Raw genomic sequence first — 71,562 nt, forward strand, 5'->3', positions numbered from 1 at the left:
CCCGCCTCTGATTCGCCATCTCTGATTCACCGCCTTTGATTCGCCACCCCTGATTCCCCATATCAGATTCCCCGCCTCTGCTTCCCCGCCTCTGATTACCCACCTCTGATTTCCCATTATCTCATTCCCCGCCTCTGATTCCCCAACTCTGATTCCCTGCCTCTGATTCCACATCTCTGATTCCCAGTCCTCTTATGCCCGGCATCTGATTCACGGCCTCTGATTCCCCGCCTCTGATTCCCTGCCTCTGATTCCCAACCTCTGATTCCCCACCTCTGATTCCCCATATCTGATTCCTCGCCTCTGTTTCCCTCCCTCTGATTCCCCGCCTCTGTTTCCCCATATCTGATTCCCCGCCTCTGATTCCCCAACTCTGATTCCCCGCCTCTGATTCCCCAGCTCTGATTCCCCGTGTTTGATTCCCTGCCTCTGATTCCCCGCCTCTGATACCACATCTCTGATTCACCACCTCTGATTCCCCATCTCTGATTCACCGCCTTTGATTCGCCAGCTCTGATTCCCCATATCTGACTCCCGGCCTCTGTTTCCCCGCCTCTGATTCCCCGCCTCTGATTCCCCATATCTCATTCCCCGCCTCTGATTCCCCATCTCTGATTCCCGGACTCTGATTCCCCACCTCTGATTCCCAGTCCTCTTATTCCCGGCATCTGATTCCCGGCCTCTGATTCCCGGCCTCTGATTCCCTGCCACTGATTCCCCGCCCCTGATTCCCCACCTCTAATTTCCCATATCTGATTCCCCACCTCTGTTTCCCCGCCTCTGATTCGCAGCCTCTGATACCCCGCCTCTGATTCCCCATCTCTAATTCATCACATCTGATTCCCCACCTCTGCTTCCCCATCTCTGATTCACTGCATCTGATTCGCCACCTCTGGTTCCCCATATCTGATTCCCTGCCTATGTTTCCCCACCTCTGATTCCCCGCCTCTGATTCCCGGCCTCTGATTCCCGGCCTCTGATTCCCCATCTCTGATTCCCCACATCTGATTCCCTGCCTCTGATTCCCTGTCTCTGATTCCCCGCCTCTGATTCCCTGCCTCGGATTCCCAACCTCTGATTCCCCACCTCTGATTCCCCATATCTGATTCCCCGCATCTGATTCCCCAACTCTGATTCCCCGCCTCTCATGCCCCAGCTCTGATTCCCCGCCTCTGATTCCCCGTGTTTGATTCCCTGCCTTTGATTCCCCGCCTCTGATTCGCCATCTCTGATTCACCGCCTTTGATTCGCCACCCCTGATTCCCCATATCAGATTCCCCGCCTCTGCTTCCCGGGCTCTGATTCCCGACCTCTGATTCCCGGCCTCTGATTCCACGCTTCTGATTCTGATTCCCTGCCTCTGATTCCCCATCTCTGATTCCCCACATCTGATTCCCTGCCTCTGATTCCCTGTCTCTGATTCCCCGCCTCTGATTCCCTGCCTCGGATTCCCAACCTCTGATTCCCCACCTCTGATTCCCCATATCTGATTCCCCGCATCTGATTCCCCAACTCTGATTCCCCGCCTCTCATGCCCCAGCTCTGATTCCCCGCCTCTGATTCCCCGTGTTTGATTCCCTGCCTTTGATTCCCCGCCTCTGATTCGCCATCTCTGATTCACCGCCTTTGATTCGCCACCCCTGATTCCCCATATCAGATTCCCCGCCTCTGCTTCCCGGGCTCTGATTCCCGACCTCTGATTCCCGGCCTCTGATTCCCGGCCTCTGATTCCACGCTTCTGATTCTGATTCCCTGCCTCTGATTCCCCATCTCTGATTCCCCACATCTGATTCCCTGCCTCTGATTCCCCGTCTCTGATTCCCCGCCTCTGATTCCCCGCCTCTGATTCCCCAGCTCTGATTCCCCGCCTCTGATTCCCTGCCTCTGATTCCCAACCTCTGATTCCCCACCTCTGATTCCCCATATCTGATTCCCCGCCTCTGTTTCCCTGCCTCTGATTCCCCGCCTCTGATACCCCATCTCTGATTCACCACCTCTGATTCCCCATCTCTGATTCAACGCCTTTGATTCGCCAGATCTGATTCCCCATATCTGAATCCCCGCCTCTGTTTCCCCGCCTCTGATTCCCCATATCTCATTCCCCGCCTCTGATTCCCCATCTCTGATTCCAGGACTCCGATTCCCCACCTCTGAATCCCAGTCCTCTTATTCCCGGCATCTGATTCCCGGCATCTGATTCCCAGCCTCTGATTCCCTGCCACTGATTCCCTGCCCCTGATTCCCCACCTCTGATTTCCCATATCTGATTCCCCACCTCTGTTTCCCCGCCTCTGATTCGCAGCCTCTGATACCCCGCCTCTGATTCCCCATCTCTAATTCATCACATCTGATTCCCCACCTCTGCTTCCCCATCTCTGATTCACTGCATCTGATTCGCCACCTCTATTTCCCCATATCTGATTCCCTGCCTATGTTTCCCCACCTCTGATTCCCCGCCTCTGATTCCCGGCCTCTGATTCCCGGCCTCAGATTCCCGGCCTCTGATTCCCGGCCTCTGATTCCCCGCTTCTGATTCTGATTCCCTGCCTCTGATTCCCCATCTCTGATTCCCCACATATGATTCCCTGCCTCTGATTCCCTGTCTCTGATTCCCCGCCTCTGATTCCCCGCCTCGGATTCCCAACCTCTGATTCCCCACCTCTGATTCCCCATATCTGATTCCCCGCATCTGATTCCCCAACTCTGATTCCCCGCCTCTCATGCCCCAGCTCTGATTCCCCGCCTCTGATTCCCCGTGTTTGATTCCCTGCCTTTGATTCCCCGCCTCTGATTCGCCATCTCTGATTCACCGCCTTTGATTCGCCACCCCTGATTCCCCATATCAGATTCCCCGCCTCTGCTTCCCCGCCTCTGATTACCCACCTCTGATTTCCCATTATCTCATTCCCCGCCTCTGATTCCCCAACTCTGATTCCCTGCCTCTGATTCCACATCTCTGATTCCCAGTCCTCTTATGCCCGGCATCTGATTCACGGCCTCTGATTCCCCGCCTCTGATTCCCTGCCTCTGATTCCCAACCTCTGATTCCCCACCTCTGATTCCCCATATCTGATTCCTCGCCTCTGTTTCCCTCCCTCTGATTCCCCGCCTCTGTTTCCCCATATCTGATTCCCCGCCTCTGATTCCCCAACTCTAATTCCCCGCCTCTGATTCCCCAGCTCTGATTCCCCGTGTTTGATTCCCTGCCTCTGATTCCCCGCCTCTGATACCACATCTCTGATTCACCACCTCTGATTCCCCATCTCTGATTCACCGCCTTTGATTCGCCAGCTCTGATTCCCCATATCTGACTCCCGGCCTCTGTTTCCCCGCCTCTGATTCCCCGCCTCTGATTCCCCATATCTCATTCCCCGCCTCTGATTCCCCATCTCTGATTCCCGGACTCTGATTCCCCACCTCTGATTCCCAGTCCTCTTATTCCCGGCATCTGATTCCCGGCCTCTGATTCCCGGCCTCTGATTCCCTGCCACTGATTCCCCGCCCCTGATTCCCCACCTCTAATTTCCCATATCTGATTCCCCGCCTCAGTTTCCCCGCCTCTGATTCGCAGCCTCTGATCCCCCGCCTCTTATTCCCCATCTCTAATTCATCACATCTGATTCCCCATCTCTGCTTCCCCATCTCTGATTCACTGCCTCTGATTCGCCACCTCTGATTCCGCATATCTGATTCCCCGCCTATGTTTCCCCACCTCTGATTCCCCGCCTCTGATTCCCCATATCGGATTCCCCGCCTCTGATTCCCCATCTCTGATTCCCGGACTCTGATTCCCCACCTCTGATTCCCGGGCTCTGATTCCCGACCTCTGATTGCCGGCCTCTGATTCCCGGCCTCTGATTCCACGCTTCTGATTCTGATTCCCTGCCTCTGATTCCCCATCTCTGATTCCCCACATCTGATTCCCTGCCTCTGATTCCCTGTCTCTGATTCCCCGCCTCTGATTCCCCGCCTCTGATTCCCCAGCTCTGATTCCCCGCCTCTGATTCCCTGCCTCTGATTCCCAACCTCTGATTCCCCACCTCTGATTCCCCATATCTGATTCCCCGCCTCTGTTTCCCTGCCTCTGATTCCCCGCCTCTGTTTCCCCATATCTGATTCCCCGCCTCTGATTCCCCAACTCTGATTCCCCGCCTCTGATTCCCCAGCTCTGATTCCCCGTGTTTGATTCCCTGCCTCTGATTCCACGCCTCTGATACCCCATCTCTGATTCACCACCTCTGATTCCCCATCTCTGATTCAACGCCTTTGATTCGAAAGATCTGATTCCCCATATCTGACTCCCCGCCTCTGTTTCCCCGCCGTTGATTCGCAGCCTCTGATACCCCGCCTCTGATTCCCCATCTCTAATTCATCACATCTGATTCCCCACCTCAGCTTCCCCATCTCTGATTCACTGCCTCTGATTCGCCACCTCTGATTCCCCATATCTGATTCCCCGCCTATGTTTCCCCACCTCTGATTCCCCGCCTCTGATTCCACATATCGGATTACCCTCCTCTGATTCCCCATCTCTGATTCCCGGACTCTGATTCCCTGCCTCTGATTCCCAACCTCTGATTCCCCACCTCTGATTCCCCATATCTGATTCCCAGCCCCTGTTTCCCCGCCTCTGATACCCCGCCTCTGTTTCCCCATATCTGATTCCCCGCCTCTTCCCCAACTCTGATTCCCCGCCTCTCATTCCCCAGCTCTGATTCCCCGCCTCTGATTCCCCGTGTTTGATTCCCTGCCTCTGATTCCCCGCCTCTGATTCGCCATCTCTGATTCACTGCCTTTGATTCGCCACCTCTGATTCCCCATATCAGATTCGCCGCCTCTGCTTCCCCGCCTCTGATTCCCCGTCTCTGATTCCCCATATCTCATTCCCCGCCTCTGATTCCCCATCTCTGATTCCCGGACTCTGATTCCCGGCCTCTTATTCCCGGCATCTGATTCCCGGCCTCTGATCCCGGCCTCTAATTCTCCGCTTCTGATTCTGATTCCCTGCCTCTGATTCCCCATCTCTGATTCCGCACATCTGATTCCCTGCCTCTGATTCCCCACCTCTGATTCCCCATATCTGATTCCCCGCCTCTGTTTCCCCGCCTCTGTTTCGCCATATCTAATTCCCCGCCTCTGATTCCCCAACTCTGATTCCCCGCCTCTGATTCCCCAGCTCTGATTCCCCGCCTCTGATTCCCCATCTCCAATTCCCGGACTCTGATTCCCCACCTCTGATTCCCGGCCTCTGATTCCCGGCCTCTGATTCCCGGCCTTTGATTCCCGGCCTCTGATTCCCGGCCTCTGATTCCCCGCTTCTGATTCTGATTCCCTGCCTCTGATTCCCCATCTCTGATTCCCCACATCTGATTCCCTGCCTTTGATTCCCTGACTCTGATTCCCCGCCACTGATTCCCCGCCTCGGATTCCCAACCTCTGATTCCCCACCTCTGATTCCCCATATCTGATTCCCCGTCTCTGTTTCCCTGCCTCTGATTCCCCGCCTCTGTTTCCCCATATCTGATTCCCCGCCTCTGATTCCCCAACTCTGATTCCCCGCCTCTGATTCCCCAGCTCTGATTCCCCGTGTTTGATTCCCTGCCTCTGATTCCCCGCCTCTGATACCCCATCTCTGATTCACCACCTTTGATTCCCCATCTCTGATTCAACGCCTTTGATTCGCCAGATCTGATTCCCCATATCTGACTCCCCGCCTCTGTTTCCCCGCCGTTGATTCGCAGCCTCTGATACCCCGCCTCTGATTCCCCATCTCTAATTCATCACATCTGATTCCCCACCTCAGCTTCCCCATCTCTGATTCACTGCCTCTGATTCGCCACCTCTGATTCCCCATATCTGATTCCCCGCCTATGTTTCCCCACCTCTGATTCCCCGCCTCTGATTCCACATATAGGATTACCCTCCTCTGATTCCCCATCTCTGATTCCCGGACTCTGATTCCTCACCTCTGATTCCCGGCCTTTGATTCCCGGCCTCTGATTCCCGGCCTCTGATTCCCGGCCTCTGATTCCCCGCTTCAGATTCTGATTCCCTGCCTCTGATTCCCCATCTCTGATTCCCCACATTTGATTCCCTGCCTCTGATTCCCTGTCTCTGATTCCCCACCTCTGATTCCCCACCTCGGATTCCCAACCTCTGATTCCCCACCTCTGATTCCCCATATCTGATTCCCCACCTCTGTTTCCCCACCTCTGATTCCCCGCATCTGTTTCCCCATATCTGATTCCCCGCATCTGATTCCCCAACTCTGATTCCCCGCCTCTCATTCCCCAGCTCTGATTCCCCGCCTCTGATTCCCCGTGTTTGATTCCCTGCCTCTGATTCCCCGCCTCTGATTCGCCATCTCTGATTCACCACCTTTGATATGCCACCTCTGATTCCACATATCAGATACCCCGCCTCTGCTTCCCCGCCTCTGATTCCCCGCCTCTGATTCCCCATATCTCATTCCCCGCCTCTGATTCTCCATCTCTGATTCCCGGACTGTGATTCCCGGCCTCTTATTCCCGGCATTTAATTCCCGGCCTCTGATCCCGGCCTCTGATTCCCCGCTTCTGATTCTGATTCACTGCCTCTGATTCCCCATCTCTGATTCCGCACATCTGATTCCCTGCCTCTGATTCCCCACCTCTGATTCCCCATAACTGATTCCCCGCCTCTGTTTCCCTGCCTCTGATTCCCCACCTCTGTTTCCCCACCTCTGATTCCCCGCCTCTGATTCCCCATCTCTGATTTACAACCTCTGAATCCCCGCGTCTGATTCACCACCGCTTATTCCCCGCATCCGATTCCCCATCTCTGATTCCCGTCCTCTGATTCCCCACCTCTGATTCCCGGCCTCTGATTTCCGGCCTCTGATTCCCGGCCTCTCATTCCCGGCCTCTGATTCCCGGCCTCTGATTCCCCGCCTCTGATTCCCCGCCTCTGATTCCCTGCCTCTGATTCCCCATCTCTGATTCCGCACATCTGATTCCCTGACTCTGATTCCCCGCCTCTGACTCCCCGCCTCTGATTCCCTGCCTCTGATTCCCAACCTCTGATTCCCCACCTCAGATTCCCCATATCTGATTCCCAGCCCCTGTTTCCCCGCCTCTGATTCCCCGCATCTGATTCCCCAACTCTGATTCCCCGCCTCTCATTCCCCAGCTCTGATTCCCCGCCTCTGTCTCCCCGTGTTTGATTCCCTGCCTCTGATTCCCCGCCTCTGATTCGCCATCTCTGATTCACCACCTTTGATATGCCACCTCTGATTCCACATATCAGATACCCCGCCTCTGCTTCCCCGCCTCTGATTCCCCGCCTCTGATTCCCCATATCTCATTCCCCGCCTCTGATTCTCCATCTCTGATTCCCGGACTCTGATTCCTGGCCTCTTATTCCCGGCATTTAATTCCCGGCCTCTGATCCCGGCCTCTGATTCCCCGCTTCTGATTCCGATTCACTGCATCTGATTCCCCATCTCTGATTCCGCACATCTGATTCCCTGCCTCTGATTCCCCACCTCTGATTCCCCATAACTGATTCCCCGCCTCTGTTTCCCCGCTTTTGATTCCCCACCTCTGTTTCCCCACCTCTGATTCCCCGCCTCTGATTCCCCATCTCTGATTTACAACCTCTGAATCCCCGCGTCTGATTCACCACCGCTTATTCCCCGCATCCGATTCCCCATCTCTGATTCCCGGCCTCTGATTGCCCACCTCTGATTCCCGGCCTCTGATTTCCGGCCTCTGATTCCGGGCCTCTCATTCCCGGCCTCTGATTCCCGGCCTCTGATTCCCCATCTCTGATTCCGCACATCTGATTCCCTGACTCTGATTCCCCGCCTCTGACTCCCCGCCTCTGATTCCCTGCCTCTGATTCCCAACCTCTGATTCCCCACCTCTGATTCCCCATCTCTGATTCCCAGCCCCTGTTTCCCCGCCTCTGATACCCCGCCTCTGTTTCCCCATATCTGATTCCCCGCCTCTGATTCCCCAACTCTGATTCCCCGCCTCTCATTCCCCAGCTCTGATTCCCCGCCTCTGATTCCCCGTGTTTGATTCCCTGCCTCTGATTCCCCGCCTCTGATTCGCCATCTCTGATTCACCGCCTTTGATTCGCCACCTCTGATTCCCCATATCAGATTCGCCGCCTCTGCTTCCCCGCCTCTGATTCCCCATATCTCATTCCCCGCCTCTGATTCCCCATCTCTGATTCCCGGACTCTGATTCCCGGCCTCTTATTCCCGGCATCTGATTCCCGGCCTCTGATTCCCGGCCTCTGATTCCCGGCCTCTGATTCCCCGCTTCTGATTCTGATTCCCTGCCTCTGATTCCCCATCTCTGATTCCCCACATCTGATTCCCTGCCTTTGATTCCCTGACTCTGATTCCCCACCTCTGATTCCCCGCCTCGGATTCCCAACCTCTGATTCCCCAGCTCTGATTCCCCATATCTGATTCCCCGCCTCTGTTTCCCCACCTCTGATTCCCCGCCTCTGTTTCCCCATATCTGATTCACCACCTCTGATTCCCCATCTCTGATTCACCGCCTTTGATTCGCCATCTCTGATTCCCCATATCTGACTCCCGGCATCTGATTCCTGGCCTCTGATTCCCGGCCTCTGATTCCCGGCCTCTGATTCCCGGACTCTGATTCCCGGCCTCTGATTCCCCGCTTCTGATTCTGATTCCCTGCCTCTGATTCCCCATATCTGACTCCCGGCCTCTGTTTCCCCGCCCCTGATTCCCCACATCTGATTTCCCATATCTGATTCCCCGCCTCTGTTTCCCCGCCTCTGATACGCAGCCTCTGATACCCCGCCTCTGATTCCCCATCTCTAATTCATCACATCTGATTCCCAATCTCTGCTTTCCCATCTCTGATTCACTTCCTCTGATTCGCCACCTCTGATTCCCCATATCTGATTCCCCGCCTATGTTTCCCCACCTCTGATTCCCCGCCTCTGTTTCCCCATATCTGATTCCCCGCCTCTGATTCCCCAACTCTGATTCCCCGCCTCTGATTCCCCAGCTCTGATTCCCCGTGTTTGATTCCCTGCCTCTGATTCCCCGCCTCTGATACCCCATCTCTGATTCACCACCTCTGATTCCCCATCTCTGATTCAACGCCTTTGATTCGCCAGATCTGATTCCCCATATCTGACTCCCCGCCTCTGTTTCCCCGCCGTTGATTCGCAGCCTCTGATACCCCGCCTCTGATTCCCCATCTCTAATTCATCACATCTGATTCCCCACCTCAGCTTCCCCATCTCTGATTCACTGCCTCTGATTCGCCACCTCTGATTCCCCATATCTGATTCCCCGCCTATGTTTCCCCACCTCTGATTCCCCGCCTCTGATTCCACATATCGGATTACCCTCCTCTGATTCCCCATCTCTGATTCCAGGACTCTGATTCCTCACCTCTGATTCCCGGCCTTTGATTCCCGGCCTCTGATTCCCGGCCTCTGATTCCCGGCCTCTGATTCCCCACTTCAGATTCTGATTCCCTGCCTCTGATTCCCCATCTCTGATTCCCCACATCTGATTCCCTGCCTCTGATTCCCTGTCTCTGATTCCCCACCTCTGATTCCCCACCTCGGATTCCCAACCTCTGATTCCCCACCTCTGATTCCCCATATCTGATTCCCCACCTCTGTTTCCCCACCTCTGATTCCCCGCCTCTGTTTCCCCATATCTGATTCCCCGCATCTGATTCCCCAACTCTGATTCCCCGCCTCTCATTCCCCAGCTCTGATTCCCCGCCTCTGATTCCCCGTGTTTGATTCCCTGCCTCTGATTCCCCACCTCTGATTCGCCATCTCTGATTCACCACCTTTGATATGCCACCTCTGATTCCACATATCAGATACCCCGCCTCTGCTTCCGCGCCTCTGATTCCCCGCCTCTGATTCCCCATATCTCATTCCCCGCCTCTGATTCTCCATCTCTGATTCCCGGACTCTGATTCCTGGCCTCTTATTCCCGGCATTTAATTCCCGGCCCCTGATCCCGGCCTCTGATTCCCCGCTTCTGATTCTGATTCACTGCATCTGATTCCCCATCTCTGATTCCGCACATCTGATTCCCTGCCTCTGATTCCCCACCTCTGATTCCCCATAACTGATTCCCCGCCTCTGTTTCCCCACCTCTGATTCCCCACCTCTGTTTCCCCACCTCTGATTCGCCGCCTCTGATTCCCCATCTCTGATTTACAACCTCTGAATCCCCGCGTCTGATTCACCACCGCTTATTCCCCGCATCCGATTCCCCATCTCTGATTCCCGGCCTCTGATTGCCCACCTCTGATTCCCGGCCTCTGATTTCCGGCCTCTGTTTCCCGGCCTCTCATTCCCGGCCTCTGATTCCCGGCCTCTGATTCCCCGCCTCTGATTCCCCGCCTCTGATTCCCTGCCTCTGATTCCCCATCTCTGATTCCGCACATCTGTTTCCCTGACTCTGATTCCCCGCCTCTGACTCCCCGCCTCTGATTCCCTGCCTCTGATTCCCAACCTCTGATTCCCCACCTCTGATTCCCCATATCTGATTCCCAGCCCCTGTTTCCCCGCCTCTGATTCCCCGCCTCTGTTTCGCCATATCTAATTCCCCGCCTCTGATTCCCCAACTCTGATTCCCCGCCTCTGATTCCGCAGCTCTGATTCCCCGCCTCTGATTCCCCATCTCTGATTCCCGGACTCTGATTCCCCACCTCTGATTCCCGGCCTCTGATTCCCGGCCTCTGATTCCCGGCCTCTGATTCCCGGCCTCTGATTCCCGGCCTCTGATTCCCCGCTTCTGATTCTGATCCCCTGCCTCTGATTCCCCATCTCTGATTCCCCACATCTGATTCCCTGCCTTTGATTCCCTGACTCTGATTCCCCGCCTCTGATTCCCCACCTCGGATTCCCAACCTCTGACTCCCCACCTCTGATTCCCCATATCTGATTCCCCGCCTCTGTTTCCCCACCTCTGATTCCCCGCCTCTGTTTCCCCATATCTGATTCACCACCTCTGATTCCCCATCTCTGATTCACCGCCTTTGATTCGCCATCTCTGATTCCCCATATCTGACTCCCGGCATCTGATTCCTGGCCTCTGATTCCCGGCCTCTGATTCCCTGCCACTGATTCCCTGCCCCTGATTCCCCACATCTGATTTCCCATATCAGATTCCCCGCCTCTGTTTCCCCGCCTCTGATACGCAGCCTCTGATACCCCGCCTCTGATTCCCCATCTCTAATTCATCACATCTGATTCCCCATCTCTGCTTTCCCATCTCTGATTCACTTCCTCTGATTCGCCACCTCTGATTCCCCATATCTGATTCCCCGCCTATGATTCCCCACCTCTGATTCCCCATCTCTGATTCACGGACTCTGATTCCCAACCTCTGATTCCCGGGCTCTGATTCCCGACCTCTGATTCCCGGCCTCTGATTCCCGGCCTCTGATTCCACGCTTCTGATTCTGATTCCCTGCCTCTGATTCCCCATCTCTGATTCCCCACATCTGATTCCCTGCCTCTGATTCCCTGTCTCTGATTCCCCGCCTCTGATTCCCCGCCTCTGATTCCCCAGCTCTGATTCCCCGCCTCTGATTCCCTGCCTCTGATTCCCAACCTCTGATTCCCCACCTCTGATTCCCCATATCTGATTCCCCGCCTCTGTTTCCCTGCCTCTGATTCCCCGCCTCTGTTTCCCCATATCTGATTCCCCGCCTCTGATTCCCCAACTCTGATTCCCCGCCTCTGATTCCCCAGCTCTGATTCCCCGTGTTTGATTCCCTGCCTCTGATTCCCCGCCTCTGATACCCCATCTCTGATTCACCACCTCTGATTCCCCATCTCTGATTCAACGCCTTTGATTCGCCAGATCTGATTCCCCATATCTGACTCCCCGCCTCTGTTTCCCCGCCTCTGATTCCCCATATCTCATTCCCCGCCTCTGATTCCCCATCTCTGATTCCAGGACTCTGATTCCCCACCTCTGAATCCCAGTCCTCTTATTCCCGGCATCTGATTCCCGGCATCTGATTCCCAGCCTCTGATTCCCTGCCACTGATTCCCTGCCCCTGATTCCCCACCTCTGATTTCCCATATCTGATTCCCCGCCACTATTTCCCCGCCTCTGATTCGCAGCCTCTGATACCCCGCCTCTGATTCCCCATCTCTAATTCATCACATCTGATTCCCCACCTCTGCTTCCCCATCTCTGATTCACTGCATCTGATTCGCCACCTCTGGTTCCCCATATCTGATTCCCCGCCTATGTTTCCCCACCTCTGATTCCCCGCCTCTGATTCCCCATATCGGATTCCCCTCCTCTGATTCCCCATCTCTGATTCCCGGACTCTGATTCCCCACCTCTGATTCCCGGCCTCTGATTCCCGGCCTCTGATTCCCGGCCTCTGATTCCCGGCCTCTGATTCCCCGCTTCTGATTCTGATTCCCTGCCTCTGATTCCCCATCTCTGATTCCCCACATCTGATTCCCTGCCTCTGATTCCCTGTCTCTGATTCCCCGCCTCTGATTCCCCGCCTCGGATTCCCAACCTCTGATTCCCCACCTCTGATTCCCCATATCTGATTCCCCGCATCTGATTCCCCAACTCTGATTCCCCGCCTCTCATGCCCCAGCTCTGATTCCCCGCCTCTGAATCCCCGTGTTTGATTCCCTGCCTTTGATTCCCCGCCTCTGATTCGCCATCTCTGATTCACCGCCTTTGATTCGCCACCCCTGATTCCCCATATCAGATTCCCCGCCTCTGCTTCCCCGCATCTGATTCCCCACCTCTGATTTCCCCTTATCTCATTCCCCGCCTCTGATTCCCCAACTCTGATTCCCTGCCTCTGATTCCCCATCTCTGATTCCCAGTCCTCTTATGCCCGGCATCTGATTCACGGCCTCTGATTCCCCGCCTCTGATTCCCTGCCTCTGATTCCCAACCTCTGATTCCCCACCTCTGATTCCCCATATCTGATTCCCCGCCTCTGTTTCCCTCCCTCTGATTCCCCGCCTCTGTTTCCCCATATCTGATTCCCCGCCTCTGATTCCCCAACTCTGATTCCCCGCCTCTGATTCCCCAGCTCTGATTCCCCGTGTTTGATTCCCTGCCTCTGATTCCCCGCCTCTGATACCACATCTCTGATTCACCACCTCTGATTCCCCATCTCTGATTCACCGCCTTTGATTCGCCAGCTCTGATTCCCCATATCTGACTCCCGGCCTCTGTTTCCCCGCCTCTGATTCCCCGCCTCTGATTCCCGGACTCTGATTCCCCACCTCTGATTCCCAGTCCTCTTATTCCCGGCATCTGATTCCCGGCCTCTGATTCCCGGCCTCTGATTCCCTGCCACTGATTCCCCGCCCCTGATTCCCCACCTCTAATTTCCCATATCTGATTCCCCGCCTCAGTTTCCCCGCCTCTGATTCGCAGCCTCTGATCCCCTGCCTCTGATTCCCCATCTCTAATTCATCACATCTGATTCCCCATCTCTGCTTCCCCATCTCTGATTCACTGCCTCTGATTCGCCACCTCTGATTCCCCATATCTGATTCCCCGCCTATGTTTCCCCACCTCTGATTCCCCGCCTCTGATTCCCCATATCGGATTCCCCGCCTCTGATTCCCCATCTCTGATTCTTGGACTCTGATTCCCCACCTCTGATTCCCGGGCTCTGATTCCCGACCTCTGATTCCCGGCCTCTGATTCCCGGCCTCTGATTCCCCGCTTCTGATTCTGATTCCCTGCCTCTGATTCCCCATCTCTGATTCCCCACATCTGATTCCCTGCCTCTGATTCCCTGTCTCTGATTCCCCGCCTCTGATTCCCCGCCTCTGATTCCCCAGCTCTGATTCCCCGCCTCTGATTCCCTGCCTCTGATTCCCAACCTCTGATTCCCCACCTCTGATTCCCCATATCTGATTCCCCGCCTCTGTTTCCCTGCCTCTGATTCCCCGCCTCTGTTTCCCCATATCTGATTCCCCGCCTCTGATTCCCCAACTCTGATTCCCCGCCTCTGATTCCCCAGCTCTGATTCCCCGTGTTTGATTCCCTGCCTCTGATTCCCCGCCTCTGATACCCCATCTCTGATTCACCACCTCTGATTCCCCATCTCTGATTCAACGCCTTTGATTCGCCAGATCTGATTCCCCATATCTGACTCCCCGCCTCTGTTTCCCCGCCGTTGATTCGCAGCCTCTGATACCCCGCCTCTGATTCCCCATCTCTAATTCATCACATCTGATTCCCCACCTCAGCTTCCCCATCTCTGATTCACTGCCTCTGATTCGCCACCTCTGATTCCCCATATCTGATTCCCCGCCTATGTTTCCCCACCTCTGATTCCCCGCCTCTGATTCCACATATCGGATTACCATCCTCTGATTCCCCATCTCTGATTCCCGGACTCTGATTCCTCACCTCTGATTCCCGGCCTTTGATTCCCGGCCTCTGATTCCCGGCCTCTGATTCCCGGCCTCTGATTCCCCGCTTCAGATTCTGATTCCCTGCCTCTGATTCCCCATCTCTGATTCCCCACATCTGATTCCCTGCCTCTGATTCCCTGTCTCTGATTCCCCACCTCTGATTCCCCACCTCGGATTCCCAACCTCTGATTCCCCACCTCTGATTCCCCATATCTGATTCCCCACCTCTGCTTCCGCGCCTCTGATTCCCCGCCTCTGATTCCCCATATCTCATTCCCCGCCTCTGATTCTCCATCTCTGATTCCCGGACTCTGATTCCCGGCCTCTTATTCCCGGCATTTAATTCCCGGCCTCTGATCCCGGCCTCTGATTCCCCGCTTCTGATTCTGATTCACTGCCTCTGATTCCCCATCTCTGATTCCGCACATCTGATTCCCCGCCTCTGTTTCCCTGCCTCTGATTCCCCACCTCTGTTTCCCCACCTCTGATTCCCCGCCTCTGATTCCTCATCTCTGAATTACAACCTCTGAATCCCCGCGTCTGATTCACCACCGCTTATTCCCCGCATCCGATTCCCCATCTCTGATTCCCGGCCTCTGATTCCCCACCTCTGATTCCCGGCCTCTGATTTCCGGCCTCTGATTCCCGGCCTCTCATTCCCGGCCTCTGATTCCCGGCCTCTGATTCCCCGCCTCTGATTCCCCGCCTCTGATTCCCCACCTCTGATTCCCTGCCTCTGATTCCCCATCTCTGATTCCGCACATCTGATTCCCTGACTCTGATTCCCCGCCTCTGACTCCCCGCCTCTGATTCCCTGCCTCTGATTCCCAACCTCTGATTCCCCACCTCTGATTCCCCATATCTGATTCCCAGCCCCTGTTTCCCCGCCTCTGATTCCCCGCATCTGATTCCCCAACTCTGATTCCCCGCCTCTCATTCCCCAGCTCTGATTCCCCGCCTCTGATTCCCCGTGTTTGATTCCCTGCCTCTGATTCCCCGCCTCTGATTCGCCATCTCTGATTCACCACCTTTGATATGCCACCTCTGATTCCACATATCAGATACCCCGCCTCTGCTTCCCCGCCTCTGATTCCCCGCCTCTGATTCCCCATATCTCATTCCCCGCCTCTGATTCTCCATCTCCGATTCCCGGACTCTGATTCCCGGCCTCTTATTCCTGGCATTTAATTCCCGGCCTCTGATCCCGGCCTCTGATTCCCCGCTTCTGATTCTGATTCACTGCATCTGATTCCCCATCTCTGATTCCGCACATCTGATTCCCTGCCTCTGATTCCCCACCTCTGATTCCTCATAACTGATTCCCCGCCTCTGTTTCCCCGCCTCTGATTCCCCACCTCTGTTTCCCCACCTCTGATTCCCCGCCTCTGATTCCCCATCTCTGATTTACAACCTCTGAATCCCCGCGTCTGATTCACCACCGCTTATTCCCCGCATCCGATTCCCCATCTCTGATTCCCGGCCTCTGATTGCCCACCTCTGATTCCCGGCCTCTGATTTCCGGCCTCTGATTCCCGGCCTCTCATTCCCGGCCTCTGATTCCCGGCCTCTGATTCCCCGCTTCTGATTCCCCGCCTCTGATTCCCTGCCTCTGATTCCCCATCTCTGATTCCGCACATCTGATTCCCTGACTCTGATTCCCCGCCTCTGACTCCCCGCCTCTGATTCCCTGCCTCTGATTCCCAACCTCTGATTCCCCACCTCTGATTCCCCATATCTGATTCCCAGCCCCTGTTTCCCCGCCTCTGATACCCCGCCTCTGTTTCCCCATATCTGATTCCCCGCCTCTGATTCCCCAACTCTGATTCCCCGCCTCTCATTCCCCAGCTCTGATTCCCCGCCTCTGATTCCCCGTGTTTGATTCCCTGCCTCTGATTCCCCGCCTATGATTCGCCATCTCTGATTCACCGCCTTTGATTCGCCACCTCTGATTCCCCATATCAGATTCGCCGCCTCTGCTTCCCCGCCTATGATTCCCCGTTTCTGATTCCCCATATCTCATTCCCCGCCTCTGATTCCCCATCTCTGATTCCCGGACTCTGATTCCCGGCCTCTTATTCCCGGCATCTGATTCCCGGCCTCTGATCCCGGCCTCTAATTCTCCGCTTCTGATTCTGATTCCCTGCCTCTGATTCCCCATCTCTGATTCCGCACATCTGATTCCCTGCCTCTGATTCCCCACCTCTGATTCCCCATATCTGATTCCCCGCCTCTGTTTCCCCGCCTCTGATTCCCCGCCTCTGTTTCGCCATATCTAATTCCCCGCCTCTGATTCCCCAACTCTGATTCCCCGCCTCTGATTCCCCAGCTCTGATTCCCCAACTCTGATTCCCCATCTCTGATTCCCGGACTCTGATTCCCCACCTCTGATTCCCGGCCTCTGATTCCCGGCCTCTGATTCCCGGCCTCTGATTCCCGGCTTCTGATTCCCGGCCTCTGATTCCCCGCTTCTGATTCTGATTCCCTGCCTCTGATTCCCCATCTCTGATTCCCCACATCTGATTCCCTGCCTTTGATTCCCTGACTCTGATTCCCCGCCTCTGATTCCCCGCCTCGGATTCCCAACCTCTGATTCCCCACCTCTGATTCCCCATATCTGATTCCCCGCCTCTGTTTCCCAACCTCTGATTCCCCGCCTCTGTTTCCCCATATCTGATTCCCCGCATCTGATTCCCCAACTCTGATTCCCCGTCTCTCATTCCCCAGCTCTGATTCCCCGTCTCTGATTCCCCGTGTTTGATTCCCTGCCTCTGATTCCCCGCCTCTGATTCGCCATCTCTGATTCACCGCCTCTGATTCCCCGCCTCTGATTCCCCACCTCTGATTCCCCATATCTCATTCCCCGCCTCTGATTCCCCATCTCTGATTCCCGGACTCTGATTCCCGGCCTCTTATTCCCGGCATTTAATTCCCGGCCTCTGATCCCGGCCTCTGATTCCCCGCTTCTGATTCTGATTCACTGCCTCTGATTCCCCACCTCTGATTCCCCATAACTGATTCCCCGCCTCTGTTTCCCTGCCTCTGATTCCCCACCTCTGTTTCCCCACTTCTGATTCCCCGCCTCTGATTCCCCATCTCTGATTTACAACCTCTGAATCCCCGCGTCTGATTCACCACCGCTTATTCCCCGCATCCGATTCCCCATCTCTGATTCCCGGCCTCTGATTGCCCACCTCTGATTCCCGGCCTCTGATTTCCGGCCTCTGATTCCCGGCCTCTCATTCCCGGCCTCTGATTCCCGGCCTCTGATTCCCCGCCTCTGATTCCCCGCCTCTGATTCCCTGCCTCTGATTCCCCATCTCTGATTCCGCACATCTGATTCCCTGACTCTGATTCCCCGCCTCTGACTCCCCGCCTCTGATTCCCTTCCTCTGATTCCCAACCTCTGATTCCCCACCTCTGATTCCCCATATCTGATTCCCAGCCCCTGTTTCCCCGCCTCTGATAGCCCGCCTCTCTTTCCCCATATCTGATTCCCCGCCTCTGATTCCCCAACTCTGATTCCCCGCCTCTCATTCCCCAGCTCTGATTCCCCGCCTCTGATTCCCCGTGTTTGATTCCCTGCCTCTGACTCCCTGCCTCTGATTCGCCATCTCTGATTCACCGCCTTTGATTCGCCACCTCTGATTCCCCATATCAGATTCGCCGCCTCTGCTTCCCCGCCTCTGATTCCCCGTCTCTGATTCCCCATATCTCATTCCCCGCCTCTGATTCCCCATCTCTGATTCCCGGACTCTGATTCCCGGCCTCTTATTCCCGGCATCTGATTCCCGGCCTCTGATCCCGGCCTCTAATTCTCCGCTTCTGATTCTGATTCCCTGCCTCTGATTCCCCATCTCTGATTCTGCACATCTGATTCCCTGCCTCTGATTCCCCACCTCTGATTCCCCATATCTGATTCCCCGCCTCTGTTTCCCCGCCTCTGATTCCCCGCCTCTGTTTCGCCATATCTAATTCCCCGCCTCTGATTCCCCAACTCTGATTCCCCACCTCTGATTCCCCAGCTCTGATTCCCCGCCTCTGATTCCCCATCTCTGATTCCCGGACTCTGATTCCCCACCTCTGATTCCCGGCCTCTGATTCCCGGCCTCTGATTCCCGGCCTCTGATTCCCGGCCTCTGATTCCCGGCCTCTGATTCCCCTCTTCTGATTCTGATTCCCTGCCTCTGATTCCCCATCTCTGATTCCCCACATCTGATTCCCTGCCTTTGATTCCCTGACTCTGATTCCCCGCCTCGGATTCCCAACCTCTGATTCCCCACCTCTGATTCCCCATATCTGATTCCCCGCCTCTGTTTCCCAACCTCTGATTCCCCGCCTCTGTTTCCCCATATCTGATTCCCCGCATCTGATTCCCCAACTCTGATTCCCCGTCTCTCATTCCCCAGCTCTGATTCCCCGTCTCTGATTCCCCGTGTTTGATTCCCTGCCTCTGATTCCCCGCCTCTAATTCGCCATCTCTGATTCACCGCCTCTGATTCCCCGCCTCTGATTCCCCACCTCTGATTCCCCATATCTCATTCCCCGCCTCTGATTCCCCATCTCTGATTCCCGGACTCTGATTCCCGGCCTCTTATTCCCGGCATTTAATTCCCGGCCTCTGATCCCGGCCTCTGATTCCCCGCTTCTGATTCTGATTCACTGCCTCTGATTCCCCACCTCTGATTCCCCATAACTGATTCCCCGCCTCTGTTTCCCTGCCTCTGATTCCCCACCTCTGTTTCCCCACTTCTGATTCCCCGCCTCTGATTCCCCATCTCTGATTTACAACCTCTGAATCCCCGCGTCTGATTCACCACCGCTTATTCCCCGCATCCGATTCCCCATCTCTGATTCCCGGCCTCTGATTGCCCACCTCTGATTCCCGGCCTCTGATTTCCGGCCTCTGATTCCCGGCCTCTCATTCCCGGCCTCTGATTCCCGGCCTCTGATTCCCCGCCTCTGATTCCCCGCCTCTGATTCCCTGCCTCTGATTCCCCATCTCTGATTCCGCACATCTGATTCCCTGACTCTGATTCCCCGCCTCTGACTCCCCGCCTCTGATTCCCTTCCTCTGATTCCCAACCTCTGATTCCCCACCTCTGATTCCCCATATCTGATTCCCAGCCCCTGTTTCCCCGCCTCTGATACCCCGCCTCTCTTTCCCCATATCTGATTCCCCGCCTCTGATTCCCCAACTCTGATTCCCCGCCTCTCATTCCCCAGCTCTGATTCCCCGCCTCTGATTCCCCGTGTTTGATTCCCTGCCTCTGACTCCCTGCCTCTGATTCGCCATCTCTGATTCACCGCCTTTGATTCGCCACCTCTGATTCCCCATATCAGATTCGCCGCCTCTGCTTCCCCGCCTCTGATTCCCCGTCTCTGATTCCCCATATCTCATTCCCCGCCTCTGATTCCCCATCTCTGATTCCCGGACTCTGATTCCCGGCCTCTTATTCCCGGCATCTGATTCCCGGCCTCTGATCCCGGCCTCTAATTCTCCGCTTCTGATTCTGATTCCCTGCCTCTGATTCCCCATCTCTGATTCTGCACATCTGATTCCCTGCCTCTGATTCCCCACCTCTGATTCCCCATATCTGATTCCCCGCCTCTGTTTCCCCGCCTCTGATTCCCCGCCTCTGTTTCGCCATATCTAATTCCCCGCCTCTGATTCCCCAACTCTGATTCCCCACCTCTGATTCCCCAGCTCTGATTCCCCGCCACTGATTCCCCATCTCTGATTCCCGGACTCTGATTCCCCACCTCTGATTCCCGGCCTCTGATTCCCGGCCTCTGATTCCCGGCCTCTGATTCCCGGCCTCTGATTCCCGGCCTCTGATTCCCCGCTTCTGATTCTGATTCCCTGCCTCTGATTCCCCATCTCTGATTCCCCACATCTGATTCCCTGCCTTTGATTCCCTGACACTGATTCCCCGCCTCTGATTCCCCGCCTCGGATTCCCAACCTCTGATTCCCCACCTCTGATTCCCCATATCTGATTCCCCGCCTCTGTTTCCCCACCTCTGACTCCCCACCTCTGTTTCCCAACCTCTGATTCCCTGCCTCTGATTCCCCATCTCTGATTTACAACCTCTGAATCCCCGCGTCTGATTCACCACCGCTTATTCCCCGCATCCGATTCCCCATCTCTGATTCCTGGCCTCTGATTGCCCACCTCTGATTCCCGGCCTCTGATTCCCGGCCTCTGATTCCCCGTCTCTCATTCCCCAGCTCTGATTCCCCGTCTCTGATTCCCCGTGTTTGATTCCCTGCCTCTGATTCCCCGCCTCTGATTCGCCATCTCTGATTCACCGCCTCTGCTTCCCCGCCTCTGATTCCCCGCCTCTGATTCCACATATCTCATTCCCCGCCTCTGATTCCCCATCTCTGATTCCCGGACTCTGATTCCCGGCCTCTTATTCCCGGCATCTGATTCCCGGCCTCTGATCCCGGCCTCTAATTCTCCGCTTCTGATTCTGATTCCCTGCCTCGGATTCCCAACCTCTGATTCCCCACCTCTGATTCCCTGCCTCTGATTCCCCTCCTCTGATTCCCCATATCTGATTCCCTGCCTCTGTTTCCCCGCCTCTGATTCCCCACCTCTGTTTCCCCACCTCTGATTCCCCGCCTCTGATTCCCCATCTCTGAATTACAACCTCTGAATCCCCGCGTCTGATTCACCACCGCTGATTCCCCGCCTCCGATTCCCCATCTCTGATTCCCGGCCTCTGATTGCCCACCTCTGATTCCCGGCCTCTGATTTCCGGCCTCTGATTCCCGGCCTCTCATTCCCGGCCTCTGATTCCCGGCCTCTGATTCCCCGCCTCTGATTCCCCGCCTCTGATTCCCTGCCTCTGATTCCCCATCTCTGATTCCGCACATCTGATTCCCTGACTCTGATTCCCCGCCTCTGACTCCCCGCCTCTGATTCCCTGCCTCTGATTCCCAACCTCTGATTCCCCACCTCTGATTCCCCATATCTGATTCCCAGCCCCTGTTTCCCCGCCTCTGATACCCCGCCTCTCTTTCCCCATATCTGATTCCCCGCCTCTGATTCCCCAACTCTGATTCCCCGCCTCTCATTCCCCAGCTCTGATTCCCCGCCTCTGATTCCCCGTGTTTGATTCCCTGCCTCTGACTCCCTGCCTCTGATTCGCCATCTCTGATTCACCGCCTTTGATTCGCCACCTCTGATTCCCCATATCAGATTCGCCGCCTCTGCTTCCCCGCCTCTGATTCCCCGTCTCTGATTCCCCATATCTCATTCCCCGCCTCTGATTCCCCATCTCTGATTCCCGGACTCTGATTCCCGGCCTCTTATTCCCGGCATCTGATTCCCGGCCTCTGATCCCGGCCTCTAATTCTCCGCTTCTGATTCTGATTCCCTGCCTCTGATTCCCCATCTCTGATTCTGCACATCTGATTCCCTGCCTCTGATTCCCCACCTCTGATTCCCCATATCTGATTCCCCGCCTCTGTTTCCCCGCCTCTGATTCCCCGCCTCTGTTTCGCCATATCTAATTCCCCGCCTCTGATTCCCCGCCTCGGATTCCCAACCTCTGATTCCCCACCTCTGATTCCCCATATCTGATTCCCCGCCTCTGTTTCCCAACCTCTGATTCCCCGCCTCTGTTTCCCCATATCTGATTCCCCGCATCTGATTCCCCAACTCTGATTCCCCGTCTCTCATTCCCCAGCTCTGATTCCCCGTCTCTGATTCCCCGTGTTTGATTCCCTGCCTCTGATTCCCCGCCTCTGATTCGCCATCTCTGATTCACCGCCTCTGATTCCCCGCCTCTGATTCCCCACCTCTGATTCCCCATATCTCATTCCCCGCCTCTGATTCCCCATCTCTGATTCCCGGACTCTGATTCCCGGCCTCTTATTCCCGGCATTTAATTCCCGGCCTCTGATCCCGGCCTCTGATTCCCCGCTTCTGATTCTGATTCCCTGCCTCTGATTCCCCTCCTCTGATTCCCCATATCTGATTCCCTGCCTCTGTTTCCCCGCCTCTGATTCCCCACCTCTGTTTCCCCACCTCTGATTCCCCGCCTCTGATTCCCCATCTCTGAATTACAACCTCTGAATCCCCGCGTCTGATTCACCACCGCTGATTCCCCGCCTCCGATTCCCCATCTCTGATTCCCGGCCTCTGATTGCCCACCTCTGATTCCCGGCCTCTGATTTCCGGCCTCTGATTCCCGGCCTCTCATTCCCGGCCTCTGATTCCCGGCCTCTGATTCCCCGCCTCTGATTCCCCGCCTCTGATTCCCTGCCTCTGATTCCCCATCTCTGATTCCGCACATCTGATTCCCTGACTCTGATTCCCCGCCTCTGACTCCCCGCCTCTGATTCCCTGCCTCTGATTCCCAACCTCTGATTCCCCACCTCTGATTCCCCATATCTGATTCCCAGCCCCTGTTTCCCCGCCTCTGATACCCCGCCTCTCTTTCCCCATATCTGATTCCCCGCCTCTGATTCCCCAACTCTGATTCCCCGCCTCTCATTCCCCAGCTCTGATTCCCCGCCTCTGATTCCCCGTGTTTGATTCCCTGCCTCTGACTCCCTGCCTCTGATTCGCCATCTCTGATTCACCGCCTTTGATTCGCCACCTCTGATTCCCCATATCAGATTCGCCGCCTCTGCTTCCCCGCCTCTGATTCCCCGTCTCTGATTCCCCATATCTCATTCCCCGCCTCTGATTCCCCATCTCTGATTCCCGGACTCTGATTCCCGGCCTCTTATTCCCGGCATCTGATTCCCGGCCTCTGATCCCGGCCTCTAATTCTCCGCTTCTGATTCTGATTCCCTGCCTCTGATTCCCCATCTCTGATTCTGCACATCTGATTCCCTGCCTCTGATTCCCCACCTCTGATTCCCCATATCTGATTCCCCGCCTCTGTTTCCCCGCCTCTGATTCCCCGCCTCTGTTTCGCCATATCTAATTCCCCGCCTCTGATTCCCCAACTCTGATTCCCCACCTCTGATTCCCCAGCTCTGATTCCCCGCCTCTGATTCCCCATCTCTGATTCCCGGACTCTGATTCCCCACCTCTGATTCCCGGCCTCTGATTCCCGGCCTCTGATTCCCGGCCTCTGATTCCCGGCCTCTGATTCCCGGCCTCTGATTCCCCGCTTCTGATTCTGATTCCCTGCCTCTGATTCCCCATCTCTGATTCCCCACATCTGATTCCCTGCCTTTGATTCCCTGACACTGATTCCCCGCCTCTGATTCCCCGCCTCGGATTCCCAACCTCTGATTCCCCACCTCTGATTCCCCATATCTGATTCCCCGCCTCTGTTTCCCCACCTCTGACTCCCCACCTCTGTTTCCCAACCTCTGATTCCCTGCCTCTGATTCCCCATCTCTGATTTACAACCTCTGAATCCCCGCGTCTGATTCACCACCGCTTATTCCCCGCATCCGATTCCCCATCTCTGATTCCTGGCCTCTGATTGCCCACCTCTGATTCCCGGCCTCTGATTCCCCAACTCTGATTCCCCGTCTCTCATTCCCCAGCTCTGATTCCCCGTCTCTGATTCCCCGTGTTTGATTCCCTGCCTCTGATTCCCCGCCTCTGATTCGCCATCTCTGATTCACCGCCTCTGCTTCCCCGCCTCTGATTCCCCGCCTCTGATTCCACATATCTCATTCCCCGCCTCTGATTCCCCATCTCTGATTCCCGGACTCTGATTCCCGGCCTCTTATTCCCGGCATCTGATTCCCGGCCTCTGATCCCGGCCTCTAATTCTCCGCTTCTGATTCTGATTCCCTGCCTCGGATTCCCAACCTCTGATTCCCCACCTCTGATTCCCCATATCTGATTCCCCGCCTCTGTTTCCCCACCTCTGATTCCCCGCCTCTGTTTCCCCATATCTGATTCACCACCTCTGATTCCCCATCTCTGATTCACCGCCTTTGATTCGCCATCACTGATTCCCCATATCTGACTCCCGGCATCTGATTCCTGGCCTCTGATTCCCGGCCTCTGATTCCCTGCCACTGATTCCCCGCCCCTGATTCCCCACATCTGATTTCCCATATCTGATTCCCCGCCTCTGTTTCCCCGCCTCTGATACGCAGCCTCTGATACCCCGCCTCTGATTCCCCATCTCTAATTCATCACATCTGATTCCCCATCTCTGCTTTCCCATCTCTGATTCCCTGCCTCTGATTCCCAACCTCTGATTCCCCACCTCTGATTCCCCATATCTGATTCCCAGCCCCTGTTTCCCCGCCTCTGATTCCCCGCATCTGATTCCCCAACTCTGATTCCCCGCCTCTCATTCCCCAGCTCTGATTCCCCGCCTCTGATTCCCCGTGTTTGATTCCCTGCCTCTGATTCCCCGCCTCTGATTCGCCATCTCTGATTCACCACCTTTGATATGCCACCTCTGATTCCACATATCAGATACCCCGCCTCTGCTTCCCCGCCTCTGATTCCCCGCCTCTGATTCCCCATATCTCATTCCCCGCCTCTGATTCTCCATCTCTGATTCCCGGACTCTGATTCCCGGCCTCTTATTCCCGGCATTTAATTCCCGGCCTCTGATCCCGGCCTCTGATTCCCCGCTTCTGATTCTGATTCACTGCATCTGATTCCCCATCTCTGATTCCGCACATCTGATTCCCGGCCTCTGATTGCCCACCTCTGATTCCCGGCCTCTGATTTCCGGCCTCTGATTCCCGGCCTCTCATTCCCGGCCTCTGATTCCCGGCCTCTGATTCCCCGCCTCTGATTCCCCGCCTCTGATTCCCTGCCTCTGATTCCCCATCTCTGATTCCGCACATCTGATTCCCTGACTCTGATTCCCCGCCTCTGACTCCCCGCCTCTGATTCCCTGCCTCTGATTCCCAACCTCTGATTCCCCACCTCTGATTCCCCATATCTGATTCCCAGCCCCTGTTTCCCCGCCTCTGATACCCCGCCTCTGTTTCCCCATATCTGATTCCCCGCCTCTGATTCCCCAACTCTGATTCCCCGCCTCTCATTCCCCAGCTCTGATTCCCCGCCTCTGATTCCCCGTGTTTGATTCCCTGCCTCTGATTCCCCGCCTCTGATTCGCCATCTCTGATTCACCGCCTTTGATTCGCCACCTCTGATTCCCCATATCAGATTCGCCGCCTCTGATTCCCCGCCTCTGATTCCCCGTCTCTGATTCCCCATATCTCATTCCCCGCCTCTGATTCCCCATCTCTGATTCCCGGACTCTGATTCCCGGCCTCTTATTCCCGGCATCTGATTCCCGGCCTCTGATCCCGGCCTCTAATTCTCCGCTTCTGATTCTGATTCCCTGCCTCTGATTCCCCATCTCTGATTCCGCACATCTGATTCCCTGCCTCTGATTCCCCACCTCTGATTCCCCATATCTGATTCCCCGCCTCTGTTTCCCCGCCTCTGATTCCCCGCCTCTGTTTCGCCATATCTAATTCCCCGCCTCTGATTCCCCAACTCTGATTCCCCGCCTCTGATTCCCCAGCTCTGATTCCCCAACTCTGATTCCCCATCTCTGATTCCCGGACTCTGATTCCCCACCTCTGATTCCCGGCCTCTGATTCCCGGCCTCTGATTCCCGGCCTCTGATTCTGATTCCCTGCCTCTGATTCCCCATCTCTGATTCCCCACATCTGATTCCCTGCCTTTGATTCCCTGACTCTGATTCCCCGCCTCTGATTCCCCGCCTCGGATTCCCAACCTCTGATTCCCCACCTCTGATTCCCCATATGTGATTCCCCGCCTCTGTTTCCCCACCTCTGATTCCCCGCCTCTGTTTCCCCATATCTGATTCCCCGCATCTGATTCCCCAACTCTCATTCCCCATCTCTCATTCCCCAGCTCAGATTCCCCGTCTCTGATTCCCCGTGTTTGATTCCCTGCCTCTGATTCCCCGCCTCTGATTCGCCATCTCTGATTCACCGCCTCTGATTCCCCGCCTCTGATTCCCCACCTCTGATTCCCCATATCTCATTCCCCGCCTCTGATTCCCCATCTCTGACTCCCGGACTCTGATTCCCGGCCTTTGATTCCCCGCTTCTGATTCTGATTCCCTGCCTCTGATTCCCCATCTCTGATTCCGCACATCTGATTCCCTGCCTCTGATTCCCCTCCTCTGATTCCCCATATCTGATTCCCTGCCTCTGTTTCCCCGCCTCTGATTCCCCACCTCTGTTTCCCCACCTCTGATTCCCCGCCTCTGATTCCCCATCTCTGAATTACAACCTCTCAATCCCCGCGTCTGATTCACCACCGCTGATTCCCCGCCTCCGATTCCCCATCTCTGATTCCCGGCCTCTGATTCCCCACCTCTGATTCCCGGCCTCTGATTTCCGGCCTCTGATTCCCGGCCTCTCATTCCCGGCCTCTGATTCCCGGCCTCTGATTCCCCGCCCCTGATTCCCCGCCTCTGATTCCCTGCCTCTGATTCCCCATCACTGATTCCGCACATCTGATTCCCTGCCTCTGATTCCCCGCCTCTGACTCCCCGCCTCTGATTCCCTGCCTCTGATTCCCAACCTCTGATTCCCCACGTCTGATTCCCCATATCTGATTCCACGCCTCTGTTTCCCCGCATCTGATACCCCGCCTCTGTTTCCCCATATCTGATTCCCCGCCTCTGATTCCCCAACTCTGATTCCCCGCCTCTCATTCCCCAGCTCTGATTCCCTGCCTCTGATTCCCCGTGTTTGATTCCCTGCCTCTGATTCCCCGCCTCTGATCCGCCATCTCTGATTCACCGCCTTTGATTCGCCACCTCTGATTCCCCATATCAGATTCCCCGCCTCTGCTTCCCCGCCTCTGATTCCCCGTCTCTGATTCCCCATATCTCATTCCCCGCCTCTGAATCTCCATCTCTGATTCCCGGACTCTGATTCCCGGCCTCTTATTCCCGGCATTTAATTCCCGGCCTCTGATCCCGGCCTCTGATTCCCCGCTTCTGATTCTGATTCACTGCCTCTGATTCCCCATCTCTGATTCCCCACATCTGATTCCCTGCCTTTGATTCCCTGACTCTGATTCCCCGCCTCTGATTCCCCGCCTCGGATTCCCAACCTCTGATTCCCCACCTCTGATTCCCCATATCTGATTCCCCGCCTCTGTTTCCCCACCTCTGATTCCCCGCCTCTGTTTCCCCATATCTGATTCACCACCTCTGATTCCTCATCTCTGATTCACCACCTTTGATTCGCCATCACTGATTCCCCATATCTGACTCCCGGCATCTGATTCCTGGCCTCTGATTCCCGGCCTCTGATTCCCTGCCACTGATTCCCCGCCCCTGATTCCCCACATCTGATTTCCCATATCTGATTCCCCGCCTCTGTTTCCCCGCCTCTGATACGCAGCCTCTGATACCCCTCCTCTGATTCCCCATCTCTAATTCATCACATCTGATTCCCCATCTCTGCTTTCCCATCTCTGATTCCCTGCCTCTGATTCCCAACCTCTGATTCCCCACCTCTGATTCCCCATATCTGATTCCCAGCCCCTGTTTCCCCGCCTCTGATTCCCCGCATCTGATTCCCCAACTCTGATTCCCCGCCTCTCATTCCCCAGCTCTGATTCCCCGCCTCTGATTCCCCGTGTTTGATTCCCTGCCTCTGATTCCCCGCCTCTGATTCGCCATCTCTGATTCACCACCTTTGATATGCCACCTCTGATTCCACATATCAGATACCCCGCCTCTGCTTCCCCGCCTCTGATTCCCCGCCTCTGATTCCCCATATCTCATTCCCCGCCTCTGATTCTCCATCTCTGATTCCCGGACTCTGATTCCCGGCCTCTTATTCCCGGCATTTAATTCCCGGCCTCTGATCCCGGCCTCTGATTCCCCGCTTCTGATTCTGATTCACTGCATCGGATTCCCCATCTCAGATTCCGCACATCTGATTCCCTGCCTCTGATTCCCCACCTCTGATTCCCCATAACTGATTCCCCGCCTCTGTTTCCCCGCCTCTGATTCCCCACCTCTGTTTCCCCACCTCTGATTCCCCGCCTCTGATTCCCCATCTCTGATTTACAACCTCTGAATCCCCGCGTCTGATTCACCACCGCTTATTCCCCGCATCCGATTCCCCATCTCTGATTCCCGGCCTCTGATTGCCCACCTCTGATTCCCGGCCTCTGATTTCCGGCCTCTGATTCCCGGCCTCTCATTCCCGGCCTCTGATTCCCGGCCTCTGATTCCCCGCCTCTGACTCCCCGCCTCTGATTCCCTGCCTCTGATTCCCAACCTCTGATTCCCCACCTCTGATTCCCCATATCTGATTCCCAGCCCCTGTTTCCCCGCCTCTGATACCCCGCCTCTGTTTCCCCATATCTGATTCCCCGCCTCTGATTCCCCAACTCTGATTCCCCGCCTCTCATTCCCCAGCTCTGATTCCCCGCCTCTGATTCCCCGTGTTTGATTCCCTGCCTCTGATTCCCCGCCTCTGATTCGCCATCTCTGATTCACCGCCTTTGATTCGCCACCTCTGATTCCCCATATCAGATTCGCCGCCTCTGCTTCCACGCCTCTGATTCCCCGTCTCTGATTCCCCATATCTCATTCCCCGCCTCTGATTCCACATCTCAGATTCCCGGACTCTGATTCCCGGCCTCTTATTCCCGGCATCTGATTCCCGGCCTCTGATCCCGGCCTCTAATTCTCCGCTTCTGATTCTGATTCCCTGCCTCTGATTCCCCATCTCTGATTCAGCACATCTGATTCCCTGCCTCTGATTCCCCACCTCTGATTCCCCATATCTGATTCCCCGCCTCTGTTTCCCCGCCTCTGATTCCCCGCCTCTGTTTCACCATATCTAATTCCCCGCCTCTGATTCCCCAACTCTGATTCCCCGCCTCTTATTCCCCAGCTCTGATTCCCCAACTCTGATTCCCCATCTCTGATTCCCGGACTCTGATTCCCCACCTCTGATTCCCGGCCTCTGATTCCCGGCCTCTGATTCCCGGCCTCTGATTCCCGGCCTCTGATTCCCCGCTTCTGATTCTGATTCCCTGCCTCTGATTCCCCATCTCTGATTCCCCACATCTGATTCCCTGCCTTTGATTCCCTGACTCTGATTCCCCGCCTCTGATTCCCCGCCTCGGATTCCCAACCTCTGATTCCCCACTGATTCCCCATATGTGATTCCCCGCCTCTGTTTCCCCACCTCTGATTCCCCGCCTCTGTTTCCCCATATCTGATTCCCCGCATCTGATTCCCCAACTCTCATTCCCCGTCTCTCATTCCCCAGCTCTGATTCCCCGTCTCTGATTCCCCGTGTTTGATTCCCTGCCTCTGATTCCCCGCCTCTGATTCGCCATCTCTGATTCACCGCCTCTGATTCCCAGCCTCTGATTCCCCACCTCTGATTCCCCATATCTCATTCCCCGCCTCTGATTCCCCATCTCTGACTCCCGGACTCTGATTCCCGGCCTCTGATCCCGGCCTTTGATTCCCCGCTTCTGATTCTGATTCCCTGCCTCTGATTCCCCATCTCTGATTCCGCACATCTGATTCCCTGCCTCTGATTCCCCTCCTCTGATTCCCCATATCTGATTCCCTGCCTCTGTTTCCCCGCCTCTGATTCCCCACCTCTGTTTCCCCACCTCTGATTCCCCGCCTCTGATTCCCCATCTCTGAATTACTACCTCTTAATCCCCGCGTCTGATTCACCACCGCTGATTCCCCGCCTCCGATTCCCCATCTCTGATTCCCTGCCTCTGATTCCCCACCTCTGATTCCCGGCCTCTGATTTCCGGCCTCTGATTCCCGGCCTCTCATTCCCGGCCTCTGATTCCCGGCCTCTGATTCCCAGCCCCTGTTTCCCCGCCTCTGATTCCCCGCATCTGATTCCCCAACTCTGATTCCCCGCCTCTCATTCCCCAGCTCTGATTCCCCGCCTCTGATTCCCCGTGTTTGATTCCCTGCCTCTGCTTCCCCGCCTCTGATTCCCCGCCTCTGATTCCCCATATCTCATTCCCCGCCTCTGATTCTCCATCTCTGATTCCCGGACTCTGATTCCCGGCCTCTTATTCCCGGCATTTAATTCCCGGCCTCTGATCCCGGCCTCTGATTCCCCGCTTCTGATTCTGATTCACTGCATCGGATTCCCCATCTCAGATTCCGCACATCTGATTCCCTGCCTCTGATTCCCCACCTCTGATTCCCCATAACTGATTCCCCGCCTCTGTTTCCCCGCCTCTGATTCCCCACCTCTGTTTCCCCACCTCTGATTCCCCGCCTCTGATTCCCCATCTCTGATTTACAACCTCTGAATCCCCGCGTCTGATTCACCACCGCTTATTCCCCGCATCCGATTCCCCATCTCTGATTCCCGGCCTCTGATTGCCCACCTCTGATTCCCGGCCTCTGATTTCCGGCCTCTGATTCCCGGCCTCTCATTCCCGGCCTCTGATTCCCGGCCTCTGATTCCCCGCCTCTGACTCCCCGCCTCTGATTCCCTGCCTCTGATTCCCAACCTCTGATTCCCCACCTCTGATTCCCCATATCTGATTCCCAGCCCCTGTTTCCCCGCCTCTGATACCCCGCCTCTGTTTCCCCATATCTGATTCCCCGCCTCTGATTCCCCAACTCTGATTCCCCGCCTCTCATTCCCCAGCTCTGATTCCCCGCCTCTGATTCCCCGTGTTTGATTCCCTGCCTCTGATTCCCCGCCTCTGATTCGCCATCTCTGATTCACCGCCTTTGATTCGCCACCTCTGATTCCCCATATCAGATTCGCCGCCTCTGCTTCCACGCCTCTGATTCCCCGTCTCTGATTCCCCATATCTCATTCCCCGCCTCTGATTCCACATCTCAGATTCCCGGACTCTGATTCCCGGCCTCTTATTCCCGGCATCTGATTCCCGGCCTCTGATCCCGGCCTCTAATTCTCCGCTTCTGATTCTGATTCCCTGCCTCTGATTCCCCATCTCTGATTCCGCACATCTGATTCCCTGCCTCTGATTCCCCACCTCTGATTCCCCATATCTGATTCCCCGCCTCTGTTTCCCCGCCTCTGATTCCCCGCCTCTGTTTCACCATATCTAATTCCCCGCCTCTGATTCCCCAACTCTGATTCCCCGCCTCTTATTCCCCAGCTCTGATTCCCCAACTCTGATTCCCCATCTCTGATTCCCGGACTCTGATTCCCCACCTCTGATTCCCGGCCTCTGATTCCCGGCCTCTGATTCCCGGCCTCTGATTCCCGGCCTCTGATTCCCCGCTTCTGATTCTGATTCCCTGCCTCTGATTCCCCATCTCTGATTCCCCACATCTGATTCCCTGCCTTTGATTCCCTGACTCTGATTCCCCGCCTCTGATTCCCCGCCTCGGATTCCCAACCTCTGATTCCCCACTGATTCCCCATATGTGATTCCCCGCCTCTGTTTCCCCACCTCTGATTCCCCGCCTCTGTTTCCCCATATCTGATTCCCCGCATCTGATTCCCCAACTCTCATTCCCCGTCTCTCATTCCCCAGCTCTGATTCCCCGTCTCTGATTCCCCGTGTTTGATTCCCTGCCTCTGATTCCCCGCCTCTGATTCGCCATCTCTGATTCACCGCCTCTGATTCCCAGCCTCTGATTCCCCACCTCTGATTCCCCATATCTCATTCCCCGCCTCTGATTCCCCATCTCTGACTCCCGGACTCTGATTCCCGGCCTCTGATCCCGGCCTTTGATTCCCCGCTTCTGATTCTGATTCCCTGCCTCTGATTCCGCATCTCTGATTCCGCACATCTGATTCCCTGCCTCTGATTCCCCTCCTCTGATTCCCCATATCTGATTCCCTGCCTCTGTTTCCCCGCCTCTGATTCCCCACCTCTGTTTCCCCACCTCTGATTCCCCGCCTCTGATTCCCCATCTTTGAATTACTACCTCTTAATCCCCGCGTCTGATTCACCACCGCTGATTCCCCGCCTCCGATTCCCCATCTCTGATTCCCTGCCTCTGATTCCCCACCTCTGATTCCCGGCCTCTGATTTCCGGCCTCTGATTCCCGGCCTCTCATTCCCGGCCTCTGATTCCCGGCCTCTGATTCCCCGCCCCTGATTCCCCGCCTCTGACTCCCTGCCTCTGATTCCCCATCACTGATTCCGCACATCTGATTCCCTGCCTCTGATTCCCCGCCTCTGACTCCCCGCCTCTGATTCCCTGCCTCTGATTCCCAACCTCTGATTCCCCACCTCTGATTCCCCATATCTGATTCCACGCCTCTGTTTCCCTGCATCTGATACCCCGCCTCTGTTTCCCCATATCTGATTCCCCACCTCTGATTCCCCAACTCTGATTCCCCGCCTCTCATTCCCCAGCTCTGATTCCCTGCCTCTGATTCCCCGTGTTTGATTCCCTGCCTCTGATTCCCCGCCTCTGATTCGCCATCTCTGATTCACCGCCTTTGATTCGCCACCTCTGATTCCCCATATCAGATTCTCCGCCTCTGCTTCCCCGCCTCTGATTCCCCGTCTCTGATTCCCCATATCTCATTCCCCGCCTCTGATTCTCCATCTCTGATTCCCGGACTCTGATTCCCGGCCTCTTATTCCCGGCATTTAATTCCCGGCCTCTGATCCCGGCCTCTGATTCCCCGCTTCTGATTCTGATTCACTGCCTCTGATTCCCCATCTCTGATTCCGCACATCTGATTCCCTGCCTCTGATTCCCCACCTCTGATTCCCCATAACTGATTCCCCGCCTCTGTTTCCCTGCCTCTGATTCCCCACCTCTGTTTCCCCACCTCTGATTCCCCGCCTCTGATTCCCCATCTCTGATTTACAACCTCTGAATCCCCGCGTCTGATTCACCACCGCTTATTCCCCGCATCCGATTCCCCATCTCTGATTCCCGGCCTCTGATTGCCCACCTCTGATTCACGGCCTCTGATTTCCGGCCTCTGATTCCCGGCCTCTCATTCCCGGCCTCTGATTCCCGGCCTCTGATTCCCCGCCTCTGATTCCCCGCCTCTGATTCCCTGCCTCTGATTCCCCATCTCTGATTCCGCACATCTGATTCCCTGACTCTGATTCCCCGCCTCTGACTCCCCGCCTCTGATTCCCTGCCTCTGATTCCCAACCTCTGATTCCCCACCTCTGATTCCCCATATCTGATTCCCAGCCCCTGTTTCCCCGCCTCAGATACCCCGCCTCTGTTTCCCCATATCTGATTCCCCGCCTCTGATTCCCCAACTCTGATTCCCCGCCTCTCATTCCCCAGCTCTGATTCCCCGCCTCTGATTCCCCGTGTTTGATTCCCTGCCTCTGATTCCCCGCCTCTGATTCGCCATCTCTGATTCACCGCCTTAGATTCGCCACCTCTGATTCCCCATATCAGATTCGCCGCCTCTGCTTCCCCGCCTCTGATTCCCCGTCTCTGATTCCCCATATCTCATTCCCCGCCTCTGATTCCCCATCTCTGATTCCCGGACTCTGATTCCCGGCCTCTTATTCCCGGCATCTGATTCCCGGCCTCTGATCCCGGCCTCTAATTCTCCGCTTCTGATTCTGATTCCCTGCCTCTGATTCCCCACCTCTGATTCCCCATATCTGATTCCCCGCCTCTGTTTCCCCGCCTCTGATTCCCCGCCTCTGTTTCGCCATATCTAATTCCCCGCCTCTGATTCCCCAACTCTGATTCCCCGCCTCTGATTCCCCAGCTCTGATTCCCCGCCTCTGATTCCCCATCTCTGATTCCCGGACTCTGATTCCCCACCTCTGATTCCCGGCCTCTGATTCCCGGCCTCTGATTCCCGGCCTCTGATTCCCGGCCTCTGATTCCCCGCTTCTGATTCTGATTCCCTGCCTCTGATTCCCCATCTCTGATTCCCCACATCTGATTCCCTGCCTTTGATTCCCTGACACTGATTCCCCGCTTCTGATTCCCCGCCTCGGATTCCCAACCTCTGATTCCCCACCTCTGATTCCCCATATCTGATTCCCCGCCTCTGTTTCCCCACCTCTGATTCCCCACCTCTGTTTCCCCACCTCTGATTCCCCGCCTCTGATTCCCCATCTCTGATTTACAACCTCTGAATCCCCGCGTCTGATTCACCACCGCTTATTCCCCGCATCCGATTCCCCATCTCTGATTCCCGGCCTCTGATTGCCCACCTCTGATTCCCGGCCTCTGATTCCCCAACTCTGATTCCCCGTCTCTCATTCCCCAGCTCTGATTCCCCGTCTCTGATTCCCCGTGTTTGATTCCCTGCCTCTGATTCCCCGCCTCTGATTCGCCATCTCTGATTCACCGCCTCTGCTTCCCCGCCTCTGATTCCCCGCCTCTGATTCCCCATATCTCATTCCCCGCCTCTGATTCCCCATCTCTGATTCCCGGACTCTGATTCCCGGCCTCTTATTCCCGGCATCTGATTCCCGGCCTCTGATCCCGGCCTCTAATTCTCCGCTTCTGATTCTGATTCTCTGCCTCTGATTCCCCATCTCTGATTCCGCACATCTGATTCCCTGCCTCTGATTCCCCACCTCTGATTCCCCATATCTGATTCCCCGCCTCTGTTTCCCCGCCTCTGATTCCCCGCCTCTGTTTCGCCATATCTAATTCCCCGCCTCTGATTCCCCATCTCTGATTCCCGGACTCTGATTCCCCACCTCTGATTCCCGGCCTCTGATTCCCGGCCTCTGATTCCCGGCCTCTGATTCCCGGCCTCTGATTCCCGGCCTCTGATTCCCCGCTTCTGATTCTGATTCCCTGCCTCTGATTCCCCATCTCTGATTCCCCACATCTGATTCCCTGCCTTTGATTCCCTGACTCTGATTCCCCGCCTCTGATTCCCCGCCTCGGATTCCCAACCTCTGATTCCCCACCTCTGATTCCCCATCTCTGATTCCGCACATCTGATTCCCTGCCTCTGATTCCCCACCTCTGATTCCCCATATCTGATTCCCCGCCTCTGTTTCCCCGCCTCTGATTCCCCGCCTCTGTTTCGCCATATCTAATTCCCCGCCTCTGATTCCCCAACTCTGATTCCCCGCCTCTGATTCCCCAGCTCTGATTCCCCGCCTCTGATTCCCCATCTCTGATTCCCGGACTCTGATTCCCCACCTCTGATTCCCGGCCTCTGATTCCCGGCCTCTGATTCCCGGCCTCTGATTCCCGGCCTCTGATTCCCCGCTTCTGATTCTGATTCCCTGCCTCTGATTCCCCATCTCTGATTCCCCACATCTGATTCCCTGCCTTTGATTCCCTGACACTGATTCCCCGCTTCTGATTCCCCGCCTCGGATTCCCAACCTCTGATTCCCCACCTCTGATTCCCCATATCTGATTCCCCGCCTCTGTTTCCCCACCTCTGATTCCCCACCTCTGTTTCCCCACCTCTGATTCCCCGCCTCTGATTCCCCATCTCTGATTTACAACCTCTGAATCCCCGCGTCAGATTCACCACCGCTTATTCCCCGCATCCGATTCCCCATCTCTGATTCCCGGCCTCTGATTGCCCACCTCTGATTCCCGGCCTCTGATTCCCCAACTCTGATTCCCCGTCTCTCATTCCCCAGCTCTGATTCCCCGTCTCTGATTCCCCGTGTTTGATTCCCTGCCTCTGATTCCCCGCCTCTGATTCGCCATCTCTGATTCACCGCCTCTGCTTCCCCGCCTCTGATTCCCCGCCTCTGATTCCCCATATCTCATTCCCCGCCTCTGATTCCCCATCTCTGATTCCCGGACTCTGATTCCCGGCCTCTTATTCCCGGCATCTGATTCCCGGCCTCTGATCCCGGCCTCTAATTCTCCGCTTCTGATTCTGATTCTCTGCCTCTGATTCCCCATCTCTGATTCCGCACATCTGATTCCCTGCCTCTGATTCCCCACCTCTGATTCCCCATATCTGATTCCCCGCCTCTGTTTCCCCGCCTCTGATTCCCCGCCTCTGTTTCGCCATATCTAATTCCCCGCCTCTGATTCCCCAACTCTGATTCCCCGCCTCTGATTCCCCAGCTCTGATTCCCCGCTTCTGATTCCCCATCTCTGATTCCCGGACTCTGATTCCCCACCTCTGATTCCCGGCCTCTGATTCCCGGCCTCTGATTCCCGGCCTCTGATTCCCGGCCTCTGATTCCCGGCCTCTGATTCCCCGCTTCTGATTCTGATTCCCTGCCTCTGATTCCCCATCTCTGATTCCCCACATCTGATTCCCTGCCTTTGATTCCCTGACTCTGATTCCCCGCCTCTGATTCCCCGCCTCGGATTCCCAACCTCTGATTCCCCACCTCTGATTCCCCATATCTGATTCCCCGCCTCTGTTTCCCCACCTCTGATTCCCCGCCTCTCTTTCCCCATATCTGATTCACCACCTCTGATTCCCCATCTCTGATTCACCGCCTTTGATTCGCCATCTCTGATTCCCCATATCTGACTCCCGGCATCTGATTCCTGGCCTCTGATTCCCGGCCTCTGATTCCCTGCCACTGATACCCCGCCCCTGATTCCCCACATCTGATTTCCCATATCTGATTCCCCGCCTCTGTTTCCCTGCCTCTGATACGCAGCATCTGATACCCCGCCTCTGATTCCCCATCTCTAATTCATCACATCTGATTCCCCATCTCTGCTTTCCCATCTCTGATTCACTGCCTCTGATTCGCCACCTCTGATTCCCCATATCTGATTCCCCGCCTATGTTTCCCCACCTCTGATTCCCCGCCTCTGATTCCCCATATCGGATTCCCCGCCTCTGATTCCCCATCTCTGATTCACGGACTCTGATTCCCCACCTCTGATTCCCGGGCTCTGATTCCCGACCTCTGATTCCCGGCCTCTGATTCCCGGTCTCTGATTCCACGCTTCTGATTCTGATTCCCTGCCTCTGATTCCCCATCTCTGATTCCCCACATCTGATTCCCTGCCTCTGATTCCCTGTCTCTGATTCCCCGCCTCTGATTCCCCGCCTCTGATTCCCCAGCTCTGATTCCCCGCCTCTGATTCCCTTCCTCTGATTCCCAACCTCTGATTCCCCACCTCTGATTCCCCATATCTGATTCCCCGCCTCTGTTTCCCTGCCTCTGATTCCCCGCCTCTGTTTCCCCATATCTGATTCCCCGCCTCTGATTCCCCAACTCTGATTCCCCGCCTCTGATTCCCCAGCTCTGATTCCCCGTGTTTGATTCCCTGCCTCTGATTCCCCGCCTCTGATACCCCATCTCTGATTCACCACCTCTGATTCCCCATCTCTGATTCAACGCCTTTGATTCGCCAGATCTGATTCCCCATATCTGACTCCCCGCCTCTGTTTCCCCGCCTCTGATTCCCCATATCACATTCCCCGCCTCTGATTCCCCATCTCTGATTCCAGGACTCTGATTCCCCACCTCTGAATCCCAGTCCTCTTATTCCCGGCATCTGATTCCCGGCATCTGATTCCCAGCCTCTGATTCCCTGCCACTGATTCCCTGCCCCTGATTCCCCACCTCTGATTTCCCATATCTCATTCCCCGCCACTGTTTCCCCGCCTCTGATTCGCAGCCTCTGATACCCCGCCTCTGATTCCCCATCTCTAATTCATCACATCTGATTCCCCACCTCTGCTTCCCCATCTCTGATTCACTGCATCTGATTCGCCACCTCTGGTTTCCCATATCTGATTCCCCGCCTATGTTTCCCCACCTCTGATTCCCCGCCTCTGATTCCCCGTGTTTGATTCCCTGCCTCTGATTCCCCGCCTCTGATTCGCCATCTCTGATTGACCGCCTTTGATTCGCCACCTCTGATTCCCCATATCAGATTCGCCGCCTCTGCTTCCCCGCCTCTGATTCCCCGTCTCTGATTCCCCATATCTCATTCCCCGCCTCTGATTCCCCATCTCTGATTCCCGGACTCTGATTCCCGGCCTCTTATTCCCGGCATCTGATTCCCGGCCTCTGATCCCGGCCTCTAATTCTCCGCTTCTGATTCTGATTCCCTGCCTCTGATTCCCCATCTCTGATTCCGCACATCTGATTCCCTGCCTCTGATTCCCCACCTCTGATTCCCCATATCTGATTCCCCGCCTCTGTTTCCCCGCCTCTAATTCCCCGCCTCTGTTTCGCCATATCTAATTCCCCGCCTCTGATTCCCCAACTCTGATTCCCCGCCTCTGATTCCCCAGCTCTGATTCCCCGCCTCTGATTCCCCATCTCTGATTCCCGGACTCTGATTCCCCACCTCTGATTCCCGGCCTCTGATTCCCGGCCTCTGATTCCCGGCCTCTGATTCCCGGCCTCTGATTCCCCGCTTCTGATTCTGATTCCCTGCCTCTGATTCCCCATCTCTGATTACCCACATCTGATTCCCTGCCTTTGATTCCCTGACACTGATTCCCCGCCTCTGATTCCCCGCCTCGGATTCCCAACCTCTGATTCCCCACCTCTGATTCCCCATATCTGATTCCCCGCCTCTGTTTCCCCACCTCTGATTCCCCACCTCTGTTTCCCCACCTCTGATTCCCCGCCTCTGATTCCCCATCTCTGATTTACAACCTCTGAATCCCCGCGTCTGATTCACTACCGCTTATTCCCCGCATCCGATTCCCCATCTCTGATTCCCGGCCTCTGATTGCCCACCTCTGATTCCCGGCCTCTGATTCCCCAACTCTGATTCCCCGTCTCTCATTCCCCAGCTCTGATTCCCCGTCTCTGATTCCCCGTGTTTGATTCCCTGCCTCTGATTCCCCGCCTCTGATACGCCATCTCTGATTCACCGCCTCTGCTTCCCCGCCTCTGATTCCCCGCATCTGATTCCCCATATCTCATTCCCCGCCTCTGATTCCCCATCTCTGATTCCCGGACTCTGATTCCCGGCCTCTTATTCCCGGCATCTGATTCCCGGCCTCTGATCCCGGCCTCTAATTCTCCGCTTCTGATTCTGATTCCCTGCCTCTGATTCCCCATCTCTGATTCCGCACATCTGATTCCCTGCCTCTGATTCCCCACCTCTGATTCCCCATATCTGATTCCCCGCCTCTGTTTCCCCGCCTCTAATTCCCCGCCTCTGTTTCGCCATATCTAATTCCCCGCCTCTGATTCCCCAACTCTGATTCCCCGCCTCTGATTCCCCAGCTCTGATTCCCCGCCTCTGATTCCCCATCTCTGATTCCCGGACTCTGATTCCCCACCTCTGATTCCCGGCCTCTGATTCCCGGCCTCTGATTCCCGGCCTCTGATTCCCGGCCTCTGATTCCCCGCTTCTGATTCTGATTCCCTGCCTCTGATTCCCCATCTCTGATTACCCACATCTGATTCCCTGCCTTTGATTCCCTGACACTGATTCCCCGCCTCTGATTCCCCGCCTCGGATTCCCAACCTCTGATTCCCCACCTCTGATTCCCCATATCTGATTCCCCGCCTCTGTTTCCCCACCTCTGATTCCCCACCTCTGTTTCCCCACCTCTGATTCCCCGCCTCTGATTCCCCATCTCTGATTTACAACCTCTGAATCCCCGCGTCTGATTCACTACCGCTTATTCCCCGCATCCGATTCCCCATCTCTGATTCCCGGCCTCTGATTGCCCACCTCTGATTCCCGGCCTCTGATTCCCCAACTCTGATTCCCCGTCTCTCATTCCCCAGCTCTGATTCCCCGTCTCTGATTCCCCTTGTTTGATTCCCTGCCTCTGATTCCCCGCCTCTGATACGCCATCTCTGATTCACCGCCTCTGCTTCCCCGCCTCTGATTCCCCGCCTCTGATTCCCCATATCTCATTCCCCGCCTCTGATTCCCCATCTCTGATTCCCGGACTCTGATTCCCGGCCTCTTATTCCCGGCATCTGATTCCCGGCCTCTGATCCCGGCCTCTAATTCTCCGCTTCTGATTCTGATTCCCTGCCTCTGATTCCCCATCACTGATTCCGCACATCTGATTCCCTGCCTCTGATTCCCCACCTCTGATTCCCCATATCTGATTCCCCGCCTCTGTTTCCCCGCCTCTGATTCCCCGCCTCTGTTTCGCCATATCTATTTCCCCGCCTCTGATTCCCCAACTCTGATTCCCCGCCTCTGATTCCCCAGCTCTGATTCCCCGCTTTTGATTCCCCATCTCTGATTCCCGGACTCTGATTCCCCACCTCTGATTCCCGGCCTCTGATTCCCGGCCTCTGATTCCCGGCCTCTGACTCCCGGCCTCTGATTCCCGGCCTCTGATTCCCCGCTTCTGATTCTGATTCCCTGCCTCTGATTCCCCATCTCTGATTCCCGGACTCTGATTCCCCACCTCTGATTCCCGGCCTCTGATTCCCTGCCTTTGATTCCCTGACTCTGATTCCCCGCCTCTGATTCCCCGCCTCGGATTCCCAACCTCTGATTCCCCACCTCTGATTCCCCATATCTGATTCCCCGCCTCTGTTTCCCCACCTCTGATTCCCCGCCTCTGTTTCCCCATATCTGATTCACCACCTCTGATTCCCCATCTCTGATTCACCGCATTTGATTCGCCATCTCTGATTCCCCATATCTGACTCCCGGCATCTGATTCCTGGCCTCTGATTCCCGGCCTCTGATTCCCTGCCACTGATTCCCCGCCCCTGATTCCCCACATCTGATTCCCCATATCTGATTCCCCGCCTATGTTTCCCCACCTCTGATTCCCCGCCTCTGATTCCCCATATCGGATTCCCCGCCTCTGATTCCCCATCTCTGATTCACGGACTCTGATTCCCCACCTCTGATTCCCGGGCTCTGATTCCCGACCTCTGATTCCCGGCCTCTGATTCCCGGCCTCTGATTCCACGCTTCTGATTCTGATTCCCTGCCTCTGATTCCCCATCTCTGATTCCCCACATCTGATTCCCTGCCTCTGATTCCCTGTCTCTGATTCCCCGCCTCTGATTCCCCGCCTCTGATTCCCCAGCTCTGATTCCCCGCCTCTGATTCCCTTCCTCTGATTCCCAACCTCTGATTCCCCACCTCTGATTCCCCATATCTGATTCCCCGCCTCTGTTTCCCTGCCTCTGATTCCCCGCCTCTGTTTCCCCATATCTGATTCCCCGCCTCTGATTCCCCAACTCTGATTCCCAGCCTCTGATTCCCCAGCTCTGATTCCCCGTGTTTGATTCCCTGCCTCTGATTCCCCGCCTCTGATACCCCATCTCTGATTCACCACCTCTGATTCCCCATCTCTGATTCAACGCCTTTGATTCGCCAGATCTGATTCCCCATATCTGACTCCCCGCCTCTGTTTCCCCGCCTCTGATTCCCCATATCTCATTCCCCGCCTCTGATTCCCCATCTCTGATTCCAGGACTCTGATTCCCCACCTCTGAATCCCAGTCCTCTTATTCCCGGCATCTGATTCCCGGCATCTGATTCCCAGCCTCTGATTCCCTGCCACTGATTCCCTGCCCCTGATTCCCCACCTCTGATTTCCCATATCTGATTCCCCGCCACTGTTTCCCCGCCTCTGATTCGCAGCCTCTGATACCCCGCCTCTGATTCCCCATCTCTAATTCATCACATCTGATTCCCCACCTCTGCTTCCCCATCTCTGATTCACTGCATCTGATTCGCCACCTCTGGTTCCCCATATCTGATTTCCCGCCTATGTTTCCCCACCTCAGATTCCCCGCCTCTGATTCCCCATATCGGATTCCCCTCCTCTGATTCCCCATCTCTGATTCCCGGACTGTGATTCCCCACCTCTGATTCCCGGCCTCTGATTCCCGGCCTCTGATTGCCGGCCTCTGATTCCCGGCCTCTGATTCCCCGCTTCTGATTCTGATTCCCTGCCTCTGATTCCCCATCTCTGATTCCCCACATCTGATTCCCTGCCTCTGATTCCCTGTCTCTGATTCCCCGCCTCTGATTCCCCGCCTCGGATTCCCAACCTCTGATTCCCAACCTCTGATTCCCCATATCTGATTCCCCGCATCTGATTCCCCAACTCTGATTCCCCGCCTCTCATGCCCCAGCTCTGATTCCCCGCCTCTGATTCCCCGTGTTTGATTCCCTGCCTTTGATTCCCCGCCTCTGATTCGCCATCTCTGATTCACCGCCTTTGATTCGCCACCCCTGATTCCCCATATCAGATTCCCCGCCTCTGCTTCCCCGCCTCTGATTCCCCACCTCTGATTTCCCCTTATCTCATTTCCCGCCTCTGATTCCCCAACTCTGATTCCCTGCATCTGATTCCCCATCTCTGATTCCCAGTCCTCTTATGCCCGTCATCTGATTCACGGCCTCTGATTCCCCGCCTCTGATTCCCTGCCTCTGATTCCCAACCTCTGATTCCCCACCTCTGATTCCCCATATCTGATTCCCCGCCTCTGTTTCCCTCCCTCTGATTCCCCGCCTCTGTTTCCCCATATCTGATTCCCCACCTCTGAATCCCCAACTCTGATTCCCCGCCTCTGATACCACATCTCTGATTCACCACCTCTGATTCCCCATCTCTGATTCACCGCCTTTGATTCGCCAGCTCTGATTCCCCATATCTGACTCCCGGCATCTGTTTCCCCGCCTCTGATTCCCCGCCTCTGATTCCCCATATCTCATTCCCCGCCTCTGATTCCCCATCTCTGATTCCCGGACTCTGATTCCCCACCTCTGATTCCCAGTCCTCTTATTCCCGGCATCTGATTCCCGGCCTCTGATTCCCGGCCTCTGATTCCCTGCCACTGATTCCCCGCCCCTGATTCCCCACCTCTAATTTCCCATATCTGATTCCCCGCCTCAGTTTCCCCGCCTCTGATTCGCAGCCTCTGATCCCCCGCCTCTGATTCCCCATCTCTAATTCATCACATCTGATTCCCCATCTCTGCTTCCCCATCTCTGATTCACTGCCTCTGATTCGCCACCTCTGATTCCCCATATCTGATTCCCCGCCTATGTTTCCCCACCTCTGATTCCCCGCCTCTGATTCCCCATATCGGATTCCCCGCCTCTGATTCCCCATCTCTGATTCCCGGACTCTGATTCCCCACCTCTGATTCCCGGGCTCTGATTCCCGACCTCTGATTCCCGGCCTCTGATTCCCGGCCTCTGATTCCCCGCTTCTGATTCTGATTCCCTGCCTCTGATTACCCATCTCTGATTCCCCACATCTGATTCCCTGCCTCTGATTCCCTGTCTCTGATTCCCCGCCTCTGATTCCCCGCCTCTGATTCCCCAGCTCTGATTCCCCGCCTCTGATTCCCCGCCTCGGATTCCCAACCTCTGATTCCCCACCTCTGATTCCCGGACTCTGATTCCCCACCTCTGATTCCCGGCCTCTGATTCCCGGCCTCTGATTCCCGGCCTCTGATTCCCGGCCTCTGATTCCCCGCTTCTGATTCTGATTCCCTGCCTCTGATTCCCCATCTCTGATTACCCACATCTGATTCCCTGCCTTTGATTCCCTGACACTGATTCCCCGCCTCTGATTCCCCGCCTCGGATTCCCAACCTCTGATTCCCCACCTCTGATTCCCCATATCTGATTCCCCGCCTCTGTTTCCCCACCTCTGATTCCCCACCTCTGTTTCCCCACCTCTGATTCCCCGCCTCTGATTCCCCATCTCTGATTTACAACCTCTGAATCCCCGCGTCTGATTCACCACCGCTTATTCCCCGCATCCGATTCCCCATCTCTGATTCCCGGCCTCTGATTGCCCACCTCTGATTCCCGGCCTCTGATTCCCCAACTCTGATTCCCCGTCTCTCATTCCCCAGCTCTGATTCCCCGTCTCTGATTCCCCGTGTTTGATTCCCTGCCTCTGATTCCCCGCCTCTGATACGCCATCTCTGATTCACCGCCTCTGCTTCCCCGCCTCTGATTCCCCGCCTCTGATTCCCCATATCTCATTCCCCGCCTCTGATTCCCCATCTCTGATTCCCGGACTCTGATTCCCGGCCTCTTATTCCCGGCATCTGATTCCCGGCCTCTGATCCCGGCCTCTAATTCTCCGCTTCTGATTCTGATTCCCTGCCTCTGATTCCCCATCACTGATTCCGCACATCTGATTCCCTGCCTCTGATTCCCCACCTCTGATTCCCCATATCTGATTCCCCGCCTCTGTTTCCCCGCCTCTGATTCCCCGCCTCTGTTTCGCCATATCTATTTCCCCGCCTCTGATTCCCCAACTCTGATTCCCCGCCTCTGATTCCCCAGCTCTGATTCCCCGCTTCTGATTCCCCATCTCTGATTCCCGGACTCTGATTCCCCACCTCTGATTCCCGGCCTCTGATTCCCGGCCTCTGATTCCCGGCCTCTGACTCCCGGCCTCTGATTCCCGGCCTCTGATTCCCCGCTTCTGATTCTGATTCCCTGCCTCTGATTCCCCATCTCTGATTCCCCACATCTGATTCCCTGCCTTTGATTCCCTGACTCTGATTCCCCGCCTCTGATTCCCCGCCTCGGATTCCCAACCTCTGATTCCCCACCTCTGATTCCCCATATCTGATTCCCCGCCTCTGTTTCCCCACCTCTGATTCCCCGCCTCTGTTTCCCCATATCTGATTCACCACCTCTGATTCCCCATCTCTGATTCACCGCCTTTGATTCGCCATCTCTGATTCCCCATATCTGACTCCCGGCATCTGATTCCTGGCCTCTGATTCCCGGCCTCTGATTCCCTGCCACTGATTCCCCGCCCCTGATTCCCCACATCTGATTTCCCATATCTGATTCCCCGCCTCTGTTTCCCCGCCTCTGATACGCAGCCTCTGATACCCCGCCTCTGATTCCCCATCTCTAATTCATCACATCTGATTCCCCATCTCTGCTTTCCCATCTCTGATTCGCTGCCTCTGATTCGCCACCTCTGATTCCCCATATCTGATTCCCCGCCTATGTTTCCCCACCTCTGATTCCCCGCCTCTGATTCCCCATATCGGATTCCCCGCCTCTGATTCCCCATCTCTGATTCACGGACTCTGATTCCCCACCTCTGATTCCCGGGCTCTGATTCCCGACCTCTGATTCCCGGCCTCTGATTCCCGGCCTCTGATTCCACGCTTCTGATTCTGATTCCCTGCCTCTGATTCCCCATCTCTGATTCCCCACATCTGATTCCCTGCCTCTGATTCCCTGTCTCTGATTCCCCGCCTCTGATTCCCCGCCTCTGATTCCCCAGCTCTGATTCCCCGCCTCTGATTCCCTTCCTCTGATTCCCAACCTCTGATTCCCCACCTCTGATTCCCCATATCTGATTCCCCGCCTCTGTTTCCCTGCCTCTGATTCCCCGCCTCTGTTTCCCCATATCTGATTCCCCGCCTCTGATTCCCCAACTCTGATTCCCAGCCTCTGATTCCCCAGCTCTGATTCCCCGTGTTTGATTCCCTGCCTCTGATTCCCCGCCTCTGATACCCCATCTCTGATTCACCACCTCTGATTCCCCATCTCTGATTCAACGCCTTTGATTCGCCAGATCTGATTCCCCATATCTGACTCCCCGCCTCTGTTTCCCCGCCTCTGATTCCCCATATCTCATTCCCCGCCTCTGATTCCCCATCTCTGATTCCAGGACTCTGATTCCCCACCTCTGAATCCCAGTCCTCTTATTCCCGGCATCTGATTCCCGGCATCTGATTCCCAGCCTCTGATTCCCTGCCACTGATTCCCTGCCCCTGATTCCCCACCTCTGATTTCCCATATCTGATTCCCCGCCACTGTTTCCCCGCCTCTGATTCGCAGCCTCTGATACCCCGCCTCTGATTCCCCATCTCTAATTCATCACATCTGATTCCCCACCTCTGCTTCCCCATCTCTGATTCACTGCATCTGATTCGCCACCTCTGGTTCCCCATATCTGATTCCCCGCCTATGTTTCCCCACCTCTGATTCCCCGCCTCTGATTCCCCATATCGGATTCCCCTCCTCTGATTCCCCATCTCTGATTCCCGGACTGTGATTCCCCACCTCTGATTCCCGGCCTCTGATTCCCGGCCTCTGATTGCCGGCCTCTGATTCCCGGCCTCTGATTCCCCGCTTCTGATTCTGATTCCCTGCCTCTGATTCCCCATCTCTGATTCCCCACATCTGATTCCCTGCCTCTGATTCCCTGTCTCTGATTCCCCGCCTCTGATTCCCCGCCTCGGATTCCCAACCTCTGATTCCCAACCTCTGATTCCCCATATCTGATTCCCCGCATCTGATTCCCCAACTCTGATTCCCCGCCTCTCATGCCCCAGCTCTGATTCCCCGCCTCTGATTCCCCGTGTTTGATTCCCTCCCTTTGATTCCCCGCCTCTGATTCGCCATCTCTGATTCGCCACCTTTGATTCGCCACCCCTGATTCCCCATATCAGATTCCCCGCCTCTGCTTCCCCGCCTCTGATTCCCCACCTCTGATTTCCCCTTATCTCATTTCCCGCCTCTGATTCCCCAACTCTGATTCCCTGCCTCTGATTCCCCATCTCTGATTCCCAGTCCTCTTATGCCCGTCATCTGATTCACGGCCTCTGATTCCCCGCCTCTGATTCCCTGCCTCTGATTCCCAACCTCTGATTCCCCACCTCTGATTCCCCATATCTGATTCCCCGCCTCTGTTTCCCTCCCTCTGATTCCCCGCCTCTGTTTCCCCATATCTGATTCCCCACCTCTGAATCCCCAACTCTGATTCCCCGCCTCTGATTCCCCAGCTCTGATTCCCCGTGTTTGATTCCCTGCCTCTGATTCCCCGCCTCTGATACCACATCTCTGATTCACCACCTCTGATTCCCCATCTCTGATTCACCGCCTTTGATTCGCCAGCTCTGATTCCCCATATCTGACTCCCGGCATCTGTTTCCCCGCCTCTGATTCCCCGCCTCTGATTCCCCATATCTCATTCCCCGCCTCTGATTCCCCATCTCTGATTCCCGGACTCTGATTCCCCACCTCTGATTCCCAGTCCTCTTATTCCCGGCATCTGATTCCCGGCCTCTGATTCCCGGCCTCTGATTCCCTGCCACTGATTCCCCGCCCCTGATTCCCCACCTCTAATTTCCCATATCTGATTCCCCGCCTCAGTTTCCCTGCCTCTGATTCGCAGCCTCTGATCCCCCGCCTCTGATTCCCCATCTCTAATTCATCACATCTGATTCCCCATCTCTGCTTCCCCATCTCTGATTCACTGCCTCTGATTCGCCACCTCTGATTCCCCATATCTGATTCCCCGCCTATGTTTCCCCACCTCTGATTCCCCGCCTCTGATTCCCCATATCGGATTCCCCGCCTCTGATTCCCCATCTCTGATTCCCGGACTCTGATTCCCCACCTCTGATTCCCGGGCTCTGATTCCCGACCTCTGATTCCCGGCCTCTGATTCCCGGCCTCTGATTCCCCGCTTCTGATTCTGATTCCCTGCCTCTGATTCCCCATCTCTGATTCCCCACATCTGATTCCCTGCCTCTGATTCCCTGTCTCTGATTCCCCGCCTCTGATTCCCCGCCTCTGATTCCCCAGCTCTGATTCCCCGCCTCTGATTCCCCGCCTCGGATTCCCAACCTCTGATTCCCCACCTCTGATTCCCGGACTCTGATTCCCCACCTCTGATTCCCGGCCTCTGATTCCCGGCCTCTGATTCCCGGCCTCTGATTCCCGGCCTCTGATTCCCCGCTTCTGATTCTGATTCCCTGCCTCTGATTCCCCATCTCTGATTACCCACATCTGATTCCCTGCCTTTGATTCCCTGACACTGATTCCCCGCCTCTGATTCCCCGCCTCGGATTCCCAACCTCTGATTCCCCACCTCTGATTCCCCATATCTGATTCCCCGCCTCTGTTTCCCCACCTCTGATTCCCCACCTCTGTTTCCCCACCTCTGATTCCCCGCCTCTGATTCCCCATCTCTGATTTACAACCTCTGAATCCCCGCGTCTGATTCACCACCGCTTATTCCCCGCATCCGATTCCCCATCTCTGATTCCCGGCCTCTGATTGCCCACCTCTGATTCCCGGCCTCTGATTCCCCAACTCTGATTCCCCGTCTCTCATTCCCCAACTCTGATTCCCCGTCTCTGATTCCCCGTGTTTGATTCCCTGCCTCTGATTCCCCGCCTCTGATACGCCATCTCTGATTCACCGCCTCTGCTTCCCCGCCTCTGATTCCCCGCCTCTGATTCCCCATATCTCATTCCCCGCCTCTGATTCCCCATCTCTGATTCCCGGACTCTGATTCCCGGCCTCTTATTCCCGGCATCTGATTCCCGGCCTCTGATCCCGGCCTCTAATTCTCCGCTTCTGATTCTGATTCCCTGCCTCTGATTCCCCATCACTGATTCCGCACATCTGATTCCCTGCCTCTGATTCCCCACCTCTGATTCCCCATATCTGATTCCCCGCCTCTGTTTCCCCGCCTCTGATTCCCCGCCTCTGTTTCGCCATATCTATTTCCCCGCCTCTGATTCCCCAACTCTAATTCCCCGCCTCTGATTCCCCAGCTCTGATTCCCCGCTTCTGATTCCCCATCTCTGATTCCCGGACTCTGATTCCCCACCTCTGATTCCCGGCCTCTGATTCCCGGCCTCTGATTCCCGGCCTCTGACTCCCGGCCTCTGATTCCCGGCCTCTGATTCCCCGCTTCTGATTCTGATTCCCTGCCTCTGATTCCCCATCTCTGATTCCCCACATCTGATTCCCTGCCTTTGATTCCCTGACTCTGATTCCCCGCCTCTGATTCCCCGCCTCGGATTCCCAACCTCTGATTCCCCACCTCTGATTCCCCATATCTGATTCCCCGCCTCTGTTTCCCCACCTCTGATTCCCCGCCTCTGTTTCCCCATATCTGATTCACCACCTCTGATTCCCCATCTCTGATTCACCGCCTTTGATTCGCCATCTCTGATTCCCCATATCTGACTCCCGGCATCTGATTCCCGGCCTCTGATTCCCTGCCACTGATTCCCCGCCCCTGATTCCCCACATCTGATTTCCCATATCTGATTCCCCGCCTCTGTTTCCCCGCCTCTGATACGCAGCCTCTGATACCCCGCCTCTGATTCCCCATCTCTAATTCATCACATCTGATTCCCCATCTCTGCTTTCCCATCTCTGATTCGCTGCCTCTGATTCGCCACCTCTGATTCCCCATATCTGATTCCCCGCCTATGTTTCCCCACCTCTGATTCCCCGCCTCTGATTCCCCATATCGGATTCCCCGCCTCTGATTCCCCATCTCTGATTCACGGACTCTGATTCCCCACCTCTGATTCCCGGGCTCTGATTCCCGACCTCTGATTCCCGGCCTCTGATTCCCGGCCTCTGATTCCACGCTTCTGATTCTGATTCCCTGCCTCTGATTCCCCATCTCTGATTCCCCACATCTGATTCCCTGCCTCTGATTCCCTGTCTCTGATTCCCCGCCTCTGATTCCCCGCCTCTGATTCCCCAGCTCTGATTCCCCGCCTCTGATTCCCTTCCTCTGATTCCCAACCTCTGATTCCCCACCTCTGATTCCCCATATCTGATTCCCCGCCTCTGTTTCCCTGCCTCTGATTCCCCGCCTCTGTTTCCCCATATCTGATTCCCCGCCTCTGATTCCCCAACTCTGATTCCCAGCCTCTGATTCCCCAGCTCTGATTCCCCGTGTTTGATTCCCTGCCTCTGATTCCCCGCCTCTGATACCCCATCTCTGATTCACCACCTCTGATTCCCCATCTCTGATTCAACGCCTTTGATTCGCCAGATCTGATTCCCCATATCTGACTCCCCGCCTCTGTTTCCCCGCCTCTGATTCCCCATATCTCATTCCCCGCCTCTGATTCCCCATCTCTGATTCCAGGACTCTGATTCCCCACCTCTGAATCCCAGTCCTCTTATTCCCGGCATCTGATTCCCGGCATCTGATTCCCAGCCTCTGATTCCCTGCCACTGATTCCCTGCCCCTGATTCCCCACCTCTGATTTCCCATATCTGATTCCCCGCCACTGTTTCCCCGCCTCTGATTCGCAGCCTCTGATACCCCGCCTCTGATTCCCCATCTCTAATTCATCACATCTGATTCCCCACCTCTGCTTCCCCATCTCTGATTCACTGCATCTGATTCGCCACCTCTGGTTCCCCATATCGATTCCCCGCCTATGTTTCCCCACCTCTGATTCCCCGCCTCTGATTCCCCATATCGGATTCCCCTCCTCTGATTCCCCATCTCTGATTCCCGGACTGTGATTCCCCACCTCTGATTCCCGGCCTCTGATTCCCGGCCTCTGATTGCCGGCCTCTGATTCCCGGCCTCTGATTCCCCGCTTCTGATTCTGATTCCCTGCCTCTGATTCCCCATCTCTGATTCCCCACATCTGATTCCCTGCCTCTGATTCCCTGTCTCTGATTCCCCGCCTCTGATTCCCCGCCTCGGATTCCCAACCTCTGATTCCCAACCTCTGATTCCCCATATCTGATTCCCCGCATCTGATTCCCCAACTCTGATTCCCCGCCTCTCATGCCCCAGCTCTGATTCCCCGCCTCTGATTCCCCGTGTTTGATTCCCTGCCTTTGATTCCCCGCCTCTGATTCGCCATCTCTGATTCACCGCCTTTGATTCGCCACCCCTGATTCCCCATATCAGATTCCCCGCCTCTGCTTCCCCGCCTCTGATTCCCCACCTCTGATTTCCCCTTATCTCATTTCCCGCCTCTGATTCCCCAACTCTGATTCCCTGCCTCTGATTCCCCATCTCTGATTCCCAGTCCTCTTATGCCCGTCATCTGATTCACGGCCTCTGATTCCCCGCCTCTGATTCCCTGCCTCTGATTCCCAACCTCTGATTCCCCACCTCTGATTCCCCATATCTGATTCCCCGCCTCTGTTTCCCTCCCTCTGATTCCCCGCCTCTGTTTCCCCATATCTGATTCCCCACCTCTGATTCCCCAACTCTGATTCCCCGCCTCTGATTCCCCAGCTCTGATTCCCCGTGTTTGATTCCCTGCCTCTGATTCCCCGCCTCTGATACCACATCTCTGATTCACCACCTCTGATTCCCCATCTCTGATTCACCGCCTTTGATTCGCCAGCTCTGATTCCCCATATCTGACTCCCGGCATCTGTTTCCCCGCCTCTGATTCCCCGCCTCTGATTCCCCATATCTCATTCCCCGCCTCTGATTCCCCATCTCTGATTCCCGGCCTCTGATTCCCCACCTCTGATTCCCAGTCCTCTTATTCCCGGCATCTGATTCCCGGCCTCTGATTCCCGGCCTCTGATTCCCTTCCACTGATTCCCCGCCCCTGATTCCCCACCTCTAATTTCCCATATCTGATTCCCCGCCTCAGTTTCCCCGCCTCTGATTCGCAGCCTCTGATCCCCCGCCTCTGATTCCCCATCTCTAATTCATCACATCTGATTCCCCATCTCTGCTTCCCCATCTCTGATTCACTGCCTCTGATTCGCCACCTCTGATTCCCCATATCTGATTCCCCGCCTATGTTTCCCCACCTCTGATTCCCCGCCTCTGATTCCCCATATCGGATTCCCCGCCTCTGATTCCCCATCTCTGATTCCCGGACTCTGATTCCCCACCTCTGATTCCCGGGCTCTGATTCCCGACCTCTGATTCCCGGCCTCTGATTCCCGGCCTCTGATTCCCCGCTTCTGATTCTGATTCCCTGCCTCTGATTCCCCATCTCTGATTCCCCACATCTGATTCCCTGCCTCTGATTCCCTGTCTCTGATTCCCCGCCTCTGATTCCCCGCCTCTGATTCCCCAGCTCTGATTCCCCGCCTCTGATTCCCTGCCTCTGATTCCCAACCTCTGATTCCCCACCTCTGATTCCCCATATCTGATTCCCCGCCTCTGTTTCCCTGCCTCTGATTCCCCGCCTCTGTTTCCCCATATCTGATTCCCCGCCTCTGATTCCCCATATCGGATTCCCCGCCTCTGATTCCCCATCTCTGATTCCCTGCCTCTGATTCCCCGCCTCTGATACCCCATCTCTGATTCACCACCTCTGATTCCCCATCTCTGATTCAACGCCTTTGATTCGCCAGATCTGATTCCCCATATCTGTTTCCCCACCTCTGATTCCCCGCCTCTGTTTCCCCATATCTGATTCCCCACATCTGATTCCCTGCCTCTGATTCCCTGTCTCTGATTCCCCACCTCTGATTCCCCACCTCGGATTCCCAACCTCTGATTCCCCACCTCTGATTCCCCATATCTGATTCCCCACCTCTGTTTCCCCACCTCTGATTCCCCGCCTCTGTTTCCCCATATCTGATTCCCCGCATCTGATTCCCCAACTCTGATTCCCCGCCTCTCATTCCCCAGCTCTGATTCCCCGCCTCTGTTTCCCCGTGTTTGATTCCCTGCCTCTGATTCCCCGCCTCTGATTCGCCATTTCTGATTCACCACCTTTGATATGCCACCTCTGATTCCACATATCAGATACCCCGCCTCTGCTTCCCCGCCTCTGATTCCCCGCCTCTGATTCCCCATATCTGATTCCCTGCCTCTGATTCTCCATCTCTGATTCCCGGACTCTGATTCCCGGCCTCTTATTCCCGGCATTTAATTCCCGGCCTCTGATCCCGGCCTCTGATTCCCCGCTTCTGATTCTGATTCACTGCCTCTGATTCCCCATCTCTGATTCCGCACATCTGATTCCCCGCCTCTGTTTCCCTGCCTCTGATTCCCCACCTCTGTTTCCCCACCTCTTATTCCCCGCATCCGATTCCCCATCTCTGATTCCCGGCCTCTGATTCCCCACCTCTGATTCCCGGCCTCTGATTTCCGGCCTCTGATTCCCGGCCTCTCATTCCCGGCCTCTGATTCCCGGCCTCTGATTCCCCGCCTCTGATTCCCCGCCTCTGATTCCTCGCCTCTGATTCCCTGCCTCTGATTCCCCATCTCTGATTCCGCACATCTGATTCCCTGACGCTGATTCCCCGCCTCTGACTCCCCGCCTCTGATTCCCTGCCTCTGATTCCCAACCTCTGATTCCCCACCTCTGATTCCCCATATCTGATTCCCAGCCCCTGTTTCCCCGCCTCTGATTCCCCGCATCTGATTCCCCAACTCTGATTCCCCGCCTCTCATTCCCCAGCTCTGATTCCCCGCCTCTGATTCCCCGTGTTTGATTCCCTGCCTCTGCTTCCCCGCCTCTGATTCCCCGCCTCTGATTCCCCATATCTCATTCCCCGCCTCTGATTCTCCATCTCTGATTCCTGGACTCTGATTCCCGGCCTCTTATTCCCGGCATTTAATTCCCGGCCTCTGATCCCGGCCTCTGATTCCCCGCTTCTGATTCTGATTCACTGCATCTGATTCCCCATCTCTGATTCCGCACATCTGATTCCCTGCCTCTGATTCCCCACATCTGATTCCCCATAACTGATTCCCCGCTTCTGTTTCCCCGCCTCTGATTCCCCACCTCTGTTTCCCCACCTCTGATTCCCCGCCTCTGATTCCCCATCTCTGATTTACAACCTCTGAATCCCCGCGTCTGATTCACCACCGCTTATTCCCCGCATCCGATTCCCCATCTCTGATTCCCGGCCTCTGATTGCCCACCTCTGATTCCCAGCCTCTGATTCCCGGCCTCTGATTCCCCGCCTCTGATTCCCCGCCTCTGATTCCCTGCCTCTGATTCCCCATCTCTGATTCCGCACATCTGATTCCCTGACTCTGATTCCCCGCCTCTGACTCCCCGCCTCTGATTCCCTGCCTCTGATTCCCAACCTCTGATTCCCCATATCTGATTCCCAGCCACTGTTTCCCCGCCTCTGATACCCCGCCTCTGTTTCCCCATATCTGATTCCCCGCCTCTGATTCCCCAACTCTGATTCCCCGCCTCTCATTCCCTAGCTCTGATTCCCCGCCTCTGATTCCCCGTGTTTGATTCCCTGCCTCTGATTCCCCTCCTCTGATTCGCCATCTCTGATTCACCGCCTTTGATTCACCACCTCTGATTCCCCATATCAGATTCGCCGCCTCTGATTCCCCGTCTCTGATTCCCCATATCTCATTCCCCGCCTCTGATTCCCCATCTCTGATTCCCGGACTCTGATTCCCGGCCTCTTATTCCCAGCATCTGATTCCCGGCCTCTGATCCCGGCCTCTAATTCTCCGCTTCTGATTCTGATTCCCTGCCTCTGATTCCCCATCTCTGATTCCGCACATCTGATTCCCTGCCTCTGATTCACCACCTCTGATTCCCCATATCTGATTCCCCGCCTCTGTTTCCCCACCTCTGATTCCCCGCCTCTGTTTCCCCATATCTGATTCCCCGCATCTGATTCCCCAACTCTGATTCCCCGTCTCTCATTCCCCAGCTCTGATTCCCCGTCTCTGATTCCCCGTGTTTGATTCCCTGCCTCTGATTCCCCGCCTCTGATTCGCCATCTCTGATTCACCGCCTCTGCTTCCCCGCCTCTGATTCCCCACCTCTGATTCCCCATATCTCATTCCCCGCCTCTGATTCCCCATCTCTGACTCCCGGACTCTGATTCCCGGCCTCTGATCCCGGCCTTTGATTCCCCGCTTCTGATTCTGATTCCCTGCCTCTGATTCCCCATCTCTGATTCCGCACATCTGATTCCCTGCCTCTGTTTCCCCGCCTCTGATTCCCCACCTCTGTTTCCCCACCTCTGATTCCCCGCCTCCGATTTCCCATCTCTGATTCCCGGCCTCTGATTCCCCACCTCTGATTCCCGGCCTCTGATTTCCGGCCTCTGATTCCCGGCCTCTCATTCCCGGCCTCTGATTCCCGGCCTCTGATTCCCCGCCTCTGATTCCCCGCCTCTGATTCCCTGCCTCTGATTCCCCATCACTGATTCCGCACATCTGATTCCCTGCCTCTGATTCCCCGCCTCTGACTCCCCGCCTCTGATTCCCTGCCTCTGATTCCCAACCTCTGATTCCCCACCTCTGATTCCCCATATCTCATTCCACGCCTCTGTTTCCCCGCATCTGATACCCCGCCTCTGTTTCCCCATATCTGATTCCCCGCCTCTGATTCCCCAACTCTGATTCCCCGCCTCTCATTCCCCAGCTCTGATTCCCTGCCTCTGATTCCCCGTGTTTGATTCCCTGCCTCTGATTCCCCGCCTCCGATTCGCCATCTCTGATTCACCGCCTTTGATTCGCCACCTCTGATTCCCCATATCAGATTCCCCGCCTCTGCTTCCCCGCCTCTGATTCCCCGTCTCTGATTCCCCATATCTCATTCCCCGCCTCTGATTCTCCATCTCTGATTCCCGGACTCTGATTCCCGGCCTCTTATTCCCGGCATTTAATTCCCGGCCTCTGATCCCGGCCTCTGATTCCCCGCTTCTGATTCTGATTCACTGCCTCTGATTCCCCATCTCTGATTCCCGGACTCTGATTCCCGGCCTCTTATTCCCGGCATCTGATTCCCGGCCTCTGATCCCGGCCTCTGATTCCCCGCTTCTGATTCTGATTCCCTGCCTCTGAGTCCCCATCTCTGATTCCGCACATCTGATTCCCAGCCTCTGTTTCCCTGCCTCTGATTTCCCGCCACTGTTTCGCCATATCTAATTCCCCGCCTCTGATTCCCCAACTCTGATTCCCCGCCTCTAATTCCCCAGCTCTGATTCCCTGCCTCTGATTCCCCGCATCTGATTCCCTGCCTCTGATTACCCGCCTCAGATTCCCCAACTCTGATTCCCCGCCTCTGATTCCCCAGCTCTGATTCCCCGCCTCTGATTCCCCGCGTTTGATTCCCTGCCTCTGATTCCCCGCCTCTGATTCGCCATCTCTGATTCACCGCCTTTGATTCGCCACCTCTGAGTTCCCATATCAGATTCCCCGCCTCTGCATCCCCGCCTCTGATTCCCCGCCTCGGATTCGCCATCTCTGATTCACCGCCTTTGATTCACCACCTCTGAGTTCCCATATCAGATTCCCCACCTCTGCTTCCCCGCCTCTGATTCCCCGCCTCTGATTCCCCATATCTCATACCCCGCCTCTGATTCCCCATCTCTGATTCCCGGACTCTGATTCCCGGCCTCTTTTTCCCGGCATCGGATTCCCGGCCTCTGATCCCGGCCTCTGATTCCCCGCTTCTGATTCTGATTCCCTGCCTCTGATTCCCCATCTCTGATTCCGAACATCTGATTCCCTGCCTCTGATTCCCCACCTCTCATTCCCCATATCTGAATCCCCGCCTCTGTTTCCCCGCCTCAGATTCCCCACCTCTGTTTCCCCGCCTCTGATTCCCCGCCTCTGATTCCCCATATCTGATTCCCCGCCTCTGATTCACCAACTCTGTTTCCCCGCCTCTGATTCCCCAGCTCTGATTCCCCGCATCTGATTCCCCGTGTTTGATTCCCTGCCTCTGATTCCCCGCCTCTGATTCACCATCTCTGATTCACCGCTTTTGATTCGCCAACTCTGATTCCCCATATCAGATTCCCCGCCTCTGCTTCCCCGCCTATGATTCCCCTTCTCTGATTCCCGGACTCTGATACCCGGCCTCTTATTCCCGCAGGAGCAGGAGCAGGAGCAGGAGCAGGAGCAGGAGCAGGAGCAGGAGCAGGAGCAGGAGCAGGAGCAGGAGCAGGAGCAGGAGCAGGAGCAGGAGCAGGAGCAGGAGCAGGAGCAGGAGCAGGAGCAGAAGCAGGAGCAGGAGCAGGAGCAGGAGCAGGAGCAGGAGCAGGAGCAGGAGCAGGAGCAGGAGCAGGAGCAGGAGCAGGAGCATCAGAGGAGCAGGAGCAGGAGCAGGAGAAGGAGCAGGAGCAGGAGCAGGAGCAGGAGCAGGAGCAGGAGCAGGAGCAGGAGCAGGAGCAGGAGCAGAAGCAGGAGCAGGAGCAGGAGCAGGAGCAGGAGCAGGAGCAGGAGCAGGAGCAGGAGCAGGAGCAGGAGCAGGAGCAGGAGCAGGAGCATCAGAGGAGCAGGAGCAGGAGCAGGAGAAGGAGCAGGAGCAGGAGCAGGAGCAGGAGCAGGAGCAGGAGCAGGAGCAGGAGCAGGAGCAGGAGCAGGAGCAGGAGCAGGAGCAGGAGAAGGAGCAGGAGCAGGAGAAGGAGCAGGAGCAGGAGCAGGAGCAGGAGCAGTAGCAGGAGCAGGAGCAGGATCAGGAGCAGGAGCATCAGAGGAGCAGGAGCAGGAGCATGAGCAGGAGCAGGAGCAGGAGCAGGAGCAGGAGCATCAGAGGAGCAGGAGCAGCAGCAGGAGCAGGAGCAGGAGCAGGAGCATCAGAGGAGCATAAGAGGAGCAGGAGCATGAGCAGGAGCAGGAGCAGGAGCATCAGAGGAGCATCAGAGGAGCATCAGAGGAGCATCTGAGGAGCATCAGAGGAGCATCAAAGGAGCATCTGAGGAGCATCAGAGGAGCATCAGAGGAGCATCAGAGGAGCATCAGAGGAGCATCAGAGGAGCATCAGAGTAGCATCAGAGGTGCATCAGAGGTGCATCAGAGGAGCAGGAGCAGGAGCAGGAGCAGGAGCAGGAGCAGGAGCAGGAGCAGGAGCAGGAGCAGGAGCAGGAGCAGGAGCAGGAGCAGGAGCAGGAGCAGAGGCAGGAGCAGGAGCAGGAGCAGGAGCAGGAGCAGGAGCAGGAGCAGGAGCAGCAGCATCAGGAGCAGGAGCAGGAGCAGGAGCAGGAGCAGGAGCAGGAGCAGGAGCAGGAGCAGGAGCAGGAGCAGGAGCAGGAGCAGGAGCAGGAGCAGGAGCAGGAGCAGGAGCAGGAGCAGGAGCAGGAGCAGGAGCAGGAGCAGGAGCAGGTGCAGGAGCAGGAGCAGGAGCAGGAGGAGGAGCAGGAGCAGGAGGAGGAGCAGGAGCATCAGAGGAGCAGGAGCAGGAGCAGGAGCAGGAGCAGGAGCAGGAGCATCAGAGGAGCACCAGAGGAGCAGGAGCATGAGCAGGAGCAGGAGCAGAAGCATCAGAGGAGCATCAGAGGAGCATCAGAGGAGCATCAGAGGAGCATCAGAGGAGCATCAGAGGAGCAACAGAGGAGCATCAGAGGAGCATCAGAGGAGCATCAGAGGAGCATCAGAGGAGCATCAGAGGAGCATCAGAGGAGCATCAGAGGAGCATCAGAGGAGCATCAGAGGAGCAACAGAGGAGCATCAGAGGAGCATCAGAGGAGCATCAGAGGAGCATCAGAGGAGCAGGAGCAGGAGCAGGAGCAGGAGCAGGAGCAGGAGCAGGAGCAGGAGCAGGAGCAGGAGCAGGAGCAGCAGCAGCAGGAGCAGGAGCAGGTGCAGCAGCAGCAGGAGCAGGAGCAGGAGCAGGAGCAGGAGCAGGAGCAGGAGCAGGAGCAGGAGCAGGAGCAGGAGCAGGAGCAGCAGCAGGAGCAGGAGCAGGAGCAGGAGCAGGAGCAGGAGCAGGAGCAGGAGCAGGAGCAGGAGCAGGAGCAGGAGCAGGTGCAGGTGCAGGAGCAGGAGCAGGAGCAGGAGCAGGAGCAGGAGCAGGAGCATCAGAGGAGCAGGAGCATCAGAGGAGCAGGAGCAGGAGCAGGAGCAGGAGCAGGAGCAGGAGCATCAGAGGAGCATCAGAGGAGCAGGAGCATGAGCAGGAGCAGGAGCAGGAGCATCAGAGGAGCATCAGAGCAGCATCAGAGGATCATCAGAGGAGCATCAGAGGAGCATCAGAGGAGCATCAGAGGAGCATCAGAGGAGCATCAGAGGAGCATCAGAGGAGCATCAGAGGAGCATCAGAGGACATCAGAGGTGCATCAGAGGTGCATCAGAGGAGCAGGAGCAGGAGCAGGAGCAGGAGCAGGAGCATCGGAGGAGCATCAGAGGAGCAGGAGCAGGAGCAGGAGCAGGAGCAGGAGCAGGAGCAAGAGCAGGAGCAAGAGCATCAGAGGAGCAGGAGCAGGAGCAGGAGCAGGAGCAGGAGCAGGAGCATCACAGGAGCATCAGAGGAGCATCAGAGGAGCATCAGAGGAGCATCAGAGGAGCATCAGATGAGCAGGAGCAGGAGCAGGAGCAGGAGCAGGTGCAGGAGCAGGAGCAGGAGCAGGAGCAGGAGCAGCAGCATCAGGAGCAGGAGCAGGAGCAGGAGCAGGAGCAGGAGCAGGAGCAGGAGCAGGAGCAGGAGCAGGAGCAGGAGCAGGAGCAGGAGCAGGTGCAGGAGCAGGAGCAGGAGCAGGAGGAGGAGCAGGAGCAGGAGGAGGAGCAGGAGCATCACAGGAGCAGCAGCAGGAGCAGGAGCAGGAGCAGGAGCAGGAGCATCAGAGGAGCATCAGAGGAGCAGGAGCATGAGCAGGAGCAGGAGCAGGAGCATCAGAGGAGCATCAGAGGAGCATCAGAGGAGCATCAGAGGAGCATAAGAGGAGCAACAGAGGAGCATCAGAGGAGCATCAGAGGAGCATCAGAGGAGCATCAGAGGAGCATCAGAGGAGCATCAGAGGAGCATCAGAGGAGCATCAGAGGAGCATTAGAGGAGCATCAGAGGAGCAACAGAGGAGCATCAGAGGAGCATCAGAGGAGCATCAGAGGAGCATCAGAGGAGCAGGAGCAGGAGCAGGAGCAGGAGCAGGAGCAGGAGCAGGAGCAGGAGCAGGAGCAGGAGCAGGAGCAGGAGCAGGAGCAGGAGCAGGAGCAGGAGCAGGAGCAGCAGCAGCAGGAGCAGGAGCAGGAGCAGAAGCAGCAGGAGCAGGAGCAGGAGCAGGAGCAGGAGCAGGAGCAGGAGCAGGAGCAGGAGCAGGAGCAGGAGCAGGAGCAGGAGCCGGAGCAGGAGCAGGAGCAGGAGCAGGAGCAGGAGCAGGTGCAGGAGCAGGAGCAGGAGCAGGAGCAGGAGCAGGAGCAGGAGCATCAGAGGAGCAGGAGCAGGAGCAGGAGCAGGAGCAGGAGCAGGAGCATCAGAGGAGCATCAGAGGTGCAGGAGCATGAGCAGGAGCAGGAGCAGGAGCATTAGAGGAGCATCAGAGGAGCATCAGAGGATCATCAGAGGAGCATCAGAGGGGCATCAGAGGAGCATCAGAGGAGCATCAGAGGAGCATCAGAGGAGCATCAGAGGAGCATCAGAGGAGCATCAGAGGAGCATCAGAGGAGCATCAGAGGTGCATCAGAGGTGCATCAGAGGAGCAGGAGCAGGAGCAGGAGCAGGAGCAGGAGCATCGGAGGAGCATCAGAGGAGCAGGAGCAGGAGCAGGAGCAGGAGCAGGAGCAGGAGCAAGAGCAGGAGCAAGAGCATCAGAGGAGCAGGAGCAGGAGCAGGAGCAGGAGCAGGAGCAGGAGCATCAGAGGAGCATCAGAGGAGCATCAGAGGAGCATCAGAGGAGCATCAGAGGAGCATCAGATGAGCAGGAGCAGGAGCAGGAGCAGGAGCAGGTGCAGGAGCAGGAGCAGGAGCAGGAGCAGGAGCAGGAGCAGGAGCAGGAGCAGGAGCAGGAGCAGGAGCAGGAGCAGGAGCAGGAGCAGGAGCAGGAGCAGGAGCAGGAGCAGGAGCAGGAGCAGGAGCATCACAGGAGCATCAGAGGAGCATCAGAGGAGCATCAGAGGAGCATCAGAGGAGCATCAGATGAGCAGGAGCAGGAGCAGGAGCAGGAGCAGGTGCAGGAGCAGGAGCAGGAGCAGGAGCAGGAGCAGCAGCATCAGGAGCAGGAGCAGGAGCAGGAGCAGGAGCAGGAGCAGGAGCAGGAGCAGGAGCAGGAGCAGGAGCAGGAGCAGGAGCAGGAGCAGGTGCAGGAGCAGTAGCAGGAGCAGGAGGAGGAGCAGGAGCAGGAGGAGGAGCAGGAGCATCAGAGGAGCAGGAGCAGGAGCAGGAGCAGGAGCAGGAGCAGGAGCATCAGAGGAGCATCAGAGGAGCAGGAGCATGAGCAGGAGCAGGAGCAGGAGCATCAGAGGAGCATCAGAGGAGCATCAGAGGAGCATCAGAGGAGCATAAGAGGAGCAACAGAGGAGCATCAGAGGAGCATCAGAGGAGCATCAGAGGAGCATCAGAGGAGCATCAGAGGAGCATCAGAGGAGCATCAGAGGAGCATCAGAGGAGCATCAGAGGAGCATCAGAGGAGCAACAGAGGAGCATCAGAGGAGCATCAGAGGAGCATCAGAGGAGCATCAGAGGAGCAGGAGCAGGAGCAGGAGCAGGAGCAGGAGCAGGAGCAGGAGCAGGAGCAGGAGCAGGAGCAGGAGCAGGAGCAGGAGCAGGAGCAGGAGCAGGAGCAGGAGCAGGAGCAGGAGCAGGAGCAGGAGCAGGAGCAGGAGCAGGAGCAGCAGCAGCAGGAGCAGGAGCAGGAGCAGAAGCAGCAGGAGCAGGAGCAGGAGCAGGAGCAGGAGCAGGAGCAGGAGCAGGAGCAGGAGCAGGAGCAGGAGCAGGAGCAGGAGCCGGAGCAGGAGCAGGAGCAGGAGCAGGAGCAGGAGCAGGTGCAGGAGCAGGAGCAGGAGCAGGAGCAGGAGCAGGAGCAGGAGCATCAGAGGAGCAGGAGCAGGAGCAGGAGCAGGAGCAGGAGCAGGAGCATCAGAGGAGCATCAGAGGTGCAGGAGCATGAGCAGGAGCAGGAGCAGGAGCATTAGAGGAGCATCAGAGGAGCATCAGAGGATCATCAGAGGAGCATCAGAGGAGCATCAGAGGAGCATCAGAGGAGCATCAGAGGAGCATCAGAGGAGCATCAGAGGAGCATCAGAGGAGCATCAGAGGAGCATCAGAGGAGCATCAGAGGTGCATCAGAGGTGCATCAGAGGAGCAGGAGCAGGAGCAGGAGCAGGAGCAGGAGCATCGGAGGAGCATCAGAGGAGCAGGAGCAGGAGCAGGAGCAGGAGCAGGAGCAGGAGCAAGAGCAGGAGCAAGAGCATCAGAGGAGCAGGAGCAGGAGCAGGAGCAGGAGCAGGAGCAGGAGCATCAGAGGAGCATCAGAGGAGCATCAGAGGAGCATCAGAGGAGCATCAGAGGAGCATCAGATGAGCAGGAGCAGGAGCAGGAGCAGGAGCAGGTGCAGGAGCAGGAGCAGGAGCAGGAGCAGGAGCAGGAGCAGGAGCAGGAGCAGGAGCAGGAGCAGGAGCAGGAGCAGGAGCAGGAGCAGGAGCAGGAGCAGGAGCAGGAGCAGGAGCAGGAGCAGGAGCATCAGAGGAGCAGGAGCAGGAGCAGGAGCAGGAACAGGAGAAGGAGCAAGAGCATCAGAGGAGCATCAGAGGAGCATCAGAGGAGCATCAGAGGAGCATCAGAGGAGCAGGAGCAGGAGCAGGAGCAGGAGCAGGAGCAGGAGCAGGAGCAGGAGCAGCAGCAGCAGGAGCAGGAGCAGCAGCAGCAGGAGCAGGAGCAGGAGCAGGAGCAGGAGCAGCAGCAGGAGCAGGAGCAGGAGCAGGAGCAGGAGCAGGAGCACCAGCAGCAGGAGCAGGAGCAGGAGCAGGAGCAGGAGCAGGAGCAGGAGCAGGAGCAGGAGCAGGAGCAGGAGCAGGAGCAGGAGCAGGAGCAGGAGCAGGAGCAGGAGCATCAGAGGAGCATCAGAGGAGCATCAGAGGAGCATCAGAGGAGCATCAGAGGAGCATCTGAGGAGCATCAGAGGAGCATCAGAGGAGCATCAGAGGAGCATCACAGGAGCATCAGAGGAGCATCAGAGGAGCATCAGACTAGCATCAGAGGTGCATCAGAGGTGCATCAGAGGAGCAGGAGCAGGAGCAGGAGCAGGAGCAGGAGCAGGAGCAGGAGCAGGAGCAGGAGCAGGAGCAGGAGCAGGAGCAGGAGCAGGAGCAGGAGCAGCAGCAGCAGGAGCAGGAGCAGGTGCAGCAGCAGCAGGAGCAGGAGCAGGAGCAGGAGCAGGAGCAGGAGCAGGAGCAGGAGCAGGAGCAGGAGCAGGAGCAGGAGCAGGAGCAGGAGCAGGAGCAGGAGCAGCAGCATCAGGAGCAGGAGCAGGAGCAGGAGCAGGAGCAGGAGCAGCAGCAGGAGCAGGAGCATCAGAGGAGCAGGAGCATGAGCAGGAGCAGGAGCAGGAGCATCAGAGGAGCATCAGAGGAGCATCAGAGGAGCATCAGAGGAGCATCAGAGGAGCATGAGAGGAGCATCAGAGGAGCATCAGAGGAGCATCTGAGGAGCATCAGAGGAGCATCAGAGGAGCATCAGAGGAGCATCAGAGGAGCATCAGAGGAGAATCAGAGTAGCATCAGAGGTGCATCAGAGGTGCATCAGAGGAGCAGGAGCAGGAGCAGGAGCAGGAGCAGGAGCAGGAGCAGGAGCAGGAGCAGGAGCAGGAGCAGGAGCAGGAGCAGGAGCAGGAGCAGGAGCAGAGGCAGGAGCAGGAGCAGGAGCACGAGCAGGAGCAGGAGCAGGAGCAGGAGCAGGAGCAGCAGCATCAGGAGCAGGAGCAGGAGCAGGAGCAGGAGCAGGAGCAGGAGCAGGAGCAGGAGCAGGAGCAGGAGCAGGAGCAGGAGCAGGAGCAGAAGCTGGATTCGGAGCAGGAGCAGGAGCAGGAGCAGGAGCAGAGGCAGGAGCAGGAGCAGGAGCAGGAGCATCAGAGGAGCATCAGAGGAGCATCAGAGGAGCATCAGAGGAGCATCAGAGGAGCATGAGAGGAGCAACAGAGGAGCATCAGAGGAGCATCAGAGGAGCATCAGAGGAGCATCAGAGGAGCCTCAGAGGAGCATCAGAGGAGCATCAGAGGAGCATCAGAGGAGCATCAGAGGAGCATCAGAGGAGCATCAGAGGAGCATCTGAGGAGCATCAGAGGAGCATCAGAGGAGCATCAGAGGAGCATCAGAGGAGCATCAGAGGAGAATCAGAGTAGCATCAGAGGTGCATCAGAGGTGCATCAGAGGAGCAGGAGCAGGAGCAGGAGCAGGAGCAGGAGCAGGAGCAGGAGCAGGAGCAGGAGCAGGAGCAGGAGCAGGAGCAGGAGCAGGAGCAGGAGCAGAGGCAGGAGCAGGAGCAGGAGCAGGAGCAGGAGCAGGAGCAGGAGCAGGAGCAGCAGCATCAGGAGCAGGAGCAGGAGCAGGAGCAGGAGCAGGAGCAGGAGCAGGAGCAGGAGCAGGAGCAGGAGCAGGAGCAGGAGCAGGAGCAGAAGCTGGATTCGGAGCAGGAGCAGGAGCAGGAGCAGGAGCAGGAGCAGGTGCAGGAGCAGGAGCAGGAGCAGGAGGAGGAGCAGGAGCAGGAGGAGGAGCAGGAGCATCAGAGGAGCAGGAGCAGGAGCAGGAGCAGGAGCATCAGAGGAGCATCAGAGGAGCAGGAGCATGAGCAGGAGCAGGAGCAGGAGCATCAGAGGAGCATCAGAGGAGCATCAGAGGAGCATCAGAGGAGCATCAGAGGAGCATCAGAGGAGCAACAGAGGAGCATCAGAGGAGCATCAGAGGAGCATCAGAGGAGCATCAGAGGAGCATCAGAGGAGCATCAGAGGAGCATCAGAGGAGCATCAGAGGAGCATCAGAGGAGCATCAGAGGAGCAACAGAGGAGCATCAGAGGAGCATCAGAGGAGCATCAGAGGAGCATCAGAGGAGCAGGAGCAGGAGCAGGAGCAGGAGCAGGAGCAGGAGCAGGAGCAGGAGCAGGAGCAGGAGCAGGAGCAGGAGCAGGAGCAGGAGCAGGAGCAGGAGCAGGAGTAGGAGCAGGAGCAGGAGCAGGAGCAGCAGCAGCAGGAGCAGGAGCAGGAGCAGCAGCAGCAGGAGCAGGAGCAGGAGCAGGAGCAGGAGCAGGAGCAGGAGCAGGAGCAGGAGCAGGAGCAGGAGCAGGAGCAGGAGCAGGAGCAGGAGCAGGAGCCGGAGCAGGAGCAGGAGCAGGAGCAGGAGCAGGAGCAGGTGCAGGAGCAGGAGCAGGAGCAGGAGCAGGAGCAGGAGCAGGAGCATCAGAGGAGCAGGAGCAGGAGCAGGAGAAGGAGCAGGAGCAGGAGCATCAGAGGAGCATCAGAGGAGCAGGAGCATGAGCAGGGGCAGGAGCAGGAGCATCAGAGGAGCATCAGAGGAGCATCAGAGGATCATCAGAGGAGCATCAGAGGAGCATCAGAGGAGCATCAGAGGAGCATCAGAGGAGCATCAGAGGAGCATCAGAGGAGCATCAGAGGAGCATCAGAGGAGCATCAGAGGTGCATCAGAGGTGCATCAGAGGAGCAGGAGCAGGAGCAGGAGCAGGAGCATCGGAGGAGCATCAGAGGAGCAGGAGCAGGAGCAGGAGCAGGAGCAGGAGCAGGAGCAAGAGCAGGAGCAAGAGCATCAGAGGAGCAGGAGCAGGAGCAGGAGCAGGAGCAGGAGCAGGAGCATCAGAGGAGCATCAGAGGAGCATCAGAGGAGCATCAGAGGAGCATCAGAGGAGCATCAGATGAGCAGGAGCAGGAGCAGGAGCAGGAGCAGGTGCAGGAGCAGGAGCAGGAGCAGGAGCAGGAGCAGCAGCATCAGGAGCAGGAGCAGGAGCAGGAGCAGGAGCAGGAGCAGGAGCAGGAGCAGGAGCAGGAGCAGGAGCAGGAGCAGGAGCAGGAGCAGGAGCAGGAGCAGGAGCTGGAGCCGGAGCAGGAGCAGGAGCAGGAGCAGGAGCAGGAGCAGGTGCAGGAGCAGGAGCAGGAGCAGGAGGAGGAGCAGGAGCAGGAGGAGGAGCAGGAGCATCAGAGGAGCAGGAGCAGGAGCAGGAGCAGGAGCAGGAGCAGGACCATCAGAGGAGCATCAGAGGAGCAGGAGCATGAGCAGGAGCAGGAGCAGGAGCATCAGAGGAGCATCAGAGGAGCATCAGAGGAGCATCAGAGGAGCATCAGAGGAGCATCAGAGGTGCAACAGAGGAGCATCAGAGGAGCATCAGAGGAGCATCAGAGGAGCATCAGAGGAGCATCAGAGGAGCATCAGAGGAGCATCAGAGGAGCATCAGAGGAGCATCAGAGGAGCATCAGAGGAGCATCAGAGGAGCAACAGAGGAGCATTAGAGGAGCATCAGAGGAGCATCAGAGGAGAATCAGAGGAGCAGGAGCAGGAGCAGGAGCAGGAGCAGGAGCAGGAGCAGGAGCAGGAGCAGGAGCAGGAGCAGGAGCAGGAGCAGGAGCAGGAGCAGGAGCAGGAGCAGGAGCAGGAGCAGGAGCAGGAGCAGGAGCAGCAGCAGCAGGAGCAGGAGCAGGAGCAGCAGCAGCAGGAGCAGGAGGAGGAGCAGGAGCAGGAGCAGGAGCAGGAGCAGGAGCAGGAGCAGGAGCAGGAGCAGGAGCAGGAGCAGGAGCAGGAGCAGGAGCAGGAGCAGGAGCAGGAGCAGGAGCAGGAGCAGGAGCAGGAGCAGGTGCAGGAGCAGGAGCAGGAGCAGGAGCAGGAGCAGGAGCAGGAGCATCAGAGGAGCAGGAGCAGGAGCAGGAGCAGGAGCAGGAGCAGGAGCATCAGAGGAGCATCAGAGGAGCAGGAGCATGAGCAGGAGCAGGAGCAGGAGCATCAGAGGAGCATCAGAGGAGCATCAGAGGAGCATCAGAGGAGCATCAGAGGAGCATCAGAGGAGCATCAGAGGAGCATCAGAGGAGCATCAGAGGAGCATCAGAGGAGCATCAGAGGAGCATCAGAGGTGCATCAGAGGTGCATCAGAGGAGCAGGAGCAGGAGCAGGAGCAGGAGCAGGAGCATCGGAGGAGCATCAGAGGAGCAGGAGCAGGAGCAGGAGCAGGAGCAAGAGCATCAGAGGAGCAGGAGCAGGAGCAGGAGCAGGAGCAGGAGCAGGAGCAGGAGCAGGAGCAGGAGCAGGAGCATCAGAGGAGCATCAGAGGAGCATCAGAGGAGCATCAGAGGAGCATCAGAGGAGCATCAGAGGAGCAACAGAGGAGCATCAGAGGAGCATCAGAGGAGCATCAGAGGAGCATCAGAGGAGCAGGAGCAGGAGCAGGAGCAGGAGCAGGAGCAGGAGCAGGAGCAGGAGCAGGAGCAGGAGCAGGAGCAGGAGAAGGAGCAGGAGCAGGAGCAGCAGCAGCAGGAGCAGGAGCAGGAGCAGCAGCAGCAGGAGCAGGAGCAGGAGCAGGAGCAGGAGCAGGAGCAGGAGCAGGAGCAGGAGCAGGAGCAGGAGCAGGAGCAGGAGCAGGAGCAGGAGCAGGAGCAGGAGCAGGAGCAGGAGCAGGTGCAGGAGCAGGAGCAGGAGCAGGAGCAGGAGCAGGAGCAGGAGCATCAGAGGAGCAGGAGCAGGAGCAGGAGCAGGAGCAGGAGCAGGAGCATCAGAGGAGCATCAGAGGAGCAGGAGCATGAGCAGGAGCAGGAGCAGGAGCATTAGAGGAGCATCAGAGGAGCATCAGAGGATCATCAGAGGAGCATCAGAGGGGCATCAGAGGAGCATCAGAGGAGCATCAGAGGAGCATCAGAGGAGCATCAGAGGAGCATCAGAGGAGCATCAGAGGAGCATCAGAGGAGCATCAGAGGTGCATCAGAGGTGCATCAGAGGAGCAGGAGCAGGAGCAGGAGCAGGAGCAGGAGCATCGGAGGAGCATCAGAGGAGCAGGAGCAGGAGCAGGAGCAGGAGCAGGAGCAGGAGCAAGAGCAGGAGCAAGAGCATCAGAGGAGCAGGAGCAGGAGCAGGAGCAGGAGCAGGAGCAGGAGCATCAGAGGAGCATCAGAGGAGCATCAGAGGAGCATCAGAGGAGCATCAGAGGAGCATCAGATGAGCAGGAGCAGGAGCAGGAGCAGGAGCAGGTGCAGGAGCAGGAGCAGGAGCAGGAGCAGGAGCAGGAGCAGGAGCAGGAGCAGGAGCAGGAGCAGGAGCAGGAGCAGGAGCAGGAGCAGGAGCAGGAGCAGGAGCAGGAGCAGGAGCAGGAGCAGGAGCAGGAGCAGGAGCATCAGAGGAGCAGGAGCAGGAGCAGGAGCAGGAACAGGAGAAGGAGCAAGAGCATCAGAGGAGCATCAGAGGAGCATCAGAGGAGCATCAGAGGAGCATCAGAGGAGCAGGAGCAGGAGCAGGATCAGGAGCAGGAGCAGGAGCAGGAGCAGGAGCAGCAGCAGCAGGAGCAGGAGCAGCAGCAGAAGGAGCAGGAGCAGGAGCAGGAGCAGGAGCAGCAGCAGGAGCAGGAGCAGGAGCAGGAGCAGGAGCAGGAGCACCAGAAGCAGGAGCAGGAGCAGGAGCAGGAGCAGGAGCAGGAGCAGGAGCAGGAGCAGGAGCAGGAGCAGGAGCAGGAGCAGGAGCAGGAGCAGGAGCAGGAGCAGGAGCATCAGTGGAGCATCAGAGGAGCATCAGAGGAGCATCAGAGGAGCATCAGAGGAGCATCAGAGGAGCATCTGAGGAGCATCAGAGGAGCATCAGAGGAGCATCAGAGGAGCATCAGAGGAGCATCAGAGGAGAATCAGAGGAGCATCAGACTAGCATCAGAGGTGCATCAGAGGTGCATCAGAGGAGCAGGAGCAGGAGCAGGAGCAGGAGCAGGAGCAGGAGCAGGAGCAGGAGCAGGAGCAGGAGCAGGAGCAGGAGCAGGAGCAGGAGCAGGAGCAGAACAGCAGCAGCAGGAGCAGGAGCAGGTGCAGCAGCAGCAGGAGCAGGAGCAGGAGCAGGAGCAGGAGCAGGAGCAGGAGAAGGAGCAGGAGCAGGAGCAGGAGCAGGAGCAGGAGCAGGAGCAGGAGCAGGAGCAGCAGCATCAGGAGCAGGAGCAGGAGCAGGAGCAGGAGCAGGAGCAGGAGCAGGAGCAGGAGCAGGAGCAGGAGCATCAGAGGAGCAGGAGCATGAGCAGGAGCAGGAGCAGGAGCATCAGAGGAGCATCAGAGGAGCATCAGAGGAGCATCAGAGGAGCATCAGAGGAGCATGAGAGGATCATCAGAGGAGCATCAGAGGGGCATCAGAGGAGCATCAGAGGAGCATCAGAGGAGCATCAGAGGAGCATCAGAGGAGCATCAGAGGAGCATCAGAGGAGCATCAGAGGTGCATCAGAGGTGCATCAGAGGAGCAGGAGCAGGAGCAGGAGCAGGAGCAGGAGCATCGGAGGAGCATCAGAGGAGCAGGAGCAGGAGCAGGAGCAGGAGCAGGAGCAGGAGCAAGAGCAGGAGCAAGAGCATCAGAGGAGCAGGAGCAGGAGCAGGAGCAGGAGCAGGAGCAGGAGCAGGAGCAGGAACAGCAGCAGGAGCAGGAGCAGGAGCAGGAGCAGGAGCAGGAGCAGCAGCAGCAGGAGCAGGAGCAGGAGCAGCAGCAGGAGCAGGAGGAGGAGCAGGAGGAGCAGGAGCAGGAGCAGGAGCAGGAGCAGGAGCAGGAGCAGGAGCAGGAGCAGGAGCAGGAGCAGGAGCAGGAGCAGGAGCAGGAGCAGGAGCAGGAGCAGGAGCAGGTGCAGGAGCAGGAGCAGGAGCAGGAGCAGGAGCAGGAGCAGGAGCATCAGAGGAGCAGGAGCAGGAGCAGGAGCAGGAGCAGGAGCAGGAGCATCAGAGGAGCATCAGAGGAGCAGGAGCATGAGCAGGAGCAGGAGCAGGAGCATCAGAGGAGCATCAGAGGAGCATCAGAGGAGCATCAGAGGAACATCAGAGGAGCATCAGAGGAGCATCAGAGGAGCATCAGAGGAGCATCAGAGGTGCATCAGAGGTGCATCAGAGGTGCATCAGAGGAGCAGGAGCAGGAGCAGGAGCAGGAGCAGGAGCATCGGAGGAGCATCAGAGGAGCAGGAGCAGGAGCAGGAGCAGGAGCAGGAGCAAGAGCAGGAGCAAGAGCATCAGAGGAGCAGGAGCACGAGCAGGAGCTGGAGCAGGAGCAGGAGCATCAGAGGAGCATCAGAGGAGCATCAGAGGAGCATCAGAGGAGCATCAGAGGAGCATCAGATGAGCAGGAGCAGTAGCAGGAGCAGGAGCAGGTGCAGGAGCAGGAGCAGGAGCAGGAGCAGGAGCAGGAGCAGGAGCAGGAGCAGGAGCAGGAGCAGGAGCAGGAGCAGGAGCAGGAGCAGGAGCAGCAGCAGGAGCAGGAGCAGGAGCAGGAGCAGGAGCAGGAGCAGGAGCAGGAGCAGGAGCAGGAGCAGGAGCAGGAGCAGGAGCAGGAGCAGGAGCATCAGAGGAGCAGGAGCAGGAGCAGGAGCAGGAGAAGGAGCAAGAGCATCAGAGGAGCATAAGAGGAGCATCAGAGGAGCATCAGAGGAGCATCAGAGGAGCAGGAGCAGGAGCAGGAGCAGGAGCAGGAGCAGTAGCAGGAGCAGGAGCAGGAGCAGGAGCAGCAGCAGCAGGAGCAGGAGCAGGAGCAGGAGCAGGAGCAGGAGCAGGAGCAGGAGCAGGAGCAGGAGCAGGAGCAGCAGCAGCAGGAGCAGGAGCAGGAGCAGGAGCAGGAGCAGGAGCAGGAGCAGGAGCAGGAGCAGGAGCAGGAGCAGGAGCAGGAGCAGGAGCAGGAGCAGGAGAAGGAGCAGGAGCAGGAGCAGGAGCAGGAGCCGGAGCAGGAGCAGGAGCAGGAGCAGGAGCAGGAGCAGGAGCAGGAGCAGGAGCAGGAGCAGGAGCAGGAGCAGGAGCATCAGAGGAGCAGGAGCAGGAGCAGGAGCAGGAGCAGGAGCAGGAGCATGAGCAGGTGCAGGAGCAGGAGCAGAAGCAGGAGCAGGAGCAGGAGCAGGAGCAGGAGCATCAGAGGAGCAGGAGCAGGAGCAGGAGCAGGAGCAGGAGCAGGAGCATGAGCAGGTGCAGGAGCAGGAGCAGGAGCAGGAGCAGGAGCAGGAGCAGGAGCAGGAGCATCAGAGGAGCAGGAGCAGGAGCAGGAGCAGGAGCAGGAGCAGGAGCATCAGAGGAGCATCAGAGGAGCAGGAGCAGGAGCAGGAGCAGGAGCATCAGAGTAGCATCAGAGGAGCAGGAGCAGGAGCAGGAGCGTCAGAGGAGCATCAGAGGAGCGTCAGAGGAGCATCAGAGGAGCATCAGAGGAGCATCAGAGGAGCATCAGAGGAGCATCAGAGGAGCATCAGAGGAGCAACAGAGGCGCATCAGATGTGCATCAGAGGAGCATCATAGGAGCATCAGAGGAGCAACTGAGGAGCACCAGAGGAGCATCAGAGGAGCAGGGGCAGGAGCAAGAGCAGGAGCAGGAGCAGGAGCAGGAGCAGGGGCAGGAACAGGAGCAGGAGCAGGAGCAGGAGCAGGAGCAGGAGCAGGAGCAGGAGCAGGAGCAGGAGCAGGAGCAGGAGCAGGAGCAGGAGCAGGAGCAGGAGCAGGAGCAGGAGCAGGAGCAGGAGCATCAGAGGAGCAGGAGCAGGAGCAGGAGCAGGAGCAGGAGCATCAGAGGAGCATCAGAGGAGCATCAAAGGAGCATCAGAGGAGCATCAGAGGAGCATCAGAGATGCATCAGAGGAGCATCAGAGGAGCATCAGAGAAGCATCAGAGGAGCATCAGAGGAGCATCAGAGGAGCATCAGAGGAGCATCAGAGGAGCAACAGAGGAGCATCAGAGAAGCATCAGAGGAGCATCAGAGGAGCAGGAGCAGGAGCAGAAGCAGGAGCAGGAGCAGGAGCAGGAGCAGGAGCAGGAGCATCAGAGGAGCATCAGAGGAGCATCAGAGGAGCATCAGAGGAGCAGGAGCAGGAGAAGGAGCAGG

The sequence above is a fragment of the Narcine bancroftii genome, chromosome 1, assembly GCF_036971445.1.
Source record: "Narcine bancroftii isolate sNarBan1 chromosome 1, sNarBan1.hap1, whole genome shotgun sequence".
Classification (NCBI taxonomy): Eukaryota; Metazoa; Chordata; class Chondrichthyes; order Torpediniformes; family Narcinidae; genus Narcine; species Narcine bancroftii.